The 72089-nt window shown below is 36.8% G+C and overlaps 1 protein-coding gene and 1 long non-coding RNA gene across 3 annotated transcripts; both read right to left on the minus strand.

The window, feature by feature from the left end:
- Positions 1-2919: 2919 nt before the first annotated feature.
- Positions 2920-4625, minus strand: LOC120079532 (uncharacterized). The gene is made up of 4 exons (XR_005482255.2): positions 4213-4625; positions 4051-4123; positions 3897-3971; positions 2920-3152 (listed from the first exon to the last, which is right to left on the minus strand). It is a non-coding gene; the product is annotated as an uncharacterized LOC120079532 (long non-coding RNA).
- Positions 4626-12664: 8039 nt separating this feature from the next.
- On the minus strand, positions 12665-25955 carry LOC120079660 (ERAD-associated E3 ubiquitin-protein ligase HRD1B-like). Of its 2 annotated transcripts, none has more exons than XM_039033948.2 (8): positions 25716-25955; positions 23843-24386; positions 23163-23339; positions 22184-22333; positions 21890-22095; positions 20374-20530; positions 19941-20217; positions 12665-13043 (listed from the first exon to the last, which is right to left on the minus strand). In XM_039033948.2, exons 2-8 carry the CDS (start codon positions 24373-24375, stop codon positions 12873-12875), a joined length of 1671 nt encoding a protein of 556 aa, XP_038889876.1. In that variant the 5' UTR covers positions 24376-24386; positions 25716-25955; the 3' UTR covers positions 12665-12872. The 2 variants fall into 2 exon arrangements, with proteins under 2 accessions (XP_038889876.1, XP_038889877.1); XM_039033949.2 differs by having other exon boundaries at positions 25601-25803.
- Positions 25956-72089: the final 46134 nt, after the last annotated feature.

Here is a 72089-nt window from a genome sequence, read left to right on the forward strand (position 1 = left end):
AACCGCTTCTTCAGCATAGGCAAATGTTAGTATGTTCGAGCTTACCAACACCAAGCAACGAAAAGGTGAACTCATTATTGATTACATAAATCGCTAGAGAGATGCAAGTCTAGATTGCAAAGACCGTCTCACCAAATTATCTGTTGTTGAGATGTGCATTCAAGCATGCATTGGGGACTTCTTTACATTCTTCAAGATATAAGGTCTCGCACCTTTGAAGAGTTAGCTACTCGCCTCCCATGATATGGAACTGAGTATTGCTAGTCGAGGAGACAAAACCATTTTAGTCCCTAACATAAAGAATGAAGGAAATGATGGTGAGACGACTTTAGAAGATGTCAATTTAGCCTCTCTTAAATCATCCTTCAAAGGAAAAGACAAGAAACCTGAAAGGTGTCAAGATGTGAAATACGTCACTTAACTTTACAAGAAAGACAAGAAAAAGTCTATCCTTTTCTGATTCTGACATTTCTGACATGTTAGAACAGCTACTAAAAACCCGGCTGATTCAACTTCCTGAGTCTAAAAACCAAAAGAGATGCAAAAAGTCGATGATCTAAACTACTGTAAATATCACCGAGTCATCAGTCAACCAGTGAAAAAATGTTTCATTCTAAAAGAATTAATTCTAAGATTAACTCAAGAAGGAAAAATTGAGCTTGAAGTTGATGAAACGACTCAATCAAAGTATGCTACAATAACAACAAATGTTGCAATCAAATGAACTTTACAAGTTCATATCATATCAATGTCGAAGAAGCCAATCATTCAAAAGAAATCAAGCAAAGAACTTCTGTCTTCTATCGTATTAAGCCTACAACTACTCGGTCTTCAATCTTCCAAAGATTGGGTATAGTAACGAGAAAAGAAGAAAATCAATGTTTAATGTTGCCTTTCACTCGAACTTCAGCTTTAAAAAGGCTAAGTGTCTTCACATCAAACAGAGATTGAATTTTGCCATCTGTTTTTTATTGTCTCAAACTAACAAGCGATCAACATGAAACAAAGATGAGAACCTTGAAGGCAAAATCATTTTGTGAAGGAAACAATGACGATAAAAGTCACAGTTTTGTCCCTTCACGAATGAAGAGGAGGTTGTCGTTAAGCCAAAACTCATCATATTGGCAAATCCTACAAATGAAGAAGAGGATCAAAGCCATGATGAAAGTAAAACTTCTAAAATACAAATGTAATAGCTCCTTATTATAAGAGCCTACACTGCATGTTGCTCTTGACCCATGACCCATATGAGTTTAAACGGTGAATGGCAAAAAAGAAAAAAAAAAATTGAACTACATTATGACTTGATCTCTTACTTCAAGGGTATGTAGGCAACTTAAAGAAATCTAAGTTCAGTTAGGAAAATACTGTCACGAAACAATAGGGATGCCACGACCACCCAACTGTGGCATTACAAAGTTGATATTGTTAATCCTCAATGCAAAAAATGAAACTCCAAATTAAAGATTTTCATCTTAAATGGGGGCATACCAACAATTTGGGAGCAGGGCAACAAATTCAAGATGTCCATCCCTAGTAAGACAGGATACAGTAAATTGAAGAAATACGCTACTTTGCACAAAACTACACAAATAGAATGCATACAAAAAAGGTCTTCACTAAAGAAGATCGATCTTGTCCTCGCTATCTTAAATAAATAAGCCTCAAGTGTTGGTTGTCACTCGTTTCAAGATTAAGGCATCATTTGCTTAAATTCTAGCACTTCATCTTCAACATTGGGGCTACGCTCACTTAAAGTGGCATTCCATCTTCAAAGTTCAAGATTGGAAACTGCTTCACTTCATTTCAAGTTCAGTGTGGATGGCTCTACTTCATCTTCAAGTATGATATGATTGGTTTCGCTTTGCTTACTCAAGTATGGAGGCTTCAACGACGCATCTTCAAAATCAAGTGGGGAGGATTTACCAATGTTTCATCAAACTTATGTTTGAAGAGTTCGGTGATGCTTCATCAAGCTCAAGTTCAGAGGATTTGTCGAGGCTTCTTCAAGTTTAAATGTGAAGGATTCGCCAATATTGCATCATGCTTAATATTGAATTTTTTCGATGTCAGGTCAGATGCTCAAGTCACAAAGCCAAATCTGATGCGGGAGGCACAAAGTCAAAGGTGGAATTCGATTCAATCCTCTCTAAGGTCAAAAGTCGATTCAAACATCTCCAAGGTCAAAATAAAATATTGGTGCAATCGCAAATCATTTAGACCTCTCTAAGGTCGAAATAAAATATCAGTGCGATCGGCGGATCATTCAAACCTCTCTAAGGTTGAAATAAAATATTGGTCCAGTCGCCAGCTACACATCAAGCACCAGAGCATCGGGCGACGACGAATGACCTCGATGAGCAACAGTGACTTGTGGGTCTCAATAATAGTTGTCGGTAAAAAAAATGGCTAGAAGTTGAGGAGACGGTTGGCATTCCACCACTGAAGACGACGCAGACAATAATGGCAGAATCGTTGGGTGTCGGTAACAATTACAAAAGAAAATGCAGCAAAATCGGAGGGATTTTCCGATGATGGCAATTAAGGTGAAAAGAGAAGCCGATTTCGACAATATGATTCAGCCAATTCTGCTTCAAGATCAAGTTTTCGTATGCTGAAGAAGTCGGAAAAAAAAAAAAGGAAGAAGATAATTCAAGTAAAAAGTGCAAGGAAGGAAGTGAGTTAAAAAAAAATAAACCCAAAGTGGACTCACGAGTTATAAAGCCTTGTTCAGATGTGTAAGCTGATATACATACAAATATGTGGACATGAAAGACTCAAGAATGCAAGTGGAGTTATTCTCTTTTTGGTTGGCAGAAGAGAAACTATGTAACGACCTGACCCCAGGTAAGGTCGTTACTAAAATAAATGCATGCACAGAGTTTAAAACGACGCTCAGTTATTTGAAATAAATGCTAATTAAACAAAAGAAGTTCATAAGGCGTTTATTAAATGCAATTGTTAAAACAGTTAATAGGGTAACCAAAATTCTTAAAGGCTAATCAAAGGCATATAAAAAAATAATCCTTAGTAATAAATTTTAAACAGTAAAACCAAAAAACAGATTTCAAGATGTGGAAGCGAAAAGATCTAGTCCCAGTGACACGATCACGAATTCCGTTGCGCCATCGCCAGTACATCTTTATCTTTTCCTGAAACATCAACATAAGAAAGAATGGGTATGAAATACTCAGTAAGTAACCCTACCACTAGGGTCAGGCTAGGCATCTATATCCTCTAGATACCCGCATATGGCACATAAACATATGAAACAAACAAGAGACTGAGTCCTATCCTATTGTAGTTAAGTATGCCCACAAAACTGGTGAATCCCGAAGGAAACACAAAACTGGTGAATCCCGAAGGAAACACAAAACTGGTGAATCCCGAAAGAAACACAAAACTGGTGAATCCCAAAGGAAACATAAAACTGGTGAATCCCGAAGGAAACACAAAACTGGTGAATCCCGAAGGAAACACAAACTGGTGAGCATCTAACTAATCAATAAGGATATTCACGCAATCTCAACATTCTAAGAATCAATATTGTACAATTCTAAAACATACATGAAAATCCTTGGCTTCATCACAAACACATGATTCGTAACAACATATTATACAACATTCATGTATACCTTACATTATAATTCCACAACATGCAAGTATGCCTCAACACCAGTAGATCAGACATCGACATATGGAAACACATACTATCACATACTAACGATCAAGTACTTAGGTTTGTATGTAAACAAATCAGAACTCGTGCCAGAACATACTTTGATTCAGGTCATACTGTCAATCAACATGCTAACATTTACCATAACATATACTCATCACGCTAGCATACAACTAAAGCCTGGCCCGTGGGCAGTTCTAGTGGTAAGATTACTTACCTCAATCGAAACTTTATGGATAACGAAGCTCCAACGGCCAAATTATAATGGCAACTAGAAGTAGCGGCCCTAACACTGAAAAGAACTCAAACAATTTCAGTTTAACCATAACAGCAACACTTCAGACCCAAGTCCAAAATATTCAAAAACTTACCCAAAGGATGAAGGTCATTTCCAATTTCCCTTAACGGTGCTCCCTCTAAATTTCAAGTTTCGCTAAAACTCACCTTCAAATAAAAACCCAACAACTATGAATCAAAATGACGAAACCCAACGTTAATGGCTAAGAGACCGAACCGAGCTACCACAACCTTACCTAGAACAGGTCCGACGGAGACAAGGAAGACGGCCGACGACGATTCTGGGTCTAGCGAAGTGTGAAGAAGCGGCAACTGGTCGAATCTGAGCCGGTGAGGTGCAAGGGAACGGCAACTGGACAGATCTGAGTTGGTGAGGTGCTGCAATTGACGAGGAATCTCTCTCGCGCGGCAGTGGGTCTGATGAGACAGTGAAGGAAGCGCGGCGTTCGGATCTGAATGGCAGTGAGGGAGGTGCAAGTCGTTCGGAATGGTAGCGAGGGAAACGCGGCGGCGAGAACTGGGCAGTTAGGGAAACAGCGTTCGTGGGTTTAGGAGAAAAGAAGAAGGAAAAATTGGGGGTTTTGCCGTTTGAGGAAGAAGAAGGAGAGTGTTGGTGGGGTTTTTTTTTTAAAAAAAAAAAGATAATAATAAATGTAGGATTGATGGGGTTTTAAAATATAATAATTAAAAAGGAAAGTGTAATTATAATAATTTCTTTCCGTTTCGAAAGGAAAATTAATTCCTGCCATAATCTTCACATTAAAATTCAAAATTTAATAATTTTAATTTTTCCGTCAAACTTAAATTCCCGTATTTATACTTGAGATCCAAAATTCCAAAAATTCCCTTCGACCAAGCAATTATTGAATTACCAAGGATAACGTTACTGAAATTACATTAGTATATAAAAAAAAAATGTGCGGGAGGTTACAAACTAAGACCATATGCAACCCCTCAAAATATCAAATCATAACTAACTCATATATTTTCACCCAAATCCTTCAAATTTTCGATGGTGGATCTTCTTTTCGTGATACAATCTGGGCAAAGTCAAAATTATATTGAAATTATCCCAATTAATCTCCAAATTCAGATTTAAATTGAGTAAAACTCAAGTGTTTAACTTTGGAATAACCTCAATAGTCACAAATGCTACTCCAAATTATTAAAATTGGAGCAAAATGTAAATATCCCATCTCTTTATTTTACATAAAATCTTGGGTATGTTCCATTCTGTATATAAATTGATGCGTTTAATTCAAATTCAAACACCAATTTTGGATAGAATTCAGATTATATTCTAAATTAAATTCCTCTCAAGTGAAAATTTGGCCTACTCCAAATTTCATGCCAAATCAAAATTGAAATAAAATTAAAATCATATTCCAAATTCAAGCTAAGATTTGGAAACCCACAAAATTTTATCCAATGTCAAAATTTCGCTGTAACTTAATTGTTGCCTCAAACCCAAATATGGGCATAGTCCAAGCTTCTCCAAATCAAAGTTGAAGAAAAGAGGAAGACGAAGCCAAAATTCTACTTCAAATTCACACGAAGAATTGAGTATACTCCAAATCTTAAAAAAAAAAAAAAAAAAAAAAAGATTGTTAGAATTTGAGATGCTACTTAAATATTCAATTTACAATTAAAGTGGAGCATAAATTTTATATTTTAGTTCAAGTTTACTCCCAAATAGAAAGTGAATACTTGGACTAAAGTTCACCTTTTGTTTACTTGACCTAAAATGTATCGAGCAAACAAATTTCAAAATTTTGAGCTAATTTCTTATATTTTGATCAAGATGATACATCAAATCAAAGGAGTCAAAATCATACTTTGATTTCAAATTATCTTGTTCAAGATTCATTCACTACATAGACATGCATAAATCTTGAAAATGGACATTTGTTGAATGAGAAATTTTGGCAAATCACAAGTTGTCATGCCATCAATGAAAACCCAAGCCCAGGGGAAATTATACGTTAGATTTGGCCGAGTAATTAAATTTGCTCGGGCCCAACTCAATTCAAGCCCATGTTAAAATTTTGGGCCAAATTAAAGATTGGACTCAAGCCTAATAGTTCGGCCCAACGACAAGTGGGTCCAAGCCTAACTTTAGCTCAAGCTCAATTTGGGCTCAATAAAGCAATTGGGTTCATCCCATGAAAGGCCCATGAGAAACCTCTATAAATAGAGGCATTACCTCTTCATTTGAGAGGGGAAGTCAGAAGAATTGAAAGTCAAAGCTCACTAAAGATCAGAAGAACACAACTTCTCTAAAGCTCTAAAGATCAGATACTGAAGCTCAAGATCCAAATACTGAAGCTCCCAAGTCTTGAAAACCAATGTGCTCAAGCTCTCAAGTGCTGAAAACTGAAGCTTCTCAAGTTTTGAAGATTGAAGCATTTAAATTCTTAAGAACCGAAGATCTAAACTATTTGAAGCTTCAAAGATTTGAAGACTTCAACAAATTAATTGTATCTTCACAACCTACAAGTTGAAGATTCAATCTCTTCAAACTTAAGAAAAAGTTCACAAGTCGATCAACAAGCCACGGGGTGATCCAAACTGATTAACAAGCCCAAAGACTACTCCAAGAAGATCAACGAGCCCAAAAGTCAATCTTCCAAAAAGAACATCAAATTCAAAGGTCGATCATCCAAGAAGATCAACAAGCTTAACATTAGAGTTTACTTTTTTAGAGAAAACATCAAACGATTATGTATTAGAGATTGTATTCATTGTACTAAAATTAATACAAATATAAAGTTAAAATTCCACGAATTAAATTTCTCTGAAAATCTCTAAACAACACATATAAAAATAATATAATATTTATTATTTTATATACTTTAATAACTGTCTCATTAAAAACCTTGCTAGGAAAACCCAATGGAAAAAACCATATTCAAGAGAAAAATAGTATAATATTTCTACTCTCCTCATGAATATATCACTTGGGTTCTCTGAGTTATCGCATTCCAACGCTATGCACCAACTTTTCGAACGTTGGTGTAGGTAATGCCTTTGTAAACAAGTCTATCAAGTTGTCTTTTGAAGAAATTTGTTGAACACTAATGTTACTATTTTCTTCAAGGTCATGCATGTAGAAGAGTTTGATGAGATATGTTTTGTTCTATCTTCTTTTATATGTCATTCTTTGTAATCTTTAATCTTTAATTTTTCAATTTATGATGCCAATACATTCATAATTCACTCATTAAGGGTGCATTTGGTTTAATTTTTCAAGTATTCAATTTTGAAAGTAAGTCATTTTAAAAAAAAAATTGAAGTATTTGGGAACTATTCTAAATAGCCTTTGAAACACCTTCAAAGTGTATTTTAAACAGTTTTGATCAAAAGAGTTTAAATAAAAATAACTTTTTTGGAAAAGAAAAACTTTAGTAAATCCGAATAGACTCTAAAACATATAGCAAAAAGGAAAAAACCAAAACAACCACAAAGATAAAATATATAAAAATAAAAAAATAAAAAACCAAAACATCCACAAAGATAAAAATGGCTAATGCAACTATGAGAACTAATTCTACCCAGGAGAGGAAGGACGGAGGAAAAAAAAACATTTAGGTCTCTTGGTAACCATTTAATTTTTTATTTTTAATTTTTGAAAATTAAACATACAAACACCCCTTCCACCTCTAGGTTTATTATTTTGTTATCTATTTTCTACTCATATTTTTAAAAACCAATCCAAAAATTTTTTAAAAAAATAGTTCTTAAAAACTTGTTTTAGTTTTTAGAGTTTAGCTAAGAATTCAACTCTTGCATTTAAAAAAGATGTAAGCCATGGTATGAAAATGAAAGAATAGACATAATTTTCAAAAATTAGAAATAGAAAACGAAATGGTTACCAAGAATGTCTAATAAATATAAATTCCGTCTTATGAAATTTGGTTTTCTAAGTCACCCTCCAATTACTAGTTTCTTTTGAATTGTGCTAAGGATAAGATTTTTGTTTTAAAAACAATTTGAAAATTAATTATGTTTTAATTAAATTTATGTAAAAGCTACACTACATTTTTTTTAACTTTTAAGTTTGTATCTATTTAGTTCTTAAATTTTCGGAAATGCCTAATAAATTGTGAACTTTCAATAAGAAGTATCTTATTTAATTATTTTTAGGGTTATTTTCAAATATAGAATAATGAACCAAAATATTTACAAATATGATAAAATTTCACCGACTATCTGCGACAGACCACAATAGACTACTTGAAGTCATCGCTACTGCCACGTGATTTGTATTTCATCAAGCTCCAGCTCAATCTTCTTTTCACGAGCCAACTTTAGAATTAGCTCCTTCAGCACAAAGCACTTTTCAATCAGGTGACTAACGACTCGATGATACTTACAGTAGTTAGGATCATTTAATTTTCGGCAACATTAGAGTCCGGGAATGGACAAACCTTCACATGTCTTTCTTTGAGAGTTGGGCGACGCTTCTGGCCGCCATCATGCTTTCTTTCAGACTTTGTTTCTTTTTCTTTGGAGGAAAGTTTCAGCGGGGTCATCTGAACGACCATAGATCCTCTTGTGGCACAATCCACGATCTTTTCAGTGCCCTTGGCTTCATTCTTGTATTTTTTCCCTTCAAGAACTAGGAAATCTTTAGTTCCCCTGTTGGCGATGCTCAACTCTATATCATAAGCGCGTGTTTCCAACTCCTCAAATATACGAGGCTTTATCCCTTGCAGAATGTAGAGAAGTTCCCAGTGCACGCCTTAGGTGCATATCTCCACTGCAGATAATTCAGTGAATCTATCGTTGCAATTTAGACTTAGAGCTCTCCATCGGTTGATGTAGTCGATGATCGATTTTTCTTTTCGCTGCTTTGTGTTCGTCAGCTTCATCATGCAAACGGTGCGCCTTGTGCTATAGAAGAAGTTGAGAAACTCCCTTTCTAGCTATTCCCAACTGTCAATCACTTCTAGCTCCAAATCAGTGTATTAGTGTAAAGCATTCCCTTTTAAGGTTCTGACAAACTGCTTGACTAGCAGGTCTCTTTTAGTTTCTATGTTTTCACAAGTTTCAAAGAAATTAGTAACATGTTGTTTCGGATTTCCATTTCCGTCGAACTGCTGGAACTTTAGAGGTTGATACCCAGTTGGCATTCTCAAGTTGTTGATTCTCTTGGTGTACGGCTTGGAGTACATAAAAGAAGATTGTGATGGTCCTCCATACTGAGCCCTTATGGAGTTTGTAATCATATCTTACAGCTATTAAACTGATAGGATAGTGACAACAGTAGATTGTTGTGGCTAGTCTTCCTATAAGACAGTTTTTCCTTTGTCATTGACTTTTGTAGCTGGAGATTGATTCGACTCAGCAGTATCTCGAGCCTGTATTTGATCTCTTAAAGCAGTAATTTCATTATCTCGCTCTTCTACAACTTTCATTAGGAAATCTTCCTTTCCATCTCTGTCATGGCTAACTTAACCGTTACTTCAGTCACAATGACAGATACTGCATCGAAGTGCGATTCTTTATCTAATGGATCAGTAGCAGAAACATAGCTATCGAACAAGGGATTTTCTCTAATAACGGTCCTGCCTTTAGGAGATTCCATTGGTTGTTCCGTGACAGAGCTTATGTAAGTGTCGCTTGCGACGGTAGCTTTGGATGCAGCTTTCTTTAGTGCCATTTGTAGATTTATTGACTTAGATGACGAGAGAGAGATAAGAGGTATAGATATCCCACTGGGCGTGCTAATTTTTTTTGCACGAGATTTCAAGAGAAATTTATTTCATGGAACTCTTTGTATTTGTATTAATTTTGTGGAAAGTGAGTATAATCTTTAATACATAGTATTTTGATGCTTTCAAAATAAACTATAATCTTTAATCTGGTTGATCTTCTTGAACGATGGGCCTTTGGGCTTGTTGATCTTCTTGAGTGATCGACCTTTGGGCTTGATGATCTTCTTGGATGGTCGTCCTTGGGCTTGTTGATCTTCTTGAATGATCGGCTTTTGGGCTTGTTGATCTTCTTGGATGATCGACTTTTGATCTTGATGATCTTCTAGGATGATCGGCCTTTAGGCTTATTGATCTTCTTGGTTGATCGGCCTTCGGGCTTGTTGATCTTCTTGGTTGATCGGCCTTTGGGCTTGATGATCTTTTTGGACGATCGGCCTTTGGGCTTATTGATCTTCTTGGATGATCGGTCTTTGGGCTTGATAATCTTTTTGGAGGATTAGTGTTTGCATGAGGCTTCCGGAGAAACTTGTTTCGTGGAGTTGAACTTAAGTTAGTGTTAGTGTTGATGTTGATTTGATGCGATGCGGTTCGATCTCTAGTACTTAATCCTCTAATTCTCTCTCAGTCAATGCATACACTTGATTTAAGGAAGCGAAGCGCGTGATGATTTTGGAGTTGAAGTCTTGGAAGAATGCTTGTATCTTCAAAGGATTTCGGTCTTCAGAATACTTGTATCTCCAAAGGACTTCAGTCTTCAAGTGTGGTCAAGATGCTTGTATCTTCAAAGTACTTCGGTCTTCAGAACTTTGATATGTCTTCAGTGTCTTCTGATCTTCAGAGCTTTGATATGTCTTCTAATCTTCAGAGTTTTAGTGTCTTCTGATCTTCAAAGCTTTGGAGGAGTTATGTTTTTTAGATCCTTAGAGCTTCAAACTTCAGATCTTCTGAGAGATTTTGCCTTCATTTCCTCCCTCTCTCCTCCAAATGAAGAGATAAAAATCTCTATTTACAGAGGTTTCTCATGGGCCTTACATGGATTTGGGTCTAATTACTTTATTGGGTCCAAATTGGGTTTGGGCTAAAGTTGGGTTTGGGTCCATTTGTTGTTGGGCCGAAATACTGGGCTTGAGCTTAATCTTTAATTTTAACCCAAAATTTCACCATGGGTTTGAATTGGGTTGAGCCCGAGCGACTTCAATTATTTGGCCCAATCCAACTTATAATTTTTCTGATAGGATCGGGCTTTCATTGATGATGTGGCAACTCGTGATTCGTCGAAATTTCTCATTCAACACTATTGTCTGTGTCAAATATAGAATAATGAACCAAAATATTTACAAATACGGTAAAATTTCACCATTTATCTGAGACAAACTACGATAGACTACTATCTGTGTCAAACACATATAGTAGTCTATCACAGTTTATCGTGATCTATCGCAGATAACCTCTGATATTTTACTATTATTTGTAAATATTTTCAACCGTTTTATTATTTAAAATAATTTTAATAATTTTTAATATTTGTGAAATAGAACGTTGAACTAATAGTGCAATAGACATGTCCAACTAAAATACAAAATTAGAAGCTAGAAGTTCCATTAAATAAGTAATTCAATTTTATAACCGTTATAGATTAATTAATTTTTAAAAGTTTCAACTTTATTAAAACCTAATAGATACATAATTAAATATTACAAAAATCTATTAAACATAAAATTAAAAGTTGGAAGACCTTTTAGACACCTTAGAAATCTCAAATACCAAATATCCAAAAAAAAAAACCTCAAGGACTAAGAAAACTTTTAATTTAACACATTTAAAAACACTTTGTAGTTTTCAAATTTTACAGAACATGTGTCTAGTTCATCAATTTTCAAAATGTACCTTTTAATATTCTAAGCCATGTACTTTTTTAGTCCTTGGAGTTTTAAAATAGATTTAAAATAATTTATTTTTATTTTAAATTAAAAGTAACTTTTAAGAAATTCTCCTCTCTAAATTCTTTTTAAAACTTACTTGTCTAATTCAAAATGACATAAAATAATAACAAAAAATATTTTTTTACAAACCTTTTAAATTTATTCTAAGAAATTCAAAGACCAAAAATATAAATATTGAAAATTCAAACCAAATGCACCTATTAAAAAAAAAAAAACAAGATTAAGATTTAATCATTTGACTGTTTGTTTTCTGTTTTTAAAAATTAAACTTATAGACATTACTTTAACTTCCAGATTTCTTCATTTATTATCTGCTTTTTATCAATAGTTTAAAAAACCAAATCAATTTTTAAAACTAGATTCCATTTGATAACCATATTATTTTTTATTTTATTTTTATTCAAAAATTAAATTTATCAACACTACTTTCACCTCCAAATTTCTTTTACTTTTCACCAATAATTTAAAAAACCAAACCACATTTCAAAAACTATAAAATTAACTTTCAAAAAGTTTTGTTTTTTGTTTTTTAAATTTGACTAAAAAACCAATCATTGTACTTAAAAAAAATACAAATCACGATAAGAAATGTAAATGAGATATGCTTAATTTTTAAAAAAAAAAAAAAAAAAAAAAAAAAAAAAAAAAATCAAATGATTATCAAACAAGACCTAAAAATATACATTTTAAAAACTTATTCTTATTTTTAAAATTTGACTAAGAATTGAATCATTATACTTAAAAATGAAAAACTTAATTTTCAAAAACCAAATAAATTCGACCGACAGTATTGCCATAAAAAGACCATGACAGTCTGCGTGTTAATGAAACAATAGAAACCGAGATTAGCACGACATTGGTTACCTTTTCTAAAATGTCCACTTTCAAACAATGCTTTTTCATTCATGCGCATGTGAATTTAATTGCTTTTTAAAAATGAATCTTTTAGACTAAGAAAATGGAAACCAAACATCTTTAAATAGAAACTCTCTTCTTTTGCTACACGAAAAAACAAAAAAACAAAAAACTTTCAATATTCTTTTTTGACCGCCTCATATTCTGCTTCAAAAGAGATCAAATTCAGCATTTACAGCGAACCAACCAATATGGCAAAGGGAAAGAAGACTGCTTCTAAAAATTTACCAAGTACATCTTCCGTATACAATAGACACATCTATGTCATTGTGTGAATCTGCAGTCTTGTATTATTACACAATATAATTATGCACATTTGTTCTATATTGCCGCTCTTTCGGTTTCTCCGGATGGATGAGAATCTAATGAAGATGATGACGGCAACGGTGATGATGAGGTTGCTAAACTTTTCCCTTTCTTATCTGCCTCGCCTGCTCTTGAACTTTCCTCAACTTTTGGTCTACGGAGAAGTTGCAGTTGATTCTGAAGGATCTGTTGGCAAATATGTTTGAATTTAAAAAAAGGAAAAAGGCATTGAGACAAAAGTTGGACTCTCCTAAAATAAAAACCCTCAACCACACCTAGCTCTGTCCTACTGAAGTTTGAAACTGAATTAGTACAAATTCATTTATTATGAAGATATCTCCTATTCCTTGTTAATAATTTGATTAAATGGCTCGTTTCAATCTTTTTCTTAACTTCTAGTTCTTTAAAATAGAGAGTTGTTTGGAAGAACTTGATGCTTTTTTTAACAAAAATCTAAAATCAAGTTTATGTATTTATTTCTTCCTTCATAACTACAAGCATCTCCTCTACTCAATCTCTAATTGAGTAGGAATTGGAAGAGATCTACAAAGCATATACAACTCCAAGGGCTTTGAAAGATACATGAAAGTCTTTTTCGAACTGAAGCCATATGAATTTCCACGAAATTTAAAAGGGCCGGAGAAGTTGTGTGCGATCTATGGAGGATAAATCTCCAAGGCCTTCAAAAATTAGGCTTTCCTCCAAGACGCAAGTCTTTTCTGAACTTGATCCACATGGCTTTCATCAAAGAGCAGACTCACTTTGCTTTAGGAAGTTTTCAAGGAGATCCTGCATAACTTATTATAATTCGCAAGTCCACTGGCTGTTAAGGAGATGTTGGAAGAGATCTCGAGAATTTTTCTATTCAGAAAGGATCATGTTTACTTAACTAGAAATTTGGGTGAAAATCATGCGAGGAAGGCATATAGGAGATCGGGAACTTGGTTTGTGAAATTTTTATCTTCAATGAAATTTAGTTTGTAGAAATATCACCCCTTTTCTGTTAGAATCCTTCCTGGCAAGAAGTAACTCAAGAATACAAAGAACAAACGAGAAAACTAGAAGATAAAATTATATTGCAATATCACGAAGAAATTACAATATACCTCAGCATAGACTCCCAAATTTCCAATTAGAAAATCCTCACATAAAATTCTTCACACCCTCCTAACACTTCCACTCCTATTTATAGCAATATTCAGTAACCAACTTCCTATCTAATTACCCTTATACCCCTTACTAATATCATACAAATATTCTACTAATACTCCTATTATATCAGTAGCTAAGGGCCTTACGATACTCCGTCCTTCGAAGACACCTTGTCCTCAAGGTGTGAAAAACAAAGACTGATTTTTTTTCAACTAAAAAAAAGACTACAGACTTCAACTCACATGTCTTCACTTCAGCATTGAAAGAAAAAATTGGGCCGCAATTCATTAGGATAAAGCCCTTTAAGGGCCCATAAATCAAACCCAAAGGCTTCTGCAGCTTATTCCAACGTGATGACCCCACCCCCTGAAAAATCACGTGGGACTTGTGTTCCCACCGATACCCCCCCTACTCCAAGCCTTTGTCTCCCTCCATCGTCAAACCCATCTTCCTCTGCATTTTTCCCCTTTACGAATCCTCCTTTGATGGTCGATTTCAGCCTTATTTGTTTCTTTGCCGCCTTCCTTCATCTGACACTGTTGTTTGGTCAACTAGTCGTTTCACATCACCACTCAACCCTACTGCCATTCCCATAGCTTGCTGGAATTTGAATACCAAAATAAAATAACCAACTGTGCTGCCTACCTCGAGGACTGCTCGATTTTGCGAGGACTACTCGATTTAAGTACATGAAAAACTTTCCTCGCCGACCATAGTCGCCGATAAGTAGTTTATTTGCCAAATCTTCTCTGTTCGGCATCCTTGCCTTTCTGCGAGTTTTTTTTTCCTTTTTTCCCTTTTCACTCTACCTTTTCTCCAAATTCCTTGTGGAATACCCCTCGTCGCCCATCGATTTCACTTCTCCCGCTTTTTTTTTTCATCGACTTTTCTTCCCTTTTGGTTCCCTTTGTGCGGTTGTCGTGCAATTCGATTTTGCTCTTCCACACGGGTTTGCCATGCCGGGTCGGGTTCTAGGTTTAGATCAAGATAACATTGGACTAAAAATCCATCTTCAACTATTCCCTCATTGTCTGACTTAGCAATGGTCTGTTCGGCATCCTTGCCTTTCTGCGAGTTTTTTTTTCCTTTTTTCCCTTTTCACTCTACCTTTTCTCCAAATTCCTTGTGGAATACCCCTCGTCGCCCATCGATTTCACTTCTCCCGCTTTTTTTTTTCATCGACTTTTCTTCCCTTTTGGTTCCCTTTGTGCGGTTGTCGTGCAATTCGATTTTGCTCTTCCACACGGGTTTGCCATGCCGGGTCGGGTTCTAGGTTTAGATCAAGATAACATTGGACTAAAAATCCATCTTCAACTATTCCCTCATTATTTGACTTAGCAATGGTCTGTTCGGCATCCTTGCCTTTTTGCGAGTTCTTTTTCCTTTTTTCCCTTTTCACTCTACCTTTTCTCCAAATTCCTTGTGGAATACCCCTCGTCGTCCATCGATTTCACTTCTCCCGCTTTCTTTTTCATCGACTTTTCTTCCCTTTTGTTTCCCTTTGTGCGGTTGTCGTGCAATTCGATTTTGCTCTTCCACACAAGTTTTCCATGCCGGGTCGAGTTCTAGGTTTAGATCAAGATGACATTGGACTAAAAATCCATCTTCAACTATTCCCTCATTTTCTGACTTAGCAATGATCTGACCCTCATTTTCTAACTTATCAAGCTTCTCCCCAATAAGCCCCCAAGGCTCTCTTCCTTTACATAATTCTTTGATCTCTCAAGAATCCAATTGGTTTTTTTCGGCCTATTAAAATTCAAAAACCCACATTTAAGAAGTCCATCGAGTAATTCACATTTTTCCACTTCTGATAGCAAGTGGACCTCAACCCTCCTATTTAAATTTGGACCATTATGGCATAGCTTGTTCGGCCCATGAATGAGAACGATTGACACATGGATGGCATTAGGGTTAGACTTCTCATTTTCCTCCCAATTTTGCCCCTGTCCATTTCCTTTCCCTTTTTCCCTCAAGAATATAATCATGGGCCTCCACAAAGTATCAAACTCACTCCGCCCATACAAACACGCAAAGTCCATAACTTTGTGGTTGACGTTCCCTTCCCATTTAATTGTCTTTCCCATCAGATTTTGACACGTCAGTGGTCCTCATCTGTCACACAAGTGCTCGTCTTCCTCCTCCTTCACGACTTCCTTTGCCGTGAACAACCCAGTTCCCTCATCACCAGCCACCTTCCACTTCATCAACGGCCCCGATGATCAACTTCTTTGCTTTAGGATCCAATCACTTGGATAGTCATCGTCGTTCGGACCCGTCCACGTCGTCTTCTCCAATCCTTCGTTCGCAACTTTGGTTCTTCTTGTTGTTTACTCATTATCTCAGGCCACCCATGCCATCGCCTCCAATCGTCATCTTCATCGTATTTTTCTCCTCTCCTCCCTTGAATTCAACTTTTGGACCATTTTTTTCCGTTTTCTTTGCCATCTCTACCCTTGAACCGCCATTGATTTCTTATTCTTCATCTGGCTGCCAATTCGTTTTCCCAACCATTTGATAACTAAAAATTTCTCCCTTAAACGATGCTTCATCCGTCGATCAACTATTTTTCTCATCGGTGTTGTACGCTTCCACTTCCACAAGTGCTTCTTCCTATCCATTTCACTCTTCGCCATCAAACAATGGCCACGGTTAATCAGGCTTCTCTTCTCCGATTTCTCAATCTTCAATTTAGCATTCTCTCTCTCTTTTTTTTTTTTTTCTAACGACTACATCTCTCCTATTTTCGGTGTCCATTTTCCCTCAACAGAACTTGAGTGAACAAACATCATACCTTCTTCTTTGATGCCTTTCAACATTTGTGAATATCCATCCCCATATGAGCTTTCAATTGTAAGCACACTGGAAGTTTTAGATTCAACTCCTAGCGCGATTGTTCTTGTTTTTCCTGATATTTCCTTTGAGAATTCTTCTTTCTTTGCTTTGGTATCTGCTAGTCCTCTCTCCTCTCTCTCTCTATCTCTTTACAGAGATTCAAGGAGCCTTTCTTGCACTGCTTTCACCTCTCTGTATCTCCAACAATATCTCATTCAACCAATCACAATCCATTTCTAAAATTGAAGATCCAAGATGAACAAGCTCTAATACCAATTTGTTAGGATGCCTCCTAACAAGTACAAACTCAAGAATACAAAGAAAAAATAAGAAAACTAAAAGATAAAAGAATTATATTCCCAATATCATGAAGAAATTACAATATACCTCAGCACATTCTAGAGGGTTAAGAAATCCTCTCCCAATTCCAATTACGAAATCCTCACATAAAATTCTTCACACCCTCCTAACACTCCCACGCCTTCTATTTATAGCAATATTCAGTAACTAATTTCTTATCTAATTACCCTTATACCCCTTACTAATACCATACTAATATTCTACTAATACCCTTATTATTTCTATAGCTAGAGACCTTTCAAGATTGTTAGGTACTTAAGCACCTTGGAGAACCACACACCAAATGCTAGCTTATCAGGGTGGGAGAGTCGAGCCATTTTAGTATCACATTGGTATGGTCATCCCATTCTAACCAATGTGGGACAAAGGCATCGCATACTATCTTAGTTTCTAACAATACCCATCCCTAGAAAGCCAACGTCCCAACGGCTACTCCGACGGTACTTCACTCGACCACACCCGGTCAGAACCCTCCGTCGATTCCACTTTGAAATGTCGACAATCGACTCTGATACTATTGTTAGGTACTTAAGCACCTTGACCACACCCCAAAGTTAACTATTTAGGTGGGAGAGTCAAGCCACTTGAGTACCATATTGGTCATCCCATTCTAACCAATGTGGGACAAAGGCACCCCATACTACCTTAGTTCCAAACATTTTCATCCAAATTTTATTGGTTGTTTCACCTAGAACTAGGCCTAAGGTAAAAATTAAGCATGAGATTTACTCCCATAGTTAGGGAATACACCAATTTCCAAACAAACTTTAGGAGATAATGCAATGGCTCTTTCGATCTCCGCTTTCTATTTTCTATTAAATATTTGTGAGGGACTGTTGCATAATTTGGTTTAAGGAAGATCCTTGGCTTCCAAATAATACCCTCCGATTGCAATTTTCTCGTTTGTATTTCTTATCCCTAGTAAAAAATTTCCAAATAGTTCATTAACTAGATGTGAGTCTCTTTCCTCTGATTTTCATTTTCATAAAGCCCTTTGCAATAGAGAAATCTATAACTAACCCCCTTCCCCTCTACTATCCAAAGAGTCAAACTTATGTTTGGGCTCCCAATCATTGATTATGATCCCTTCATCCTTATGATGTTTCCATCAAAAAGTCTTCTGCGTAATTGATTGCTTTTTTTCATCCCCGTATCCTACTCCTCTTTTCTAAAGAAACTAGGATTTTGAAAATCCTCAAAAGACAAATACTTCCCTTTGGAAGATTAAAACCTTGTTCTTTATCCAAAGAATCTGTGTGTAAGTCGGATTAATTACTCAAAAGATCCATGTTGGTTGAAAATAGACCCAGATTTTGGAAAAAAATGTCAAATGCCTCATTGTTGATGTCATGACCACCTAAAGTTACACTATTGCCTTTTTTTTCTTTTTCCTCTTCTTCTACGGTACGAGAAATCTTCCTCTACATGTCGCCTTCTTCTCCGACTTCTCCTCTGTACGTCTTCTTCTTCTCTGGCACGACGAGTCCATGCGAGCAGCTCTGATGCGATCAACTCTGGTGAGCAAGAGACGAGAGAGGAGTGATTTTGTGGGTGATGAGCGAGACGATCGAGAGCGAGACAGATTTATGAGAGAAAAAAAAAGAATTGAGGGCGAGACGAGCTAGAGCGAGAGATATAGTGATTTGTGAGTGAAAAGAAGAGAGAGCGAGACGAGTTAGATAAGCGAGAGCGAGACTATTTTTCCACATGCGCATGAGTGTATTTTGGTAATTTCACTCAAATTTGACGTCAACAAAGGATCATTCAGCATTTTTTTCAAAAACTGGGTCATTTCACATTTTTTGCCTAATTTTTGGGTCATCCATCCGGCAGACCCCGTCTACCTCAAAAGATTTTATTTATTACAAGAACTGCAATATGGGAGATTGAACCTCTGACCTCTAGATACGGAGGTTATGCCAATACCATTGAGCCAAGCTTACTTTAGCTCTGCCTTAGAAGATTTAAACCATTTATGATTTTGCCCTTTGCTTCTATGATCTGGTGTTGGTTTTGGTTCAATTTTGGCATTTTGATGGTTCCTTCAACTATTCACATAATGATGGAAAAGCTTTCTTGAACCCACTTTTCAACATAAAGGCTGAGTATTAAAGAAAGTAGGATTTGTTGCCATTCTAAGGAATACTTGATTGCAAATGAACAGGAAAATTTTCTTGGATATAAATAGGTCTCAAAGGAAGGTCTGATATTTGACACATTTATCTGAAGGGCTTACTTCGAATCTATCTTGTAATGGTCCTAATCTCTTGATCACAAACGCCAAGAGCTCTTTATAGTGTTTTTTCCTTTTAATTGTTTGGGGTAGCTCATCTTGGTTGGCCCGGTTATTTTCACACCCCAATGGTGAACCACAAACATCAAAGCATAAAAGTTAGCTTCTTGTTGAACATAAGAGGTCCAGGAAACAGCAGAAATGGGAAAACCAAACAGCGCTTCAGTCAATCCAAGACGAGAGAGAATCAAGACATGTTATTTTGATCATTTGAGTTCAACATGAACATCAGCTAAGCATGAGAAATGATAATGATTCATGAGTATTATTTGCCCATGGCCATGGCCATGTGTGTATACTAGTAAACTACTGTTCACGGTTCTTTTTTTCTTTTTTCCTTCAAAAACTGAGCTGAAGATCATACAAGGGCCCAGCAACGAGAGCCCAAATAAAACATGCACTGACCAAACAAGACAGTTCACTAGGTAATGTTAATAACATACCTCAATCTGTTGAAGAAATTTTTCTTGAGCTTCAAGCTGTGAGCCTGATACATTTAGACTACTGCCCAATTCATCTGTATTGTTTCCAGTGCCCTCTCGTGGCTGAAAAGGAACAAAGAGATTTTGGGGAAATTGAGTGAAGGACAGGTTTGAAGGGCCGCTAGGAAATGAGAAGTATTGTGGATGTCCATTGGGAGTTTGTTCTCCATTTGTTTCTGTATTGTCGGAGTCAGGCAAAGGTCTTTCAACCTGAGGAACTACTGCATATCCAAGAGACCTGTAAATAAATAAACAAATAAAAATAATAATAATAAAATATCATACCCTTCTCTATATTTGCAATGGAGAAATGGCATTAATGTTCGTAAACTTTCTAGATCAAGAAAAAGGAGAATAAAACAGAGATCACGTAGTTTGTAATGAAAAGACATACCATACTAATGTGCTCGGACAAGGATAAACATATGATTTCTCATATATTGAAGCAGCAGCGGCAGCAGCACGGACTCTAGCCTGATGATGACTCAAATTATCATTAGTAACGCCCGTACCACTTGTACCTTGTGCAGATGAACTTGTGGTTCCTGTTCCTGTTATCAACAGAACGAACAGCTCAGTCATTGTATCCAAGTTTCAGCAGGGTATACCTCCATCGTGAAAAAACAATTAAACAAAACCAACAGTTCCATATTTGCTTCAAAAACGTCTACTAAAGAAAGCAGAGATACACTGAAGGGAGTCCTACAAGCATGCACAAAACAACCAAACATTTAATGCTGTTAATCCAAAGCAATGGGATCATATAAAAGATTTCAAACAGTTTTTTAGGTAAAGAAAAGCCTCTTCAGTATCTCAATAGAAACTTCCGAAATTACTCCTACACCTTTCTAACACAATAAGAAAATATAAAACAAAACAAGAAAAAAAAATGAAGCAACCAATTTTTACAGAGGACTAAAGGCGCGTGCAGTCCAAGAACTCCTACAAGCATGCACAAAACAACCAAACATTTAATGCTGTTAATCCAAAGGAATGGGATCATATAAAAGACTTCAAACAGTTTTTTAGGTAAAGAAAAGCCTCTTCAGTATCTCAATAGAAAACTTCGGAAATTACTCCTACACCTTTTTAACACAACAAGAAAATATAAAACAAAACAAGAAAAAAAAATGAAGCACCCAATTTTTACAGAGGACTAAAGGCACGCGCAGTCCAAGAACGATCACCCATTCTCAAAGAGATATGCTTAAGTTCATAGACGGTTCTAGAATCAAACTACTTCCTTTAGAAGAGATTGAATTGCTAGGACACAAAAATATATAAAACAAACAACTTCTTTAATGACAGTCTCTTAAGAAGAACAATCATGAAAACAAAAGAAATAAGAAGAGAGAAGGGAGAGGAGAGAGTCAACATCCATGCAATGAATTGTGAGAGAGGCCCAAATTTCAACTTTTCACACTGATGGTGGGGTATATAATATATAGAGAGAATACTTGCAAATATTGATAGCTTATTTTTGCATGGTTACTTCATGACCTAGATTATTTAATAGTTTTGAAAAGTTAAACAGAATTCGGATATCAGTACTACCTGTAAAAAAAATAAGAGACGCAGGGGAAGCATTGCACAAATAAAATACTAGAAAAGTTGTGCAAAACGAACTAATTTGTAGGAAACATAGCAGGTAGAACAGATATTATCCTGTCCCTAGAACGTAAGCAACCTCAAAGAGTACTCCCCTTTAGCTTATTTTCAAACGAACATGTCCTCCGGATATTCATGTATTTCTTCCTTAATCGAAGTTTCAGTTTGAAGAAACTAAGGTCCACAACCAGATTGAATACACATGGAGGAGATTTATAAAACTTACCAGATCAAAATTGTACAAGACATGGGACCCTTTAACCGGGCAGGAAATTGAATTGAATTTTTATGAATGCAATTACCTTGTTGGTTAGCATCAGACTGCACTCCATGATGACCGCCTGCTGTGCTTGAACCTTCAGGTGGTACAACAAGAGCTCTGCAAGTGGGACAAGTATGTTGTCGCTCCAACCAGGATCGGAGGCAGTGGACATGAAAAAGATGTCCGCATACTAGTTTCTTTGCAACTGTCATCTCTTCACGACAAATAATGCATGTTGCATCACTTCTGCAATTACATAAAAAGAATTTTAGTAGCTAACATAAAAGTACTGGGACCATCAAAGACACAACAAGTTGACCAAGCTTGGACGCACGAATTGAGTTCCTCGGGCGTTGCATCTGGAAAACGATCATTCATATTTGAAGTAATCTTTCTGTAACGGATGTAATCTGCAATGCGAATCCTAAAATTCCTAAAGATCTCATAAAGCTCCCGGATCAAGTGCAAAGGCACACCATAAGTCCTACAAGAGCAAAGTCAAAGTCAGCAGAATAAAGATGTGCTATGGGAATGAAGTTAATGTGGATGTAACTCCAAACATTATTTTAAGTTCAGGGATCAAACCATTGACCCTTGGGATGGCAATTGATGTCCTATCCCATTGTGCAAAACATCATGCATATAAAGACAAGTAAGTTGTACATTACACTTTTCCTTGAGCTTTAGTTAACTTCCTTATCTCCTTATTATTAAGAAGTGTAAGAATATACTTGGGGAAAGGAGAGAGCAGATGATTCAAAGTTCGAAAGATAACCATATATATGTATGTGCGTGTGTTGTTAAAGACAACCATATAGATGAAATGAATTTTAAACTTTCTAAGCTGTTTACATTCTAGCAATATCCAAAAAAACTCCAAGAAATAATTGGTCAGACTACAACCAAAATCATTCTTTTTTACTGCAATGTGTGCATGTAAACAGAAATCTCTGCCTCTTTCAGTCTTAAAGGGACAAAAATTCAAGACGACTGATTGAAAATAATAAGGATGTAATGGATATCCAAACAAACAACAAATACCCTATCATTCATAAGACACTCCTGCTATGACTTATAAGCCATCTCCCACAATTAACATGAAAGCAAAATATCATAGCCATTGATACATGTAAGGACACAAATCCCAGTAACCAGATCTGATTTTTTTTTTGGTTTGCATAGTATTTATTGAGAAGAATCAGAATCCCATTTAGATATAGGAAGTATGAGCACATTTATGCAGAAAGAGATTAATTCTGAACTTCCAGTTCACAAGAATGAGATAGCTTAACAGGTGTAGCTTGATTACTTACATGAAAATCACAAGAAAGAAACACAAGTACATCGACAAATGAAGTAAGTCTCGTATAAGTTCCAAGTAAAATGTATAGACGGGTTTCCTTTCCCATTGTCCCTCCATGAGCACATCACTGACATAGAAAATATATTTCACAAATGTTGACACAGCTGTTGTTGCAAGAATCATATACCTGAGAAACAAGTTATTGAATTTATTTTATGATGAAATAAGAGCCTCTAAGGGGCACAAGAAACATAATAGGATATTTAAGAACTTAACTCTACCAAGCAAAGTCTACAAGACAGTATTCCTAAAGCCATAGATTCTCTATATAAGAACTTAAATATCAAATTTAAACAATAGTTTGTGAGTTCATCTAGCATGTCCTTGGTATCTCTGACATTCTAACCACACCGCATTGAAACTATTGTTGTACCAAATGTTCAAAAATTTTCATTATGAAAAATCATAATTAAAGCCTGTATAAATACAGAATCAAGATATGAACCAAATACCATGATCGATCAGAGCTTACAAATGTCATGACCAATTGGAAAAGCATTTCGAAATCCATTGTATAGGACTTTCCTCTTTTGTAATTTCGACATAATAATGAAATGTCTATTTCCTATAAACCCGACCAAAAAAGAAAGAAAAAAGATACAAACCATACAATGGAAATTGAAAACTTACTCAAATGAAAAGAAGAGGGAAACCGAGGCCTTCCTTGTCTGTATCAGAGATTCTATCGAATTATAAAAAAACAGACTATCTAGAACAAAGAGGAAGCCTAAGAAAGAAACAATCCGGATATGGGACAACAAAGGCACCGATGGAGTGGTTTCCATGTATTCAACTCTCTTCTGAGCCAGCCAATGCAGAGCTTTGATCAACAACAAAGCCGTAACCATACCCAGGAATGCAACAGAAAAGTCTTGCCGGAAAATAGTGATGGCAAAGAGGATTTCCATCAACTCCTTCCATGATTGCTCGTTGAGCCTCTCAACTTCTGCTTCTCTAAGAGAACCCAGAAATATTTTTTTTGTTAGCTGCCACAAGATGCACATGATCACTAAACCCATATTGAGAAGAAGCACTAAATTTATCTTGGAAGTCGATAAATAGACCAATGCTGGGTAGAACTGCCCTCTACTGTTGAAGGCATGATAGATAACCACTATGGTTGCAATAAAACTAATCCCCGCATATGTTTGCAACTTCATCATTCTCTACTGCACTGCCATATGAGAAGTTGAAACGTCAGCCAAATGAAACAATTAAATGATGCTAAAATATCATCTTTACCTATCTTGAAAATATTGTAAATTAGTTATCTATAAATAAGATATTTAAATTTGGAAGTAATGCATAAAGTCAAAATTGTTTCATCATCATCGTTACCAATCATTTAAATTTATTATCTACTTACATGTACATAATGAGAAAGTCAAAACTGCAGCAAAGTGCATTCCTTTCTAAAACTCTCTTGTCACAGGACGTAAAAGAGTGATGCAAAAATCAAATGAAGAGTCTTCAATACATTGGGGGTTATTATTATGTACAAGTACATGTACATCTACATGTAAATTTATGTGTTATTTAAATACAGTGCCAGTGCCGCACAAAAAAAAAATTCTTTTCTTTTCTTTAAAAAGAAAACGAAACAAAACTACACAGCCCTAGAGGACTATCGCACAATAGTGAGCCTCAAACCTTTTTTTTTTTTTTTTAATGCAGTGCACTTCAAGCTTTTTCAAAAACCACACACTTATTATAAGTTAAAAGGGGATTTGCGAGGAAAGAAGAAGGAATTTTTTTAAGGATAACATGGGCAATCACCATTCACAAACATTGATTGCAAAAGGACGTGTGTATTTAGAAAATTAAGGAATCAAAAGTCCATTTAGCAAAATAAATAAATAAATAAATACAAAGAGGTTACTTCAAGTGCTTTAAGAGTTTATTTTGGAGAAGGGAATGTTAATAGAAGAACTAACGAGACTAGCATTTGTCTGGATTCGAAAAGAAAGAAGCTGTGTCATGTTGAGCCTTTTTTTCCCCTTCATAAAAATTCAGTGAATATCATCTTGATGGAAAGATTTAAGAAAAATAATTTCTTTTACCATCGATGTTTCCCACTCGAGTTCTAAACCACAAACTTATCGAGCGAGCAACGATATAAATATAAAAATTACAAAAAGAGCAAAGGACTCCATTTGCTAAAATGAAGAATAAAGGAAAATCAGAAGAGGAAAAACCCTAATGCGCCAAGCTCAAAACCTATAAACCACAGGCTTATCGAGCAACAAGAGTTTGTTCTAATCCAAATACGAAGCCCTAACATAAATTAATGGTAAAAAAAATACAAACCCTGAATTCTGAACCAGAAATTACGAGCAAAGAAACAAGCCAAAAGAAAATATGCAAACCAAACATAAATTTCCCATTTACCGCAACAAAAACACCAAGACATTAGGCAATTTCAGCTCCATCTCACTCTCTCTCGGAAACCTAACGAAGTTCGACAATTAACTCGTAGACAGAGATACAAGAAGATGGAGAGTACCTAGGAAGCCGACGAAACTTGAGAGCGATCTGAGAAGAGAACCAAAAATCTGGAAACGATGAACAATCTAGAAAGATAGGGCTTTCGCATTTCCTCGATTGCCTTTTTTTTTTTAATTTAAGTAATTATGTCAGAGGAAATTAAGAGAGTCTAAAAGGTTAAATTACAACGTTAACCTTTTTTTTTTTTTTTTTAAGAGAAATGGTCGTTTTTAACTCAAAAAGTTTTTTTCAATTCAAAAGTAATTTCATTTTTTAAATTTACATTTTTAAACCTCTTTTCCATCTCATTAGATTTTAATGGGTGATCACCACGTGAAAATGTCATTTTGCCCCTCAATTTAAATCAATCTATTCATCTTCCCGTGGAAGTTAGGGTTTTTCTACTTTTTTCTTCTTCTTGTTGAATTTATTCTATTCATTTCCCGTGAAAATTTCAACTATTGTTGGACTCTCTACTCGTAAAGTAGACCCATCTTTCGTGGTCGTCAGACGTATTTCGTTTCCCCTTCATCCGATTCAGATTTTTACAAAAGATACACAAGTACCTTTTCCATTTTCTTTATTTCTAAACGATTAATCGATTGTATTGTTTATATAGGGGGAGTCTGTGTGATTTCTGGTAGGAATCTGTAGTGAAAAACCTAAAATCTTTTTTCATCCTTTAAACTTTAATGAATTTAAAAGAACTTCACGAGACAAATATCCTATGTGGGGTAAGGGGTAAATGTTCATCCGAGTTTGATTTCGCATATTTTTGGGTGTATTGAACTTCATGAGACAAATATCTCGTGAATTTGTTGTGAATATTTATCTCATGAAAGTATTCGCAACGGGTGGAAGTTTGTAAAATAGCTTGAAAGCTTCTGTCGTTTGTCTCGTCGTGTTGTAAGTTTGTCTCCTAAAGTTACTTCATGAGACAAAAGATAAAAATGAACTCAATTTTACGACAGACAAAAGTCAACCTTTTGTCTCGTAAAGTTGAGTTCATTTCTATCTTTTGTCTCGTGAAGTAACTTCACAAGACAAACTTATAACTTTACAAAACAAACGACAGACTATCTCGTTTGTCTTGTAATGTTGTAAATTTGTCTTGTGAAGTTACTTCACGAGACAAAAGACTTACTTACGAACTCAAGATTACAAGACAAAAGACCATCTATAGTCTCATAAAGTTGAGTTCATTGTCTTTTGTCTTGTGAAGTTGAGTTCACAAGATGTTTATGACTCTCTGGCTTATTTCTCATGAAGTTTGTCCTTTTTAAGAGTCTTTTCTTTCACTAGGGATTTTAACATTGTACCATATTTTCTAGCATGTATAGGTAATTATTATGGAGCCAAGGATCAAGATAGCAGGATTCTTTAATGCTTCGTTATCTTTGTGTTCTCATTTGGTTATAACCTATGTGATGATCCGTGTGAAGTTAACGGGGGTCCAATTAGACATGTTTAAGCAGACCATATCCGGACCCATCTTAGATAGTATTCTCTCCCTCAATAGACAACTGACACATCAACTAATTCTCAAGGAGGTTGTAGATGATAGACCTAACATAATTTCCTTTAATCTGTTTAGGTCTAGAGTGTCATTTGGTAAGGATGAGTTTGACCCCATCATTGAGTTTAGGGTACGAACGCAAGTGGTGCGGAAACATTGAAATAATAAAAATAATTAAAACCTTTTGTTGAAACATTGAGGAGCACAACGAGAACACGGATATGGAAAAAATATAATATAATAATAATAATATATAAAATAAATAAATGACTAAAATGGAAATTGGAATAATTCTAAAAAATTCTCCATTAATTTTCCAATCTTTTAGATTCCTCGCCAATGTATATATTGTTGGGAGTTGATATCATAAATCAAGTATATCTTGTGGTTTGTAGTTTTGTTAACATAAATTATTTATCTAATAAAATCAGAGGTATTTTATTTGTCATTTAGGCAGTATTAATTCAATCTAATAAACTAAGTTCTAAGGTTATATGATATCACTTGAACAATATAGGTTGACATACATGTGGTTCATGTTCAAGTAATAACCTAAAAGGTCTACAGTAAATAGATGAAGGTTGGGTGCCTTATCCTGGTAACACTGCGGATACGACTCACTTTGTAATTATTACATGAGATGTAAGTGTTACAAACAATATGAACCATATTGTTCATGTAAAGACATGTGAGTGGCTGTATTAAGGAGTTTATACATAGACCATACCATGAAATAATTAGTTTCTTTTTATAACACCGTTACTTTAAGAAACTAATATTTCACTAGGATGACCATAGGAGGCTTGACCTTAATCCTAAGTGAATTATAAACTTCTGTTTATGACAGTAGTCATTTGATCTGTATGGGTGAGAGTGGCCATGATAGCCGACTCAATAAGCCTACCATTTTAGGGATTTTTCTTATTAGAAAGCTAGGAATACAGCTACACAAGATGAAATTCACTCATTCTCATTCCTTGGGAAAGTAGATAAATTGCTCGCTTAATAATTGGCCAAGTCTTGAACAATGAGACCTCAATCTCTCATTGACCCAAGAGGTATTAGTTTATAGTTGAACTATAAACTGTTTGTTCATTAGATGAATCTGTGGTACTTAAAAAGTTAGATGTAACTACAAGGATAAAATGATATTTTGACCCAGTTGTAGTTATGAGCATTTGTGAAGAGTCATCGCTCTGTCAATTGGTTATATCCATGGACATAGAAATATATCTACAGTGCGAAGAGTGTAATTATCAGTCTTTAGTGGAGTGATCTGTAGTTAATGAATATTGATTAATTGGATTAAAGGAGTTTAATCAAATAATCTCATATCGTTGGAGCTTCTAATATGTAGGTCCATAAGGCCCCTTGTTAGTTCACTAAAGGATAGTAATGAAGAATGATTTAAATTGTCCAAATCAAGTGAGGAAATTTTATATTAATGAGATTAATATATAATGGTTAATTATAGATATGATCTATAATCCACATCATGTAAGATAGATACATTTGAATATGATTCAAATATTAGATTTGTATGAATTGGATCCATAAAGAGACGTATACATATAAATATGTGATATTTATATATTAATTAACTCCATATTAAATATGATTTAATATAGTTATTTAATTGATTAATTAATAGTTGATTAGTTGATTAGAAATAATGGAGATTGGAGGCTAGTATAAACATATGATATTTATAATAATTAATTAAATGTATATTAACTAGGATTTAATATATTGTTAATTCAATTAATTAAATAATGATTATTTAATTAATTAGTACTAAGGATATAAAGGGAAGTTCTTGTAAAAGGGGTTAACCCTTTTCCATATAAATATATCCTTATAGCTCATTTAGGAAAAAAGAAAGGGTTTTTTATTATATAAAACCTAGCCTCCAAACCTCTACCTCCTATCTAACTTCTTTCTAGAAACTCTCTACCCCTTTCCTCCTCAAGAGTTCTTGGAGACCCCTATTCCAAGTTCTTTGGAATCTTAGAGAATAACAAGGTAACTTTGTTGATGGTGTCTTTCTTCTTGGAAAAGTTCGAGATCGTTGATAACGGTGGAAGAGGAAAGCTAGAGGAATTAACAAAGGTGAGTTTCGATTTCTTCTCTTCTTCCTTTTTTTCTAGCATGCTTATATTTTTATTTGAATTTTTTTCCTACAATTACATGTTTTATTTTGTTGTTTTTATTTCCATAAGAAACAAATGTCTAAATGCAAGATGTTCACACGCTTCCGCGAGAATTCGATTCCCTCAATTGGTATCAGAGCCAATGTTTTTCTTGCATTTTGATTTTCTGTTTTTTGAAACAAAATTCTTGAGGTAGGTCATTTTTCTGCATTTTGCTTGAAAATGTATTAGGTTTGCTTGATAGATAATTTCATTTATTGCCACCATAAACTATAAAATTTTACATTGATTTGATCAATGTAAGAGCCTATTATTTGGGCATTTTATTTTAGCAATAGAGTATGTATTTTTTTGGTAGTTCGAGGTTAGAAACAAAGTTTTCTGGAGCCCAGATTTTCAAAGAAAAATAGGGGATTTTCTTCTGTCTCGTGGCGCCTGGTATCTTGGCATGTGGTGATGGCTTGCGGCGAGATGGCATGCGATGATGGCTTGTGGCGGGATGCATTCCATGCGATGGGGTGATGACCTTGTAAGGCAGAGGAGCTTGAAGATAAGCGTGTCAACTTATACCATGCGTCGACAATTAAAGGTTAAACGCAAACTCATGCGGCAGGTAGTAGACCCATGCGACAAGTAGATGCCCATGCGATGAAGGGACTTAGGTGCGATGGATGCAATGCTCACGGTCGTATGCGAAAGGATGATGCCCATGCGATAAAATTCATTGTCCAATGCATGTGGTACTTGGAACCCATGCATCGAGCACTTCATCTGCCATGCGTGGAGTTCAGCGGAAATCCCTTGTTCGTCTCGGTTTGTGCATCATGGAAGGTACCTGGCAGATAGTTGATCGCAAGAGTCTCTTTGACACAAGGATGGCAACTTTCCTTTGTAATTTTAATTTGTTAAAATTAGGGTGCCGATACTTGGTCTGTCATAACTTTTATATGGTTTTATATGCATATGATTTATTATTTAACTGTATGTTTTATATGTTGCATATTGTATGCATATAGTTTTAAAATCCTACCTTAGGATAAACATGTTCATACATCATATCTAAATATAAATGTTATATATTTGGATGTGTGATTAAATTAGCATGCTCATGCATATTAATATAAATGTTATATTATTTAGATGTATGGTATATTAAGCATGTTCGTGCCTCATGTAATATTATAATTATTATAATGTATGATGGCATGATGGTTGATGATGCTTAATTATTGTTTAATATAAAAGTTATATTTTACAATGGAAAAGGAATTTGCATTGAGCATGACGTCATTAGATTAATATAAGTGTTATATTTAATCAATGTCACAAATACAAATTTATAGATTTTTTTCATTACTTTATAATGGTTATAAGGATAATGAAATTAGAATTAAAATCTATAATCAAGAGTTGCATGCAAACATAGGTCCAAATTATTTTTAAATGGTCTAAAATTAATTCACCTAGACTTATGTTAAATGTGTTTCTAATGAGATTAGAAATAGGTTACTTTTTTAATTCATTTTAATAAGATTAAGATGAACTCCGTTTAAAAGATTAAATTTATAAAATGATTGTCTATAAGGGACCTTTGTCTAAGAAACATTCTGTTTAGGCTGATGTTTTTAAGCTGACAAAAATGGAACATCTCTACTTGGGAACCAACCTCAAGGGTAAATTGGGTAAATATTTTATAAGCATGCAATAGGTGATTAATTTCATTAAAAAGTTTAATGAATAAAATCACATATTGTTAAATTATTCGATATAAGTGTTATATTGAGCAAATTTAACGAGGACTTAGATAAATTGAATTAGCTAAATTTACCCAAGTATGCAACCCTAAAATTTTAAAATACTCGAGTGAGAGGAAAAAAATGTATACGATATATTAAATTTTTCACTCACGTTCTCCTTAAAAATTCACGTCGTAAGACTCATGCTTGGCCTCGTAACACCCTTGGAGCGTCCCCCTTCGGATGATGTTTGCATGAGTCAATATCAAGGTGAATGGAGAGAGTGTTTACAGTAAGTGAGAGAAGGATGTGTGTCAACATGTCCTACGGGCTCGTTCATTGGTTTACATCATAAGAACTTCTTGCATGGCCTCATGGCACCCTAGAAACGTCCCCCTTCGGATAATTTATGCATTAGGTCAATATCAAGATGAACTCCATAAATGGTTTCTAGATAAGATCGCTTTAGTTTTTTCCCCAGTTAGCTTTCCCTTCGGTTGGCTTATTGAGATGGAACTCTAGGGTCTAAAATGAAAGGTCACACTTACAAGAAATTGTTGAGTAGGTTAATGATTTCTTAATCAAACCAATCGTTATAGGAATAAGAGCTATTCTGGTGTGATGATTGGTTGATAAGAGTCTCAATTCAGTGGAGGGGTGACTGACCACCCTTCAGTAGCTTTTGTCCTAAACTACTGAAGTATCATTACAAAATGGAATAATGATTGGGGTTCGTTATTAAGTTTTTGCTAAATTTGATTGGACTAAAATGAATTTTTACATAAGTGTCTAAAAATGGGTAATTTGTTTTGTATCAGCAAACATGTCTAGCGCTTCATTGAATCTTCTTAAAGCTAAAAAGTTGACTAAATTCAATTATGCAACTTGGAAAGAATCAATTAAAACTATGTTTGTGGTAAACAACTTTAATTTCATCTTGACTGAGGAATGTCCTTTAGTTCCAACCCCTGATGCAACACGAAGTGTTCGTGATGCATACAAAAAGTGGATGAAGGCCAATCTTGAGGCATGATTACACATTTTGGCAAGCATACCTGATGTCTTGGCCAAAAGATTTGATAGCATGGTCACTGCACTTTAGATCATGCAATCAATGTGAGAATTGCTTGAGCGAAAATCCTCACAATTCAAGCAGAATGAGGTTGATATAGATGAAACCAGTAATGTCAGCTCCTTATTTGAACTCCGATCCGTATTGAATATCAAGGGACTAATAGAAGAGGAAAAAGTTGCTAACTCTAGCGAAGTTTATCAAAGAGGTCTAACCTCGGAAGAAAAACTTGGAATTCATAATAAGGGAATTCAAGCTAATCCCACTACTCTTCAGCATAGGAAGAAATCCAATGACAGTAAATCTGATTTACTTGTCTTGGAGTCGTGCTTAGTAGAGAATAAGGATTCTGACTGGAAAGTTGATTCAGGGGCTACTAATCACGTGTGTTCTTCCTACCAGGGATTTGATTCTTGAAAGTAATTAGAAGCTGGAGAGATGACTCTTTGAATCAGTACTGGTGAGGCCTTCCAATTGTTGCCATAGGCAGGCTTAAGTTACTCACGGACAAGAAATGATATATGTTATTAGATGATGTATATGTAGTTCCTAATATGAAAAAGAATTTAATCTTTGTTTCTTGTCTGAATGAGCAAAATTATTCTCTTTCCTTCTCTGGAAGTAAAGTGTTTATTTTCAAGATGGAATGAAGATAGGATTTGCTTCAAAAGAAAGTAACTTATATGTACTAAGACCGTTAGTTACAAAGGCTGTCCTAAATACTGAAATGTTCAGAACGACAATAACTGCGAAGAGACCAAAGATTTCTCCTAAAGACAATGCCCACTTTTGGCATCTAAGGTTTGGGTACATTAATCTCAATAGAATTAAGAGATTGGTGAAAAGTGGACTTCTAAATGGCTTAGAAGAAAACTCTTTACCTATATGTGAGTCATGCCTTAAAGGCAAGATGATAAAACGACCTTTTACTAGAAAAGGTTATAGAGCCAAAGAGACCTTGGAGCTTATACATTCAGATCTTTGTGGTCCGATGAATGTAAAAGCAAGAGGAAGGTATGGATATTTCATCTCTTTCATAGATGATAATTCAAGTTACAGATATCTTTACCTAATGCAACAAAAGTCTGAAGCAGTTGAAAAGTTCAAGGAATATAAGACTGAAGTTGAAAACTTATTAGGTAAAAAGGTAAAAACCTGCAAACTGATTATGGTGGAAAGTATATGAACTTAAGATTTCAGAACTATATGATAGAACATGAAATAACATCCCAACTCTTAGCCTCTGGTACATTTCAACAGAATGGTGTATCGGAAAGAAGAAATAGAACCCTGTTGGACATGTCGGTCTATGATGTGCTATGCTTAACTTCCTAACTTGTTTTGGGGATTCATAGTGGAGACCGTTGTTTACATTTTGAATAACGTTCCATCCAAGAGTGTTTCTGAAACACCTTTGGAGTTGTGGAGAGGCTGTAAAAGTAATTTATGCCACTTCAAGATTTAGGATGTCCAACCCATGTACTTGTGACAAAACCCCAAAAGTTGGAACGTCGTTCGAAAGTATGACTATTTATAGGCTACCCCCAAGGAACGAGATATGGATACTTCTTTGATCTAAAGGAAAATAAAATCTTTGTATCGATAAATGCTACTTTCTTGGAGGAAGACCACATAAGGGACCACAAACCACGAAGCAAAATAGTTTTAAGAACAATTTCCGATGATAATACTGAGACTTCAACAAGATTTTTTGAAGAGGCTAGTACATCAACAAGAGTTATTGATGTCGGTTCATTCAGTCAAGCTAACCCATCTCATGAGTTGAGATTACCTCGATGTAGTGGGAGGATTGTGAATCCACCTGTTAGCTACGTGGGTTTAACAAAAGCCCAAAACATCATTTCTGATGATGGTATTGAGGATCCGTTATTTTAAAAGAAGGCAATGAAGATGTTGGCAAGGATGAATGGATTAAAGTCATGAATAAAGAAATGGAGTTTATGTACTTCAATTCTATCTGGGAACTTGTAGATCAACTTGATGGGGGTAAAACCTATAGGTTGTAAGTGGATCTACAAGTGGAAAATGGGTATAGATGGAAAGGTATAGACCTTTAAAACTAGACTAGGGGCAAAGGGTCATACCTAAGTGGAGAGAGTGGACTATGAAGAAACTTTCTCACCTGTTGTCATGTTAAAGTTTATTCAAATTCTCTTGTCCAGAGCCACATATTATGACTATGAGATATAGAAAATGGACGTTAATATTGCCTTTTTGAATGGTAATCTTGAAGTGACCATCTACATGACTCAACCAGAGGGATTCTTTGAACAAGGTCGAGAACAAAAGGTTTGCAAGCTTAATCAGTCTATTTATGGACTGAAACAAGCATCTCGATCTTGGAATATAAGATTTGATACTGCGATCAAATCTTATGGCTTTAATCAGAATGTTGACGAGCCTTGTGTTTATAAGAGAATCATCAACAACTCAGTAGCTTTCCTTGTGTTGTATGTGGATGATATCCTACTCATTGGAAATGATATAGGCTTACTGATAGATGTAAAGAAATAGTTAGCTGCCCAGTTCCAAATGAAATATTTGGGTGAGGCGCAGTTTGTTCTAGGGATCTAGATCGTCATGGATTGTAAGAACAAAACCCTAACCTTGTCTCAGATATCATATTTTGGTAAGATATTTGTTAAATATCCGATGCACAATTCTAAGAAGGGTTTATTACCTTTCAAGCATGAAATTATTTTGTCTAAGGAACAACGTCCTAAGACTTATTGAGAGGTTGAGGAAATGAGACAGGTTCCCTATGTATTGGTCGTTGGCAGCCTTATGTATGTAATTTTATGTACCAAACCTGACATTTGCTAACGCAATAATGATTGCCACTAGATATCAATCCAATTGAGGATTAAACTGGATAGTGATCAAAACGATCCTCAACGGAGAACGAGGGGCTATATGCTCGTGTATGGGTATAAGGATTTGATCCTTACAGGATACACTAACTTTGATTTTCAGACTGATAAAGACTATAGAAAATCCACATCATGATCAGTGCTCACTCTAAATGGAGAGGCTATAGTATGGCGTAACATTAAACAAGATTGTATTGTGGATTCCACTATAAAGGCTGAGTATGTAGCTACCTGTGAAGTAGTTAAGCTCACAGATTTGGAAGTTGTTTCAAATATGTCCTTGCCCATCACACTTTATTGTGATAACAATGGTATTGTGACAAACTCCAAGGAGCCTCGTAACTACAAACGTGGAAAGCATATAAAGTGCAAGTATAATATTATTGGAGAGATTGTGCAACGAAGAGATGTGATCATCACAAAGATTTTCTTGGAGCATAATATTGCCGATCCATTTACAAAGACTCTTACAGCTAAAGTTTTTTAAAGTCGCCTGGAGGGTCTAGGTCTACGAGACCTGAGTTAGCTAAGCTAAGACAAGTTGGAGATTTTATTGGGTTTATTGTATGCCCTAGTTTATTGTATCGTAATTGATACTTTGCTTTCCCACTCATATTTTATTGTATTTTGATACACTTCACTAGCTTTGGACAAGTGGAAGATTGTTGGAATTGATGTCTTAAATTTAGTATATCTCGTGATTCGTAGTTTTGTTAACACAAATTATTTATCTAATAAAATCAAAGATATTTTATTTAACATTTAAACAACATTAGTTCAATCCAATAAACTAAGATCCAATGTTATATGATGTCATTTGAACAATATGTGGTTAACATATAATGGTTCATATTCAAGTAATAACCTGAAAGGTCTACAGTAAATGGATGAAGGTTGGGTGCCTTATCCTGGTAACACTGCGGATACAACCCAATTTGTAATTGTTACATGAAATGTAAGTGTTACCAACAATATGAACCATATTGTTCATGTAAAGACATGTGAGTGGGGGTGTCCTGTATAAAGGAGTTTATACATAGACCGGGCCATAGAATAATTAGTTTCTCTTTATAACACTGTTACTTGAAGAAACTAATATTTTACTAGGATGATCATAGGAAACTTGACCTTAATCCTGAGTGAATTATGAACTCTTGTTTATGACAGCAATCCTTTGATCTTTATGGGTGAAAGTGGCCATGATAGTTGACTTAATAAGCATACCATTTTAGGGATTTGTCTGATTAGGAAGCTGGGAACACAGCTACACAAGATAGAATTCACTTCTTCCCATTCCTTGGGAAAGTAGATAAATTACTCCCTTAAAGCTGGCTTCGGGTTTTAAACAATGAGGTTCCAACCTCTCATTGGTCTGAGAGGTGTTAGTTTATAGTTGGACTATAAACGGTTTGTTCATTAAAGGAATCGGTGGTATTTAAGAAGTTAGATATATCTGTAGGGGTAAAATGGTATTTTGACCCAGCTATAGTTATGAGCATTTATGAAGGGTCATCGCTCTATTGATTAGTTATATCCATGGACACAGAAATATATCTACAATGCGAAGAGTGCAACTATTGGTCATTAGTGAAGTGACTGGTAGTTAATGAATATTGATTAATTGGATTAAGGAGTTTAATTAATTAATCTCATAACATTGGAGCTTCTAATCTGTAGGTCCATAAGGTCTCCTTTTTACCTCACTAAAGGATAGTAATGAGAATTATTTAAATTGTTCAAATCAAATAGAAAATTTTATATTAATGAGATTAATATATGATGGTTAATTATAGATATGATCTATAATCCAAATCATGTAAGAGAGATATATTTGAATAAGATTCAAATAATAGATTTGTATGAATTGGATTCATAAAGAGATGTATACATATAAATATTTGATATTTATATGTTAATTAACTCCATATTAAATATGATTTAATATAGTTATTTAATTGATTAATTAATGATTACTTAATTGATTAAGAAATAATGGAGATTGGAGGTTAGTATAAATATATGATATTTATGATAATTAATTAAATCTATATTAATTAAGATTTAATATATGGTTATTTAATTAATGCGCCAATTAATTAGATGATCCAACTTCAACAACTCTTGTTGAGGTGTTGGGTTCTTCAACAACTTTTGTTGAAGTTTTAGTAGTTTCTTTGAAAATTTCATTCAACACAACTTTACTGTGGGACTTGTGCTCCCTTATGTGGTATTCTTCTAGAAAAGTAGCGTTTGTTGAAACAAACACTTTATTTTCCTTAGGGTCGAAGAAGTAACCATCTCTCGTTTCTTTAGGATAGCTTACAAATAGGCACAATTTTGAATGAGGTTCCAGTTTCTTAGAATTTCCTCAAGCACATGTGCTGGGCGACCTAAGATTTTAAATGATGTAAACTAGCTTTACAACCATTCCAAATTCCAAAGGTGTTCTCGTAACAATCTTGAATGAAACACAGTTCAAAATATACGCTGCAGTCTGTGCTGCAAAACCCCAAGATGAATCAGGTAAGAAAGCGTAACTTATCATAGACCGAACTATGTTCAACAAGGTTCGATTTCTCCTTTCTAATACACCATTTTGCTGAGGTGTACCAGGTGCTAAGAGTTGGGATATAATTCCATGCTCTATCAAATAGTTCTAGAATGTAAGATCCAAAAACTCTCCACCTCAATCAGATCGAAATGTCTTAATTGTTCTATTTAATGCACTTACAACTTCAATCTTAAACTCTTTGAACTTTTCAAAGGATTTAGACTTATGTTGTATCAAATAAACATACTCATACCTTGAATAATCATCAATAAATGTGATGAAATATTCAAACCCTTCTCTTGCTTTTATATTCATCGAACCACAGAGATCTGAATGTACAACTCTAAGGGTTCTTTGGCCCTATGACCTTTTCCAGTAAAAGATCTTTTACTCATTTTGCCTTCAAGGCATGACTCACACACAGGTAAAGAGTTTTTCTTCTAACTCACCTAGAAGTGCATTCTTTACCAATCTCTCAATCTTATTGAGATTAATGTGCTCTAATCTTAGGTGCCAAAGTTGGGCATTTTCTTTACGATAAATTTTAAGTTTTTTATTTTAAGTTATTGTAGTTTTAAACATTTCAGTGTTAAGGAAGGCTTTAGTCGCTAACGGCCTTAGCACATAAAGATTGTTTTCCAGCTTATCAGAACAAATATTAATACCATTCTTTGAACTAAACACTTTATTTACAAAGAATTGAATATAATAATTTTGTTCTAATACACTTTACAGAAATTAAGTTTCTTTTCAGACTAGGAATGACATATACATTTTCAAGTAAAACATATTTTTTTCAGACTAGGAATGACATATACATTTTCAAGTAAAACATATTTATTTTTTAAAGTCAACTGAAGTCCTCCTACTGCCATAGGACGTGCCCAGTTCCAACACGCATCGTCATCTCCCCAGCTTCCAGTTGTCGCCAGGAACTAATTTCCTGAAATGAAGAACAAACATGGTTAGTGGTACTTGAATCAATTATCCAGGCAAAATCATCATTCTCCACTAAATAGGTCTCCAATACAAATAAATCATATTTACCTTGCTTGCCCTTCTTTTTTTCTGCCAAGTATTTGGGACAATTCCTCTTCCAATGTTCCTCATGGTTGCAGTAGAAACAGATTCTCTTTGTAGCCTTGGCCTTCTTGGCCTTCTTGCCCTTCTGGGCAGTAATTGGTAAATTAGCTTTCCCCTTTCCACCTTTCTTCGTCTTCCACTTTTTGGTGCCGGAAGAAGAAGGCATAGACTTAGTTCTAGAGGATGATCCTCTATAGAACTTCTTTGAGGATGAGGCAACATTTGCCTCTCCCTTTTGTTCCTTGCTTTTCATCAAAGACTGAAAAGTCTGAAGCTCATTGAGCAAAGTGGTCAGGTCCTAATCAATCCCATTCATAACAACATTGCTACAGAACTGAAGGAAACTTTCAAGTAAAGATTCCAAAATGAAGCTAACTTAACTAGCTTCATCAGTGACAGACCCATTCATCTCCGCTACATTGAAATGGACCATCATGTTGAAAACATGTTTCTAACGGATGCCCCTTCTTGCATACGGGCATTGAAGATGTGTTTAAGAGCGTCGTGCTTGAGTTATGCGGACGATTGTGCGAACATCCCCTGCAGGGACTCCATGATCTCACAGCCAGTGATTATGGGCTCATGCTTCTTGGCCAAGATTTTTGAAAGGCTTGCCAATATATACGCTCGGGCCTTCTTGTTTGCCTGTGTCTAATGCTCGTATGCCTCTTGAACATTTCGAGTGCCATTTGGAGCAAGAATAGGAGGACAATCCTCCATAAGGACAAAATAGAGGTCGTCGATGATCGGTATAATGTTGATTGTGTTTTTCCAAATTGTATAATTTTCGCTCATTAGTTTGTTGACGGCGAGCAAATTTAAAGTTGTGGATGTCAGAATTAAATTATTGGTACCATACAAATTATTTATATTAGTATATCTTGCATTAACCCATTTAGGAAAACCAATCAATTTTAGAAAAATAATTTGCATCCTAAGTGACATCTATTTTACAATGATGCTTTAGTGAGACAGGACAAAAGCCACTGTAGGGTGATCGGGTGCCTCTTCACTGAAATGAGACTATCTCAACCAATAGACAGAATAACTCCTTGTTACTTGATGCTTAATTTTATGAAGTAGAAATATGGATGATATGCGTTGATGAAATTGCATTGTGCACTCAAGTCTCCTCAGCAGAATCCAAGTGTAAATTCCTCTGAGTTTTCTGGTGAGTCCAGGGTCGAACGGGACTTGTGAAAACAGGTTACGTTGGTAATTTTTATGAAGACTTTACAGTAACCAAATAAATAAATAAAGTGTTGGGGTTGTTGTTTGCGTTGAAGAAAAATAAACAAATGCAGCAGAGTTCGAAAAGAGTTGATAAACGTGAAATACGATGAGTATGCGGTGAACGGGTTGAGAAGGGTTTCGGCTAACACTTCTTATAATGCGTTCGTGCTTTGCGACCATGCAACATCCATACAATAGTAAACCATCTCTCGATGCGAATGCTACGACTTTTAATGCTAGAATGCATGCGATATATGCGATAAGTCTATAGGACCTACACATAAGCCTCTATTCTTATTTATGATGACAGAATAACACACACACAAATAAGGGGACCACATAATATCATTCCTATCTCTAGGATGCATGCGATGCAGGTTGACAAACAGAGCTTATCTCTAAGTCCCTATCGCTTGTTTATGCAGTTCTAATCTTGCTCTTTTGAGTCTAGATTCTAACCTAGCTTTCTCGAGTCTTAGGTTCTTTCTTCAGACTCTCTCTCGAGTAGCTCTAAAGGGGTGTTTTGCATAGCATAAAACAAGACAATCACAAGCAATAAACTTCCTAGGTCATGTTAGCTTAGTTTTTCTCAACCCATTCGACTAGTTTAGCTACTCATGCGTATTAAAAGAGTGAGCAGATGTAGAAATAAGACTTCCATTGTATAAATATGAAGATGAAGTACAAAATAACAATACAAGTATAGAATAAAGAGCCTGGTAGCAATCTCTTGCTGCCCAGGCGTTTACACTGTTTTTCTACTCGTGTTCAAAAGATAATCTCGCTCTTGCAAGAGTCGGCCCACTCTTTGCTTCTACGCCCCAAGGTTCTCTCTCGAGTTGCCCTGAGCGATCTCTGGCATCACCACTCTTCTCTTGCTCCGCCTTAAAATGAAAGAAAACTATGAACAAGGGCGTGCGAACTTGTGGAACAAAGAATAGCTGAACTCGTGAACTGATCAACCCCTTTTCTGAAGGTCACCCTTGGTATTTATAGAGCATCCATGGTGAAAGGCGGCTTCTCTCTCATGATTGTACAGATAGGACGGCTTTAATTCCGACTGATGCGCCAAATAATTGTCATAAAAAAGCTGAATGTACTTGTGATCGTTATCGGCTGTCAACTTAATTCAGATTCGACTATCATCAACTTTCTGTCCTATTGCGATTAATTAGCCTTTCACCCAGATGCGCCTACCATGTTGCGCTGACCAAGTTGCGACGATCCTTCTGATAACTTGTTGAAATACAAGTTATTTATGCTATTTTATTTAGATATTGCAGCAAAAAGAGAGGAAAGTGTGTCAATAGTATACAAATTGTCTAAGAAATATGAAATTTATGAAATGTCGTAAACACACCCACTAACACCGTTGCGATGGCAGAATAGAATGTTTCAATCTTTGTTTTGCATAAAATAGGTCACCACATACGTTCATGGCTCGAAGACAAAATAAACAATGCATTTACGTCACATGTGCTCATCAATCAAGAACGAAGAGATGATTAACGCAATGACGGCGCATGCGACAATCGATCCTGAGCTTTAGCGATCAATGCATTTCAACTGCATGCGGTAATAAAAAATAACATCGCATGCGGCGATAGATCGAAGATGTGAAGAACAACGCATTCGCAGACGATTCTGACAAGTGTACACTTTTAGTTGTGTATTTCTGACAAATTGATTGCATAATAGAAAGGATTTTTCCATTCTGCCATTCAGAAACTACCATAATTAGACAGTGGGGACCACAAATTCAAAAAGCCAAGGTCTCGCCTATAAATAGCTTCCTCAAATTCGCTGAAAGACATACAGATGCAGATATACAGATATACTGGTACATAGAGAGATATATTGATACGGAGAGAAAGGCTGGTCTGAAGCAGCTTATAGAGTAAATCCGGGAGAACGACGAGACAAGGGCGAGAGGTGAGTCTCCGAGTAGAGAATTCTTTCGATTCCCAAAGCTGAAGCTCTGTGCGAGGGTCAATTCTACTGGGAAAGCAAGCCTGAGAGGGAAGCTTTCCTCTCCACCACTTCCATATGCCGGCAAGCGCAAATCTTCGATCGGGATCTGTGTCAAGACGTTAACACTCTTTCTGTATTTGTTTCTATCTGCTAATTCATCTTCTGTATTCATCGTCTTTAGTCCCTCATTCACAAACATGTATCAAACGTTTAATTTTAGCATTAAATGTTATCATCATCACCATTATCATCTTTCTGTCTCTTTCCATACTTTTATCATCCATTTTCTCCATGATGTGTTCTTAATCCCCGGGTTAAAAAGTGAGAATTAAGTAAGTGAGTTAATCTGTGATCGCAAATCCATCGTAAAGCCTTGCGGTGATGCTGCGTTCGACCAATGATTTCCTATGATCGCAATTCTTGCATTGCATCAACGCATATTCTGCATAAAAACACTAAAATCAACTATTCCTATGCTATAAACGCATGCGACTGCAATATTATGAAATTGATGCTTGATGGACGCAATTTAACATGTTTTATCAATGCAATCCACCATTGTTTAAGAACTTAGCACTATGATAACGTGCATTTCTACCCGTTATCATTACTGTAACTATTAGTCACCATTGTTCGGTCCAAAAACAGTTAAACTCGCTTAACATTTCTTATAAGTGTAACCCCTCATTTTAGATTCTAGAGTTTCACCCCAATGAGCCAACTGTAGGAAAAAACTGATTGGGGGCAAAAACTAAAGTAACCCTTATCCATTTATGGTGTTTGAATAATGTTGGGTTTTATGTCCTAAAACTCGTGGTTTGTAAACAATAAGTTGTTATTGAATATATGAATCGCTTATTTCGTTTTAGAAATAAATCTAATAAACTAAAAGATCAATGACTATTACATGAGTACTTGAACTTTATGTGGAGACATAAAAGTGGACCAGGTTCGAGTAAATAGTCAAAATGATCTATAGTATACGAATAAGGTTGGGTGCCTTATTCTGGTTACACTATCGGATGTGGCCCACTCTGTAATTGTTATAAGGAGTTGTAAAGTGCTACAAACGAAGTGATCCTGATTAATTCATGTGGTGACATGAGAAGTGCGGGTGTCCTATGCAATGAGTTTGCATAAGATCGGACTCAGAAATAAGTCACTCTTACTTTTTAATACTGTTTACTATTTAAGTTTGACTATTTCACAACGATGACCTTGGTAACTTAACCTTAATACTGAGTTAACTATAAACTCTTGTTTATTCGGGATTATCCTTAGATATGTATAGATAAGGGTTGGCTCAATAGTGTCGGCTCAATAAACCTCCCATTTCAGGGGTAAGACCGGGTAGATAGCTGGGGACGTAGGGTGCAAGATGGAATTCGCTCTTACCCGCTTTCAGAGAAGTAGAGAGGTTGTTCCCTTAAGTGCTGACTCTTGGTCTTGAATAAAAAGCTCAACCATCTCATTGGCCTGAGAAGGACTCAATTAGATGATCAGATCACAAACCAATTGTTCATTAAAGGATCAGTGGGATTTAAGGAACAAGAGGTAATCTTGGGGGTAAAACACCCTTTTGACCCAACGTTATTACAAACAACCTATGAAGGGTTAACTTACTAATCATGGTTATATCAAGTGGACACAATATACCTACAGTGAGAGGAGTGCAACTCTGGGCTAGAGTTGGCAAAAATCCCCGCGGGGCCGGGTCCCTGGTTTGACTGGGGATGAGGGTCAAACCAAGGATAAAAAATGGGTCTCTGACCGGGGACGGTGACAAGATACCATCCCCGTCCCCCTCGAATATTTTTTTAATAATTCCCGTCCCGTCCCCGTCCCTGACCCCGCCTCGAATATTTTTTGAATAATTTTTAATAATAATAAATAAATAAATAAATATAAATATATATATAACAATAGCTTAGAGCTACTGTTTTATACTTTTAACTTTTTTTTAAAAAAATTATTTCATAATATAATAATATTAAGCTTTATATTAAATCTAAAATGTTTTTAATTATTAATTTAAATAAATATAATAATAATAATAATAATAATACTATTTTATTATATTAAATATTTAAAATTTGAATTAAATACCAAAATTTAATTGATTTTAAATAAATAATTACTTAAAATAAAAATATAAATGGAGAATTTTTCCCCATGGGGACCCGATCCTCGAACGGGGATTCCCCAACCCCGACCCCATGTGAAACCCAGATTTCCATTTTTCCTACTTAAGTATGTGGAAGTTAAATTCTATGTTGAAGTGAAGGAAATTTCTAGGTGTTGAATAGATTTTCCTTGAGTAGTTTTGAGTTAAGCTTTAATTGATGAAAAATTGGCTAAGTGTTGGACTAGGCATTGCTATGCGTTGGCCATAAGATCTTGGAGAGATTACTTGGGCAAAGAGAGAAGAAAAAGTGTGAATTTGGAAGCTTCACTTTTGGGGAAAAACTTGGAAAATTGGCCTAGTATAAACCTATATGATGGATACGTTGGACGTGTTGGATGCGTTGGATGTGTTGGAAGGGTGGTATGCGTCCATACGGTTGAAGGAAGAAAGTTGAAAGTGTGTGCGAGGATATGGGGCCAGGCATGCGTTAGAGGGTGCCATGCGGCTGTCCTATGCGTCGGTGCCAAGCACCCATGCGTCGATGCCAAGTGCCCATGCGTCAATGCCAAGCGCTTATGCGTCGATGCCAAGCGACCCACGTGAGCGATGCGTTGATGCCGAGTGAGCTATGTGTCGAGGACGAGTGACCATCCTATGCGTTGATGGTGGTTGGCTCTTGCAATGGTTAAGGCTTGCAGTGACTAAGTGAGTTGGGTTGCGTTATAGAAGATGCAATGGTGCTGTGTTGAAAACCAAGGGGAACCAAGGGTTGCTATGTGTTGAATTCATACTATGCATTGAAAGGGGGTGTTGGTCATCATCCTAGTGAATGCATATTGAGTGGAATGGATGCATAAGAAGGATGAGCTCATATGGAGGATGTCATCAGACATGTGGCTTGCTATGAAAAAGTCTTAAGCCTTAAGGATTTGAGGTGGGTGCATGAGGAGACATGCAAAAGTAAGTCCCATGCGTTGGCTATGTAGGAGAAGGACACCCAACATTGTGTTGATCAAACATTGCGTTGATGGGGTGAGGTGAAGACACCTCAAGCAGGAGGTGGAAAGGGTTGAAGGTTGGCAATCGCTAAGGGAAACACTTGGATGGGGAGATATCGAACAAAGAGGGCTTTTGGATGCCTATAAAAGGGGAGGACACCCCACTTCGACCTACACATCAAGTTATTACTCAGAGATCACAAAGAGAGGAAAAATAAGAAGAGGGAAAATAAAGTGTGGGTTGGAGATACAAGCAAGGACAAGAGGAGGCAGAACTGTCCGGACAGACGCGAAAGCCAACTTCAAACAAGCAATTCTTCCAAACTACTCGTGCAAATTAGGTGATTCTTGGACCAAAAGCTAAATTAAGTGTAGTTTCTGTGTGAGGGCTGCCTCAACGAAATGCTAAATCTAAGGCTGTCAAAATTAAGGAAAACCGAGAGGTGCTCACCAGAAAGGAGACAGTCGGGCCAGAAGGAATAAATTTGATAATCGGAACTTTCGCCAAAGAATTTGAAGGCGAACCTTTAAGGTATTGTAAAGACATTTTCACAAATTTTGGAAGAAAGAAATGTCTTGAGATAAGGCCCGGAAGCGTTAGTAATCTAAGCTTAAAACTGGAATAGGATCCAACGGTAGAACTAGGGAAACCAGGTGAATTGCGAGGAAAGTTCTCCACAAACTCACTGTGAGTGGTTTCTTCCCTTGTTATTTTGAGCATATTATAAATTAATATGTTGTGGGATATGTATGATGTTGGGATAGTCAGAGGGTATAAGGACCTAGAACCTGAGCCCAAACTAAATCTTTACAGGATGGTCAGGGGACCGAGGAGTCTAGTGCCTAAGCCTGTGGAATAGAGAATCTTCGAAATGGGATGGTCAGAAGGCCGACGAGCCTAGTTTCTAAGCCCATGATAGGAAGATCTATGTGCACATAGGCTGATATTGTGATTATGATATTGTGTGTTAAACATCTACCATATGTGTAGGTGGATTTTGTGAAAGCTTCATGTTTCGTTGGAGGTCCGCTTGGGAACCTCATGATTGTAATTATGGAAGATTTGTATTTGTGTTACCACTCACTGAGCTTTGTAAAAGCTCATGGTTTGTCTTTATGTTTTTCTTACAGATAGCTGACAAGTTCAAGTTTCAGTGTTAGTCAAGGTCTACCACAAGTTTGGAAATCGTTGTGAATGAAATTGGTTACTGGGATAGGGTTTCCATGTTTTTTTTAAAAAATTGAATTTGTGAACTAGTTTCTAATAAAAGCATGTAATATTTTCCACTGCGAACAAAATAAAAGAAACTAGTAAATTAGCCAAAGTATTAACATTAATATCACGCCTCACCTCGGGCTCAGGACCGCGGGTTCGGGGCGGGGTGTGACAACTTGTTATCAGAGCATAAGTTTCTGGGACAATTGAGGAATTAGTTTATACCAGCTTAGTATCAAAGCATAAATTTTTGGGAAAGTTGAAGGGTTAGTTGATACTAGCTTGGTACCAAAGTAGATGTTCTTGAAAACCTGAGGGTTGAGTTTAGTAAAACCAAAGGGAAGTGTGGTAGAATAAAGGTTTAAAGAGAAGCCTAAAGAATTAGTCAAAGTGCAACTAAGAGGAATAGCAGAAGTGGCATGACCTAGCAGGCAACCGGAGCTGGAACTCACAATGCTACCTGAAGATCTACCGAGGAAGATAAGTATGAATTTAAGTTATTCTCATTTAGTATTTGAGATAAAAATGTTTATGTTGTAGATAGTTTGGTTTAACATCTAGCTTAGATATGGCTGAGTGAGGTATCGTTGCACAAACTAAGAAAGTTGATATCAGAGTAGCGTAGTGGAAGCATGGTAATAGACAAGGTTATAAGAGGTTACAATAGTGGTTGTTGTGGAAACCTAAACCAGAGTTTGTTCGAGTAAATTTCGAGGACGAAATTTTCTTAAGGGGGAAGTAAATGTGAAACCCAGATTTCCATTTTTCCTACTTAAGCAGGTGGAAGTTAAATTCTATGTTGAAGTGAAGGAAATTTCTAGGTGTTGAATAGATTTTCCCGGAGTAGTTTTGAGTTAAGCTTTAATTGATGAAAAATTGGCTAAGTGTTGGACTATGCATTTCTATGCATTGGCCATAAGATCTTGGAGAGATTACTTGGGCAAAGGGAGAAGAAAAAGTGTGAATTTGGAAGCTTGACTTTTGGGGAAAAACTTGGAAAATTGGCTAAGTATAAACCTATATGATAGACGCGTTGGATGTGTTGGATGCGTTGGACGTGTTAGATGCGTTGGATGATGGATGTGTTGGATGCGATGGATGCGTTGGACGCATTAGATGCGTTGGATGATGGATGCGTTGGATGCAATGGATGCGTTGGAAGGGTGGTATGCATCCATACGGCTGAAGGAAGAAAGTTAAAAGTGATGCGTTAGAAGGTTGGGATGGCATGAGGGTTGGCGGTGCAAAGGGCATGCGAACTCAAGGGTGTGCGAGGATGTGAGGCTAGGCATGCGCTAGAGGGTGCCATGCGGCCATCCGATGCGTCAATACCAAGCACCCATGCCAATCGCCCATGCGTCGATGCCAAGTGCGTATGCGTCGATGCGGCCGAGCGAGCCCTGCGTCGATGCCATGCAAGTGATGCCAAGCGGCCTACGTGAGCGATGCGTTAATGCCGAGCGAGCTATGCTTCGAGGACGAGCGACCATCCTATGCATTGATGGTGGTTGGCTCTTGCGATGGTTAAGGTTTGCGGTGACTAAGTGAGTTGGGTTGCATTGTAGAAGATGCAATGGTGCTGTGTTGAAAACCAAGGGGAACCAAGGGTTGCTATGCGTTGAATTCATATTATGCATTGAAAGGGGGTGTTGGTCATCACCCTAGTGAACGCATATTGAGTGGAATGGATGCATAAGAAGGATGAGCTCATATGGAGGACGTCATCAGACGTGTGGCTTGCTAGGAAGAAGTCTTAAGCCTTAAGGATTTTAGGTAGGTGCATGAGGAGACATGAAAAAGTAAGTCCCATGCATTGGCTATGTAGGAGAAGGACACCCAACATTGCGTTGATGGGGTGAGGTGAAGACACCTCAAGCAGGAGGTTGAAAGGGCTGGAGTTGGCAATCGCTAAGGGAAACACTTGGATGGGGAGGTGTCGGACAAAGAGGGCTTTTGGATGCCTATAAAAGGGGAGGACACCCCACTTTGACCTACACATCAAGTTATTACTCAGAGATCACAAAGAGAGGAAAAATAAGAAGAGGGAAAATAAAGTGTGGGTCGGAGATACAAGCAAGGACGCGGAGGAGGTAGAACTGTCCGGACAGACGCGAAAGCCAACTTCAAACAAGCAGTTCTTCCAAACTACTCGTGCAAATCAGGTGATTATTAGACCAAAAGCTTCTAAATTAAGTGCAGTTTCTATGTGAGGGCTGCCTTAACAAAATGCTAAATATAAGGCTGTCAAAATTAAGGAAAACCAAGAGGTGGCACTAGAAAGGAGACAGTTGGGCTAGGAGGAATAAATTTGATACTCGAAACTTTTTCCAAAGAATTTGAAGGCAAAACTTTAAGATATTGTAGTAAAGACATTTTCACACATTTTTGAAGAAGGAAATGTCTTGTGATAAGTCCCGGAAGCATTAGTAATCTAAGCTTAAAACTGGAATAGGATCCAACGGTAGAACTAGGGAAACCAAGTGAACTGCGAGGAAAATTCTCCACAAACTCACTGTGAGTGGTTTCTTCCCTTGTTATTTTGAGCATATTGTAAATTAATATGCTGTGGGATATTTATGATGTTGGAATAGTTAGGGGGTCTAAGGACCTAGAACCTGAGCCCATACTGATTCCTTACAGGATGGTCAGGGAACCGAGGAGTCTAGTGCCTGAGCCTGTGGAATAGAGAATCCTTGAAATGGGATGGTTAGAGGGCCGACAGGCCTAGTTTCTGAGCCCATGATAGGAAGAGCTATGTGCACATAGGCTGATATTGTGATTATGATATTGTGTGTTAAACATCTACCGTATGTGTAGGTGGATTTTGTGAAAGCTTCATGTTTCGTTGGAGGTCCGCTTGGGAACCTTATGATTGTAATTGTGGAAGATTTATATTTGTGTTACCACTCACTGAGCTTTGTAAAAGCTCATGGTTTGTCTCTATGTTTTTTTTGCAGATAGTTGACGAGTCCAGGTTGCGGTGTTGGTCAAGGTCTGCCACAAGTTTGTAAATAGTTGTGAATGAAATTGGTTACCGGGATAGAGTTTCCATGTTTGTTTTTTAAAGTTGAATTTGTGAACTATTTTCTAATAAAAGCATGTAATATTTTTCACTGCAAACATAATAAAAGAAACTAGTAGATTAGCCAAAGTATTAACAGTTAATATCATGCCTCACCTCGGGCTCAGGACTATGGGCTCGGGGCGGGGTGTGACACCCCGACTCCCCAAAACGGTGAATGGGGCGGGAACGGAGATTATAAATCCTCATGGGAACGGGGACGGGGAGTGCATCCCCGGCCTCACCCCACCCTGTTGCCAACCCTACTCTAGACTTTAGTGGAGTGACTCGGTAGTTAACGAATGAGAATTAATTCGGTGTAAAGAGTTCAACCACTTAATCTTGTATCGTTGAAGCCCACGATCTGTAGGTTCATTAGGTCCCCTACTAGCTCACAAATGGATAAGCCATAGAATAGCGTGATAAGTTGATTTAAAACGTTCAAATTTGAATTTCGAGAATTAGTAATTATATGTGATATAATTACATGTTTAATTTGGGAATTAAATGAAATTGGATAATTGATTAATATTTAGATATGGTTTAAATATTAATTTCATGGAATTGGTGATAAAGTAATTTAATATTTGATATTAAATTAATTAGAATTAATTAAATTGTTTATTATTATTTCTATTAGAAAAATTATTTATTGAATTAATTTTTGTAAAATTAATAAAATCTCAATTTTAATTAAAGAATTAAAATTGAAAATAAAAACAAATGATTTTGGAAATAAAAATCAAAATCAAAATGAAATTTGAAAAGTTAAAAATCCCAAAAGTGAGATTTTTCTACTTTAAAAAAGCTAGTAGCTTATTCACTTTCCACTTGAAATTCTTAGTCAAAATCAAAGCTTGAGCTGTAATTCATGTATACTTGTTTGCATGATAGTCATGCAATATATAGATTAGTTTTCGAATGGAAATGGGCATGCAATTGACTGAATTTGCTAATAAATTCTAGAGGTTGAAGAAGTCTTCAAACTCGGTAAACCAGTGACCTCCTCTCCATTTTTTTCTAATTCAAGCTTGTTTTGAGTCCCACAACTTAATCTAAGGCTCCAAGAGTATAGTAGGGAAGACTGTGTAGTGGTTTGCAACCAAAGGAAAAGGAGATTGCAGCTAAAGATCAAAATTCAAGAGGTTCTTCAAAGGTATGTTTTGAAACCCTCTTAATTCTCTGTGAACATGCTTATTTTGATGTCAAAATTAAGGAATAAGATTGCCTGATGATCCTGTTTTCTTCCGCTGCATGTTTCTATATTCTAACAATTAGTATCAAAGCATTATTTAAGCATTCAATTTGAGTTAATTTTTGTTTAGTGGGTGTTTTTCATAAGTTGTATGAAAATGATGAACTAATATGATTTTTTTTAGTTTTGGCATTGAATTCTCTTCATTATGTTGTAATTCTTGTAATTGACTCTTTATTTATGGGCCTTAATGTGTGATTAAGTGTCTCTAATTCAATTAGAGTCATTAAAGGTGCAATTTGGTTGTAATTGAAGAAAGAAGTGAAGAAGGTCGAGCAGCAGAAACTTGATTTTCAGCCATTGCTCAATACTCGATGCTCGATGCCGTACTCCATGGTACTCGATGGCATTACTTGATGGTATTTTGGTGCATACTCGATGCACGATTCCTTATTGGATGCCATATTCGATGCACGTTGCCTTACTCGATGGTACTCGATAGTATTTTGGTAAATACTCGATGCATGATGGTAATCAATGGCATACTCAATGCACGATGCCATACTTGATGCTCAATGGCATACTTGATGCTCATGCTCGATGGCATACTCTATGAACGATGACATACTTGATGCTCTATGCTCAATGGCATACTCGATGCTCAATGGCATACTCGATGTCAGTGGCATACTCAATGCTCAATAGCATACTTGATGCTCATGCTCGATGGCATACTTAATGTTTGATGGTACTCGATGGTTTTTTGCCCGATTCAGCCTAATTTTGGTTGTTAGAGGTCTGGTTCGAGATGTTTGGGTCCGGTTCAGGGCAGTTCGAGCGATTCAGAAGTGTTTTAAAGCTCGTATTGGTTATTATTGTAATAATAAGAACTTTGTTTGCTTTGGAATGCCAAAAACTAAACCATATCAGTTTGTTTTTAATTATTTATGCATGTGATATATGTTATAATAAAATAAATCTTGTATGTGCATAAAGTATGCCATGTAGATTTAAAATCCCACCATAGGAAGCATGTTACATGCATTGAAAGTATGTTATAAGTTATTATAATATATAGTATGCATGTTTAGGGTTTCATTTTAATATATGTGTTATATTAAATCATGAGATATGTGATGTATGTTATGGATGCAAAAACCACGTCTAAAGTTTTATAAGTTGTTATGAAAGTGGGTTAGACATTAAAATCCATAACAAGAAAAGTTGCATACTCACGTAGGTTAACCACTTGTTTTAATAGTTAAAATAGGTCGTTATCTTATAAAACTTGGGTTACAAACTCAACCAGTATATAATCCTGTCTAAGGCTGGAGGTATTTAAGTTGACAGTCTACAGAATGCCTCCTACCTGGGGATTATGGCCGAATAATTGAGCGTTGTTAACCAGTTTTATGAGCAATACATGAGGGGTGTGAGGTTTTAAAACTGGTTTATCACCTAGACATCATAGGTTAAATCCAAATATAAATGTTATACTTGGATAAATACCTAGACTTAGGTTGTTTAATTAGTCAGAACAAACCTGAGTAAAGATACACCCAAACAAATGTTAGGATACTTCAGTGGGAGTTTAATAACATATATGATATGTTATTAGAACACTTTAGTGGGAGATTAATAACATATATGATATGTTATTTTTAGCTCTCGCGTCCCTAAGAGTTCACATCGAGATTCATGCTTTGCTTCATGTCGATTATACCTCGACTGATTTGGAAAGAGTTTGCATGAATCAAGATCTAGGAGAATAAGGGAAGTTGTTCACAGTGAAATAAAAAATGATGTTTTAATTTTAAATCTCACGTCCTAAGATGTTCACACTGTGAGATCTGTGCAACACTTAGTGTCGATTATACCTTGACTGCTCCATCCAGAAAGTGTTTGCATGGGATCAAGATCAAGGTGAATGAAGGGAAGTTGTTCAATGTAAAATCAAATATACGATATATTGATTTCAAATCTCACGTCCCTAGAAAGTTCACACCGTGAGGTCCATACAACACTTCGTGTCAATTATACCTCGACTTCTCCATTCAAAAAGTGTTTGTATGGGTCAAGATCAAGGTAAATGGAGGAAGTAGTTCATAGCAAGTGGGTGAAGGATATGTGTCAACGTGTCCTGCGGTCTCTTCCATTAGTTTGGATCGTGAGATTCCTATGTTGCGCCTGTTAATTAGCTTTAGGCAGCCCTTGCTAGTCATTTAATGACGACTATCCCCTCGGAGGGTTGTAACATGGGATTCAAAACAACTCAAACTCCACAAATGGATAGGATATCTTAGGTCATTTTCCAACCTTGGCTTTCCAATTTGGTAGCATCATTGGGGCCGATCACTGAGTTCTGGAAATGGAGGGTTAAACTTACGGAATTACTAAAGTGTTAGTGAGTTCTGAAAAAAAAAAACGATAGCTAAATGACTATCAGAATATGAGTTATTCTTGAGATAGTATTTAGTCAAGAATGTCTTGCTTTAGTGAAGGAGTATTGACTACCCCTTGGTAGCTTTTGTTCTGACTCACTATAGTATTGTTGCAAAAATAATGAATTTTGGGTACATTATTACTTTGCTAAAACATGATTGGGTTTAAAAGCAATTGACTAATAAAGAAATTTGTTTATATTTCCAAAATGACAAGTTCATTATTTCAATTCTTGGCTTTTGATAAATTAACTAGGGATAATTATGCTACTTAGAAATCAAACTTGGATACAATACTGGTGATAGACGATTTGAGGTTCGTTTTGACAGAGGAGTGTCCTCCCATCCCAAGCTCAAATGCAAACTGAACACTTCGGGAAGCATATGACAGATGGACAAAGGCAAATGAGAAAGCCCATGTCTATATTATTGCCAGCATATTTGATGTCTTGTCTAAGTAACATGAAAGCATGAGTACTGCCAAGGAGATTATGGAATCTCTGTGTGGGATGTTTGGACAACCGTCCTTCTCGTTGAGGCATGACGATATCAAATACATTTACAACTGCTGTATGAAAGAAGGGGCCTATGTTAGAGAACACATCTTGGACATGATGGTCCATTTCAACGTTGCAGAAGTAAATGGAGTTGTCGTGGATGAGAAGAGCCAAGTTGATTTTATTCTTGAGTCTCTTCCGAAAAGGTTCTTGTAGTTCTTTATGAACGCATTAATGAATAAGATAGAATACAACCTGACCACACTTCTCAATGAGCTACATGCTTATTAGTCCATGATGAGAGCTAAAGGACTAGAACCAGAGATAAATCTTACTATTGCAGAGAAAGAGGATCGTCCTTTAAAAGGTCTGATGTTGCTTCTTCTTCTAAGAATAAGAGTATTCCCTTAAAGAAGAACAAGGGCAAAGGGAAAAAGAAAAATTCTACTAACCGAAGGCAAGGTCAAAGCTGCAGACAAAGGAAAATGTTTCTACTGCAACGAGGATGAGCACTAGAAGAGAAACTACCCATAATAGCTTACAGAGAAAAAAGCGGTGAAAGCAAAACAAGGAAACTAGTTCCTGAGGGTTGCTTGCAATGAGATAGTACTTCAGATTGTGAATATGGGAAAATATCTCAAAATGACTAGTGAGAGATGTTAGAGTTGTTGATAGATGATGAACCTTTTACCTTTTTTTATTGTAAGAAAACTTGTTTTATCTTTTGTAAAGAACATATTGTATAAATCTTTTGTTATAAATGAAATGTTCATTAGCAAAAGTTATACTTGTTCTACTGTAAAGAAACTTCTATTAAAACCAACCAAGTTAAAGGCCATTTTCAAATATTTAGATATTAAAAACAAATAGAAATCAATAAGGCAAATGGTTATGTTTACCTAAGAGATAAGTTTGGAACACTTGGAAGGTTCAAGGTGTATAAAAATTGTTAGGTAAAATAAGCAAAACACTTCGATTAGATCGAAGTAGAGAGTACAGAGAATCATAGATTTCCAGGGCTATTTTGATAGAACATAAAATCTGGTGACAATTCTCTACATTGGTTCCCTTAATCGTTTTGAACGTCATTCCATTTTAAGGTGTTTCGAAAACTCCATATGCGATATGAAGAGCTCTGTTGTGACTTAAACTATACAATGATGCAAGCAAGGTTCAAGTCCATGTCCCTGTTACTAGTTCCCTGGTAATGACGCCATAAACTTGTAACGCAGATTTTGTGTGATGATGCAAGTCCATGCCATAAACTTGATGACATAGATTTTATGCGATGATATATGATTCTACTTCTAGATATGTGTTATTAATGAATGTTCTTATAGTATGCTGTGCGTTGTCACAAGTTTCTTTGCGTTGAAACCAAGTATAATTTTGCCACAAGTTTCTCGATGTGATCTGAGGTCGAACACAGGGACTATTTGAGGTTATTGCGTTATGTTTGTGATACATGCGACTAGAGGTTTTTCAAATTAATAAAAGAGTTTTGTGTACAATTAATTAAACTTGCGATAAAGTAAAGTAAAACGGTAAAAATGCGATAATAAGATAAATTGCGATAAAGTAAACCTAAGCTAAGATGATACAAGATACCGAGGTCAAGGCTGACTGTGAAGATTATACAAAGATCGTGTAATGCGGTGACAAGTCTTATGTGCGAAGCAGAAAGAGAAAAAATAATTAATACAAACAGCACAAGTTCCTTAATTACGTTAAAGATATAAGTACTGTTCCGCTTTTCCCTTGACGTACACCTTTCGGTGATTGGCTGCGTTCCCATATCTCTGTGATGAAACAGGGATGAACGTAATGAACGCAAGGTTGCTTCCATCTCTGGAAGTACTACTCGCTTTAGTCAATGCATTCTTCCAACCTTCTCTCGACATATCAGAATGACATCTTCACTTCTACTCTCACAGGTGAAGATACCGTCTAGCATGCCTTAGCTAAACGCATTTATCTCTTTATCACAGATTAAGTTACTCATTTAATTTATATTAATTACCAAGGGATTAAGAAAACTTCATAGAGAAAACGATTAACGGAGGAACGAAAGTAGACAGAAAAGTGGAAATGAAAGTGATCAAGACATTCAATAAAACTATTTAGCATCTGATACATGATTTGTGAATGAAGAGACTAAGAAGATGAAATACAGTTGATGAAATAGAGTTAGAAACAAATACAAATAAGCGCCAACGTCTTGGCGCCGATCTGGATGGAGATTTGCTTTCTGACGTGGATGGATTGTGCGAAAGGATGAGCTTCCCATTCAGGCTTGCTCAACCGGTAGTAGGGATCTAAGCACAGAGCTTCACGGCAGGGATTTGGCAGAATTGCACTAAGGCTCACCTCTCGGCCTTGTCTCTTCTCTTCTCGGATTTCTTCTGATTGGTACTCAGCTCAGTTTCTCTCTCAATAACCTAGCATCAATTAGCCCTCGTATCAAGTATATCTTCTCTGAATTCTATGAGGGTATTTATAGTTGAAAAGCTTTGACTCTTGCTTGTAAGCCCCACTTATTGTTATGAAAATTTCAAAGATGGAGGAATAAATATTCCTTCTGTTATGCAATTAGACCATCAAATCTGCACAACGGTTAGTTGTACACATGTCACAATCCTCCGCATTAATATCGCTCAGCTGCATCTTTTGATCGGGTGCTTACATGCGGTGTTGTTTTTATTACCGCATGCGGTTAACATTCAGCTCGAAATCGACTGTCGCATTGTGCGGTCATTGCGTTGATCGTCTCTTCATTGTGGTTTGACGGGCACAATATGACAGAGATGTGTTGTTCATTTCTCGTTGAGCCTTGATCGCAAGCGATGACTTGGTTTCCTGCAAAACAGAATAGAAATATCTTCTTCTACTATCTTGATGATGTTAGTGGGTGTAATTGCAATAATTTAAATTTATTGTATTTCTGAGCTAATTTTCATACAATCGACGCATATTTCTTCACTTTTGGCCGTAATATCTGAATAAGGTAGCATAAGTAACTTGTATTTTTACAAGTTATCAAGCTCATAAAAGCTGTTTATGATATGTAACAGATGTTTAGCCTCGGTATAACCATTTGCCACGAGTCTAGCCTTAAGGGTTTGCACCTTTCCATCTACGCCTCGCTTTTGCTTCTAGATCCACTTACACCCTATAGGTTTTACCCCATCAGGTTGATCCACAAGCTCCCATACTTGATTGAAGTACATAGACTCTATCTCTTGGTTCATGGCCTTAATCCACTCATCCTTGTCAACATGCTCCATTGCCTGCTTAAAGACATTGGATCCTCGACCCCATCATTAGAAATGATGTTCTGGGCCTTAGTCAAACCCATGTAGTGATCTGGTGGGTTCATAACCCTCTCACTATGTCAAGGTAGTCTTAGCTCTTGAGCTGGTTGACTAGATGCACCGACCTCAACAACTCTTGTTGATCTGTCAGTTTGTTCAACAACTCTTGTTGATCTGTCAGTTTGTTCAACAATTCTTGTTGAACTCTCAGTAGTCTCAGTCTCACTAGAAATCTCATGTAAAACAAGTTTACTTCGTGGTTTATGATCCCAGATGTGGTCTTCTTCCAAGAAGACAACATTTGTTGAAACAAACACTTTGTTCTCACTCGGATCATAGAAGTATCCACCCCTCGTTTTCCTGGGGTAGCCTAAAAAGAGGCAAACTTTCTAATGCAGTTCCAACTTCTTTGGGTTAGTCAAAAGCACGTGGGCCGGACACCCCCAAATCTGGAAGTGGCATAACTACCTTTACGGCCTCTCTACAACTCAAAAGGTGTTTCAGATGAAGGAACTCTTATTCAAGAGTACCTACGACCAGAAGTAGATCTTTCCAATTCATTGTGACTAAATTACCACATGTACATTTAAACATACTAAAATGCATTCATAATGCTAAAGAGATCGAGAGATCATACCAGTTAAAGACCTCTTCTTCACAGAAAATCTAAAACCCAATCGTCTACCTCGAACAGTCTCCACACGAACATAAGGAAATAGAGATGACACCACCACTCAGAGCCCTCAGTATTCTTGGAGTGAGAATCCAAAGTGTGGGCTTTGTTCGGATTTGATAGAGGGGAGGAGGAAGAGAAATCCTACATAACGATCAAGCAAGTTGGAGATAAGCTTGTCTATTATACAAACAATATGCTTGATCGTTTAGGTGAAGTATACAATCATATAAGAAAATGTAAGCGATCGTCTAAACGATTGTGTAGGAAAAAGGGTAAGCGATCGTGCAGGAAAAACTAAGCGATCGTCTAGTAAATATTGGGAGCTAAATGATCGCTTAGGAAAAGGTAAATGATCATTTAGTAAATGGCGCACGAGGCTGTAATCGGTAAGCGATCGCTTAGTAATATCGTATAGGTAAGCGATCGTGTAGGCGCTATCGTATAGACACTGATTTTCTAAGCGATGATATACTTTTTAACATAATGTCTGCGCATCTCATGCTTAACACACCATGAGCTATTTATGCATCTCAAGTGATCTTTCAACTCACTCATTCGTTATTAAAACAGAAGAGACGTCGTCCCGTTTCCCTTTTAACCGTTCAATGAATGTGATCTCATCATATTCATAACATATAAATTAATATCATATATTAATTATAATATTTTCCTCTACTAGATATAAATCATATTTATATCCAATTTCCTCCAAATTAATGTATCTCATACATATATAATCAAACTCCCTCTTGTCAATTTGAACATTTCAAACTGACCCAAAAACTGACTCTCAACTTGTATTCAAGCTACTAAGGAGACTTTATGGACTTAAGGCTCGAAGCTCCAACGATACGTGAATAGCTGACTAAACTCTTTAGTCACGATATCCACCATCCGTTAACTACCAAACATTCCACTAAAGACTGACAGTTGAACTCTTCTTGCCATAGATATATTTATGGTCCATTGAATATAACCAATCATCAGTACGATGACCCTTCAGAGATGCTCGTAATTATAGTAGGCCAATTTACCGTTTTTCCCCTATAATTACATCTTCTTCCTTAAGTACCACTGATCCCTCTAATGAACAATACAACAGAGTCCTACTATGTGTGAATACCTCTGGGGACATAAGAAGGTATGTGGCGCGACATCGTTCAAGCCCTGGGATCAACCCTTAAGAGAGCAATCTTTCTACTAACCCTTATTTTGGGGAAGAAGTGAACTTTATCTTGTGAAGTTGAGTTCCCAGCTCCTAAATCAGACGAATCCCCAAAGTGGTAGGTTTGAGTCTGCGCTCTGGCCACTCGCACCCATGCAAATCAAAGGACCACCCTCAATGGCAAGAGTTCCCAACTCACTCAGAATTGAGATCATGTTACCTATGGTCATCCTAGTGAAGTGAAGTCTCAGTCATGAACGGAGTTATATAACGAGACACTAACACTTCGAGGTCAGGTCTTATACAAACTCATTGTATAGGATGCCCCCGCTCACATGTCCACTACACGAATGATCAGGACCAGACCATCTGTGACAAGTCATAACATTTGTAACAATTCCATAAAGCGAGCCGAGTCTGTAATGTTACCAGGATAAGGTTTCCCTGCTATATCCATATACTATAGACTCTTTGGTTGTCACTTAAGACATGATCCAGTTGTATGTCACTACATACATGCTTAAGTTACATAAAGACGACCAGGGATATTCAGTTTATTGGTTTGTGGTAAAATAAAAACATCTAAACGTGCAAAGTCAAGAAGTGAAGTAAATATCATATATATTATACATCACAAGTGTTCTTAAAAATTTGTTTACAAACTACAGGACATGAGGCTTTAGGGCACAAACCCCAACAATCTCCCACTTGTCCTAAATCGAAGTGGGGAGTACAAACAAACAGGTACAAAAGAATAAACTAGGGCATAAAAACCCAGTGCAACAAAATCTCGCACTTGCCCTAGTCCAGCCGTGGGTAGTCCATAGACCCATGCCCTGAAGGTGACCCTCAAACACTATAGCCGTGAGAGCCTTCGTAAATGAATCAGTAATGTTTTGCTCTGAGGTGATCTTCGTGATGATCACGTCTCCTTGATGCACTATTTAGCGGATCAGATGATACTTCCCCTCTATGTATTTGTTGCGCCTGTGACTTCTGGGCTCATTGGAGTTCACCACAGTACCACTATTGTCACAATAGAGGGTGATGGGCCTAGACATATCTGGAATAACTTCCAGATTTGTCAAGAACTTTCTGAGCCAGACGACCTCTTTAGCAGCTTTATAAGCCGCTATGTACTCGGCCTCCATCGTGGAGTCGGTGATGCACACATGCTTAGTGCTCTGCCACACTACAGCTCCTTTGTTAAGAGTGATCCTGAAGTGGACTTTCAAAAGTCCTTATCAGTCTGAGTGTCAGAATCTGTGTATCCAGTAAGGATCAAATCCCTAGACCCATATACGAGCATCTCTCGTTCTCCGAAGATACTTGACGATTTTCTTAACTACGATTAAGTGATCGTGGCTTGGATTAGATTGATACGTACTAACTATTCCTAATGCGTAGTAGATGTCTGGTCTAGTGCAGAGTATCGCATAAATTAAATTGCCAATGACTGATGCATATGGGATTCATCTCATGTCCTCAACCTCTTGAGATGTCTTAGGGTACATGTCCTTAGACAAAGTGACTCCATGTCTGAATGGTAGTATGCGCCTTTTGAAGTTTTGCATCGAGTACTTGAGCAAGATTTTGTCAATATACGATGCCTGAGACAGTGTTAAAACTTTGCTTTTACGATACCAAAAGATCTATATACCCAGAACAAACTGAGCCTCTCCCAAATGTTTCATTTGGAATTGGTTGCTAGCCAGTTCTTAACTGCAGATAGTAGACCTACATCGTTCCCAACGAGTAGTTTATCATCTACATACAATACTAAGAAAGCTACTGAACTATTGACTATCTTCTTGTAAACCCAAGGTTCATCAACGTTGTGGTCAAAGCCATATGATTTGATCGCAACATTAAACCAAATATTCCAAGATTGAGACGCCTGTTTCAGCCCATAAATGGACCGATTCAGTTTGCAAACTTTTTGCTTTTGACCTTTGGCAATGAATCCTTTGGGTTGCACCATGTAAATGGTCTTCTCAAGATTGTCATTCAGAAAAGCCGTCTTGACGTCCATTTGCCAAATCTCATAATTATAATAAGCTGCAATGGATAGGAGGATACAGATCAATTTTAAGATGGTAACAGGTGAGAAAGTCTCCTCATAGTCGACTCCCTCTACCTTGGTATAACCCTTTGCCACAAGTCGAGCCTTGAAGGTTTGCACCTTCCCATCGGCATCCCGTTTGCGCTTGTAGATCCATTTACAACCTATAGGTCTTACCCCATCTGGCTGATCTACAAGATTCCTTATCGAGTTGAAGTACATCGACTTCATCTCGAGATTTATGACTTTGACCCATTCATCCCGATCAACATCCTCTATTGCCTTTTTATAGGACAACGGATCCTCAACGTCGCCATCTTCCACCATAGCTTAGATTTCCATGAAACCCAGATAGTGATCAGGCGGGTTCGTAACCCTCCCACTGCATCGAGGTTCCTTAAACTCTTGAGGTGGAACTGACCTACCAGATGAACTAACATCAACAACTCTAGTTGATGAAACAGGTCCTTAAACAACTCTTATTGAAGTTTCAGTAGTTTCTTTGGAAAGCTCACTTAACACGACTTTACTACGTGGACTGTGCTCCTTGATATAATTCTCCTCTAGGAAAGTAGCGTTCGTGGAAACAAACACCTTGTTTTGTGATGGATCATAAAAGTAACCTCCTCGTGTACCTTTGGGGTAGCCTACAAAGAGGCACAACCTCGATCGTGATTCCAATTTCTTGGGATTTACCTCAAGCACATGTGCCGGGCAACCGCATATGTGGAAGTGATGTAAACTAGCTTTACGCCCGTTCCACAACTCCAGAGGTGTTCTTGCAACACTCTAAGAAGGAACACAGTTGAGAATGTATACCACAGTCTCCACTACGAAACCCCAAACGAGTCCTGTAAGGAAGCGTAACTCATCATCGAACGAACCATGTCCAATAAAACCAAAATCCAAGAACTCTCCACCTCGATATGATCGAAGTGTTTTAATTCATCTATCCAAAGCATTCTCAACTTTAGCCTTAAATAATTTGAACTTTTCAAAAGATTCTACTTTCGTTAAAACTGATAAAGTACTTATAGCCTCCTCGAGCTCGCACATTCATAGGACCACAAAGTTCAGAATGTACTACTTCAAGAGGCTCTTTGGCTCGATAACCTTTTCCAGTAAAAGATCTTTTAGTCATCTTACCTTCAAGGCAAGATTCACACACTGGTAAAAAATTTTCCTCTAACTCGCTTAGAAGGCCATTCTTCACTAACCTCTCAATCCTATTGAGATTGATGTGCTTTAATTAAAGGTGCCAAAGTTGGGCATTTTATTTTGGAGAAACTCGTTGGCGTTTAGATTAAGTTACGACAGATTTAAACATCTCTATGTTATGGAGGGAACTTAAGGAAAACGGTCTTAGCACATACAAGTTAGTTTCTAGTTTAGCTATACAAATTTCAACACCATTCTTATGAATAAACGCTTTATTCAATTTAAAAGAAAGAGTGTAATTGTGTTGTAACAGACACTTTACAGAAATACAGTTCCTTTTTAGTTTAGGAACTACAAAGACATCTTTTAATATGAGAAACCTATTCTTTAAAGTTAACTGGATGCCTCCCACTGCCACAGTGGAGACGATGTGCCCGGTGCCTACTCGCAATGTCATCTCACCAGCCTCTAGCTATCGCCAGGATCTAATCCCCTGAAAAGAATAACATACATGATTAGTGGCGCCCGAATCTATTATCCAAGCAAAATCATCATTCTTCATTAAACAAGTTTCTGACATAAGTAAATCGCATTTACCTCTGTCTGCCTTGGCTGCCTTCTTTTCCTTCAGATAACAAGGACAATTCCTCTTCCAGTGTCCGTCCTGGTTACAGTGGAAACATTTTCCTTTTTCAACCGGCGGCGGACACTTCTTCGGGAGACAGGTGGCGGGTTAGCAGGTGCATTTCCTTTCCCTTTACCACCTTTCTTCTTCTTCCCCTTTTTAGAGTTAGAAGTTGAAGGTGCAGACTTTGTTCCTGAGGTCAAACCTCGATAGAACCTTTTAGAAGACGAGGCAATATTTACCTCACCTCCCTTTTTCTCCTTACTTTTTAGCAGGATTGGTAAGTCTGCAACTCGTTTGGGAGAGTGGTAAGGGAGTAACCAGTTTGTTAAGAATCGTATTGCTAACAAAGTGGAGGAAGCTCTTCGACAATGAATGCAGGATAATGCTAACTTGACTGCCCTCATTGATTTTAGGCCCATTCATTTCTGCCACGTTAAAGTGGACCATCATATTCAACACATGTTCTTGAACAGAGGTGCGTTCCTCCATTTTAGAGCAGAAGATGTGTTTTAGAGCCTCATGCTTGAGCTGCCCAGACGGCTATCCGAATATTCCCCATAGAGACTCCATGATTTCACGTGCTGAGATGGAGAAGGGCTTTCGATTCTGTATGGCAACAAAACGAGCATTCGCTGGACGGCCAAAGATTTTTTAGACTATGAACTTGTGTTTCTTGGCCAACACATCACTAAGACTGGCCAAGATATAGGCTCGAGCCTTCTTGTTGGCTCGTGTCCAACGCTCGTACACCGTCCAAACATTTCGATAGCATCTTGAGGTGGAATAGGTGGACATTCCTCCGTAAGGACAAACTTCAGATCCTCGATGATGAGTATCGTCGTAAGCATATGTTTCGAACTTGAATAGTTTTGGCCATTCAGTTTTTCTAAGTAAACTAATAGTGGTTGTAGCAATTAAAACCGTTGTTGAAAAAACAAATAACCCTTTATAAGACTTTGTAAAAACCACATTTTTAACCAATTAGTTTTAGCAAAACAAATTCAAGTACTCTAAGTGATAAGACTTCTATTTTGCTATGATGCCCTAGCGAGGCACGACAAACGTCACTCGTGGGGTGATCAGATGTCCCTTCACTAGGATGAGATATTGTCAACCATTAGGCAGAACCAACTCTTGGAACTGAACCTAATAGCCACCATTTGTTCGGTCCATAACTGTTAGCCCTTAACAATCCCGCGTAAGTGTAACCCCTCATTTTCGGCCTCAGAGTCCCGCCCTAATTCACCCACCGTAGGGAAAAAGCATATTAGGACAAGAGACCAAGTAACCTTTTCCTCATACAGGAGATCAAATAAAGAAATGCGCAAAACAACCATCTTGTATTTGGACACACCCAGGGTGCCACGAGGCAATACGCAAAAACTTTATTCAATCTAACGAGAGTGATTGTGGGATATGCTGTAGCACTTCTCGCTCCCACTTACTATGAACATTCTCTCCATCCACCTAGATATTGATCTACCCAAACACCATCCTTTAGGCCACACTCTCAGGGTGTTACGAGGCCGAGGATAGACCTCACGTGTGGACTATGAGGGAGAAACGCGAGAGATGTAAAGGAAGCATAAAATGCCCCAAGTCCCTCCCACTGAATATTCTACCTAGGGGTTTATTAACCTAGACTATCTGGCTACTGATACCAATTGAAGGAACTCTTATTCAAGAGTACCTACGAGCAGAAGCGGATCTTTCCAATTCATTGTGATAGAATTACCACATGTACATTTAAACATACTAAAATGCATTCATAATGCTAAAGAGATCGAGAGATCATACTAGTTAAAGACTTCTTCTTCACAGAAAATCTAAAACCCAATCGTCTACCTCGAACAGTCTCCTCACGAGTAGAAGGAAACGAAGATGACACCACCACTTAGAGCCCTCAGTATTCATGGAGTGAGAATCCAAAGTGTGGGCTTTATTCGGATTTGATAGAGGGGAGGAGGAAGAGAGATCGTACACAACGATCAAGCAAGTGGGAGATAAGCTCGTTTATCATATAGACAATATGCTTGATCGTTTAGGTGAAGTATACGATCGTGTAGAAAAAGGTAAACGATCGTGTAGAAAAAGATAAACGATCGTGTAGGAAAAAAGGTAAGCGATCGTCTAAACGATCGTGTAGGAAAAACTAAGTGATCGTCTATATGATCGTTTAGTAAAGAACGAGAGCTAAACGATCGCTTAGGAAAAGGTAAACGATCGTTTAGTAAATAGTGCACGAGGGTGTAATCGATAAGCGATCGCTCAGTAATATCATATAGGTAAACGATCGTGTAGGCATTGATTTTCTAAGTGATGACACACTCTTTAACACAATGTCCGCGCATCTCATGCTTAATACACCGTGAGCTATTTATGCGTCTCAAAGTGATCTTTCAACTCACTCATTCGTTATTAAAAAAAAAAAAAGAGATGCCATCCTGTTTCCCTTTTAACTGTCCAATGAATGTGATCTCATCATATTCATAACAATAAATTAATATCAATATTAATTATAGTATTTTTCTCTACTAGATATAAATCATATATATATCCAATTTCCTTCAAATTAATGTATCTCATACATAAAGTTAATTATATCATATACAATTAACTAGTTCAATTATATCATATATAATCGAACTCCTTCTTGTCAATTTGAACATTTCAAACTGATCTAAAAAACTGACTCTCAACTTGTATCCAAGCTACCAAAGGGACCTTACAGACCTAAGGCTCAAAGCTCCAATGGTAGTGAATAGCTGACTAAACTCTTTAGTCACGATATCCACAATCCATTAACTGCCAGGCATTCCATAAAGACCGAAAGTTGAAGTCTTCTTGCCATAGATATATTTCTATGTCCATTGGATATAACCAATCATCAGTACGATGACCCTTCATAGATGCTCGTAATTACTGCAGGCCAATTTACTGTTTGCCCCTATAATTACATCTTCCTCCTTAAGTACCACTGATCCTTCTAATGAACAATACAACATAGTCCTACTATGTGTGAACACCTCTCGGGACATGAAAAGATGCGTGGCGCCACATCGTTCAAGCCCTGAGATCAGACCTTAAGAGAGAAATCTTTCTACTAACCCTTGTTTTGGGGAAGAAGTGAGCTCCATCTTGTGAAGCTGAGTTTCCAGCTCTCAAATCATAAGAATCCCTAGTAGGTTTGAGTTGGCGCTCTGGCCACTACACCCATGCAAATCAAAGGACCACCCTCAATGGTAGGAGTTCCTAACTCACTCAGGATTGAGGTCATGTTACCTATGGTCATCCTAGTTAAGTGAAGTCTCAATCATGAATGGAGTTATATGACGTGACATTAACACTTCGAGGTCAGGTCTTATACAAACTTTTTGTATAGGACGCCCTCAGTCGCATGTCCACTATATGAATGATCAGGACCAGACCATCTATGACAAGTCACAACATTTGTAACAATTCCGCAAAGCGGGCTGCGCCTGTAGTGTTACTAGGATAAGGTTTCCCTGCTATATCCATATACTACAGACTTTTTTGGTTGTCACTTAAGACATGATCCACTTGTATGTCACTACATACATACTTAAGTTACATAAAGACAACCAGGGATATTAAGTTTATTGGTTTGTGGTAAAATAAAAACATCTCAATGTGCAAAGTCAAGAAGTGAAGTAAATATCATATATATTATACATCACAAGTGTTCTTACAAAGTTTTTTACAAACTACAGGACACAAGACTTTAGGGCACAAACCCTGATAACGGGCAGAAATGCACGTTATCATAGTGTTAAGTTCTTAAACAATGTTGGATTGCGTTGATGAAATATGTTAACTTGCGTCCATTAAGCATCCTTTTCATAATATTGCGGTCGCATGCATTCATTGCACTAGAGCTGTTGATTTTTGTATTTTTGTGCAGAATATGCATTAAGGCAATACAAGAATTGTGATCATAGGAAATCATTGGTCGAGCGCAACTTCAACGCAAGGCTTTGCATTGATCGTGCTCGCAAACATTCACCCGAGAAGGATCGCTGCAACTTGGTCAGCGCAACATGGTGAACGCATCTGAGTGAAAGGCTAATTAAGCGTAATGGGACATAAAGATGATGACAGTTGAATCCAAATTAAGTTGACAGCCGATAACGATCACAAAGTACATTCAGCTTTTCGATGACAATTATTCGACGCATTAGTCAGGAATTAAAGCTGTCTCATCTGTATAACCATGAGAGAGAAGCTGCCTTTCACCATGGATGCTCTATAAATACCAAGGGCATTCTTTAGAGAAGGGGTTAAGTAGTTAGAGATTTCATACTTCAGTTCACATGCTTTTGTTCATAGTTTTCTTTCATTTTAAGGCGGACGCGAGGGGAAAAAACCTTATAAAGATCGTCTTGATTCTTATCAAAGAAACACAGGATTAATTGAGGCTATTCAAACAGGCACAAGTAAATTAAACGGCATTCCTGTAGCAATTGGGGTTATGAATTTTCAGTTTATGGGGGGTAGTATGGGATCTGTAGTAGGCGAGAAAATCACCCGTTTGATCGAGTATTCTACCAATCAATTTTTACCTCTTATTTTAGTGTGTGCTTCTGGGGAGGAAGTTGTGCCGGGAGATCGTTCCGGTAAGCTTGAGAGAGCGTTGGAAGCTTCAAGGACAAAGAGAGGGCCGACGCCTATGGAAGCGGGAACATCTTTAGAACAGAATAGAGATTTCAGTGTAAAAGCCTCGGTCAGCATGGAATTGCTACCAGGCTCTCTACCTTTAACTTCCATTGTCATTTTGTACTCAACTCATTCATAAAAATTGCATTTTCTTCTCTATATCTGTTCACTCTCTGGTATTCACGCATGAGTAGCTAAATCAATTGAATGGGTTGAGAAGCATTTAGCTAGCACAACTAGGGAATCTTCATTCTTTGCGATTATCTTGTATTATGTATGCTTCATTCGTCCATTAGAGATACTCGGGAGGGTAGTCTAAGGATAGGATCTAGACTTGGGAAGGTCAGGTTAGAATCTAGGCTCGGGAGAGTCAGATTAGAACACATAATACAAGAGATAGGCGCTTAGGAATGAGCACTATTGGTTATTAACACATTGCATGCATCCTAGAGATTGGATATGATTGTATGCGGTCACCTTGCTTTCATGCATTTGTATCATCGCAGAGGACAAGAGTAGAGACTTATGAATAAGCTCTATGGACACTTTTGCATTCAACACATGCGTCATAGACTTAGGAGCATCGCATTTACATTAGGAAATGACTTGTTGTGTATGGTTGTAACATGATCGCATAGTCTGACGCATTCCCGAGTAACGCTAGATAAAGATTTTCTCAACCCGTTCATCGCATACTCATTGCATTTATCACACAACTGCCTTTTCTCAAATCTGCCGCATTTTTTTATTTTCTCATTAACACAATCAACAACAAACCAACAATTTATTTACTCGGTTACCACAAGGTTTTCATAAAAATTACCAATGCAATTTGTTTTCACAAGTCCCTGTGTTGGACCCTGGACTTACCAAGAAACTCAGAGGAATTTACACTTGGATTCCACTAGGGAAACTTGAGTGCACAATGAAATTTTATCAACGCATATCATCTACATTTCCACTTTAAAAAATCAAGCATCAAACCCCAACATCATAAACACTTTTCGATGGAACGTTGTTCAGAATGTAACATGTAGTCTCCACTGCAAAACCCCAAAATAAATCTAGAAGATGAACATAACTCATCATAGACCGAACCATGTCTAACAAGGTCCTGTTTCTCTTTTCTGACACCCCATTCTACTGAGATGTACTTGGGGCCGAGAGTTGGGATGTAATCCCATGTTCTATCATATAGTTATGGAATCGGAGGTCTGTATACTCTCCACGATGATCAGATTGTAGTGTTTTTATCTTCTTACCTAACAAGTTTTCAACTTCATTATTATATTCCTTGAACTTGTCAAGGGCTTCAGACTTACGTTGCATTAGGTAGAGATACCCGTACTTTGAATAATAATCTATGAAAGAGATGAAATATTCATACCCACCTCGAGCCCTAACACTCATGGACCACAGGGGTCTGAATGTACAAGCTCCAAGGCTTCCTTAGCTCTGTAACCCTTTCTAGTGAAAGGTCGTTTGGTCATCTTACCTTTGAGGATGATTCACACACCGACAAGGAGTTTTCTTCTAAACTCTTTAGAAGTCCACATTTTACCAACTGCTCAATCCTATTAAAGTTGATGTGACCTAACATGAGATACCAAAGATGGGCGTTTTCCTTAGGAGAAACCTTTGGTCTTTTAGTTGTTTTCACTGTACTAAATGTTTCAGTATTAAACAAGGCTTTTATGACTAATGACCTTAGTACATATAAGTTACTTTCCATTGAACCAAAACCAATCTCCATCCCATTCTTGAAAATAAACACTTTACTCTTAAAAAAGGAGACAGTATAACCTTGTTCAATGAGACAAGAAATCGAGATTAAGTTCCTCTTGATATGAGGAACTACAAAAACATTATCCAGTAACAAATAATGGTTCTTGTCTAAAAATAACTTCAACCTGCCTACAACAACAACTGAAACAACCTCACCAGTACCGACTCGAAGAGTCATCTCTTCATGTGGCAATGTTTGCCAGGAATTGAATCCTTGGTAAGAGGAACTGACATGGTTAGTAGCACTTGAATCAAAGATCCAAACAGAATCATCATTCTCTACCAAACACATCTCCAAGACCAATAAATCATATTTATTGTCTTTAGACATCCTTCTCTTTTGGAGAGTAGTGAGATCAGTATCAGAACCTAAATAAGCTCTAAGTTCCATTTCAGAGAACACTTCTCGTCGATGAACTTCAACAGAGTCAGCAACACTTTCTTTCTCTTCCTGGAGTTTAACTTGGGAACTGACACTACTAGTATTGTCATCCATCCCTCTGAGCTTGAAAAGTAAGAAATGATGTTTAAACAAATCTTCATGATGTTCAAACAAATCTTCCAATGAGTCCATGATCTCATGTGCAATGACCATGTGCTCAACCATTTTGGCCAAAACATTAGGTATGCTAGCCAATATGTGAAGTTGGGCCAATGAACTAGCCTTCATCCACACCTCATATGCATTACGAACACTTCGCAGTGCATCAAGGGTTGGGACTTGAGGACACTCCTCAACCATGACAAAATCGAGGTCATTTACCACGAAATACGTTTTATAAGACTCTTTCCACTGTATGTAACTGGTCAAACTAGAGGCATTAAACGGAAAATCAAACATGTTGCTGAAAACAAAAACACATTGACCTTTTAAGCAAATGCCCGTTGAAAATCCATACAACATCCAATACTGTTTATCAAAATTAACATGAATCCTGTGTGACATCTAGTTTTTCGAGACGCTTCAAAGGTTTAAGACAAAAGCCACCGAAGGGTGGTCAATTCATCCCTCCTCGTAATTGAGACATTCTCAACTAGTCATTAATGCCAGAACAACTATTGCTCCTATAACGATTGCCATAATTGATTTGGTCAAGAAATCATTAACTTACTAAACAATTTCCTGTAAGTGTGACACACCATTTTAGGCCTTAGAATTCTGCCCCAAGTGGCCAATCCGAAGGGAAAAAGATCCAATTGGGGTAAAAACTAAAGTGTCCCTATCCATTTATGGAGCACACCTTGATATTGACCAACTGCACAAAACCCATTGAAGGGGGACGCTCACAGGGCGCCATGAGGGAGTGCAGAATGATCTCACGATGCGAACCAATGACAGAGACCATGTTGACACACACCCTTCACCCACTTACTATAAACACTCTCTTTGTCCACCTTGATATTGACTCATGCAAACACCATCCAAAGGGGGATGCTCACAGGGCACCACGAGGCCAAGCATGAATTTCACGACATGAACATTCAGGGAGAATCGTGAGTGGAATCATTGACATATCGAATACATCTCTTCCTTCCACTGAGTATTTTATAACCTAGGGTTTAGTTTACTTAGAAAAAACATGGCTAAGAATTTTATAATCCATTCACTTGACAGCAACTCCGTGAGTTTTTTCGAGAATAGAAACTCTTTCTCAATAACTTCTAAAATTAGGAATTTTTTTTTCTTTTATCTCATGGTTACCATGAAACCACCAATAACCTCCCACTCAGTTGGTTATTAGAGAAAAAGATATAATTATCCAATAATTAATATTATTATAAATATATATGATAACCAATTTACCATAGTATATTTATAACCTATAGTTTTAATATTTCATCTCATCAAACATATAAACCATAGCTCTTTTTCTATTTTATGGTACTTAATGTAAATCTCATTTACATTAATCCTCCACTTGATGTATCTTATACATCACATCGATCATATCATATAATCGAATTTTCTCTTGTTAATTTGAACATTTCAAATCAACACCAATAACTGATTCTCAACTTGAATCTATTGAGCTACCAAGGGGACCTTGATAACTTACATTAATCCTATACTGTTTTATTTAGATATTGCGGAAAAAAGAAAGGAAAGTTGCATCGATAGTATACAAATTGGCTAAGAAATACGAAAATTACGAAATGTCGTAAATACACCCACTAACACCATTGCGATAGTAGAATAGAATGTTTCAGTTTTTGTTTGCAGGAAATAAGTCACCGCATGCATTTATGGCTCGAAGACAAAACAAACAACGCATCTACGTCGCATTGCGCCCATCAATCAAGAACAAAAAGATGATCAACGCAATGATGACGCATGCGACAATTGATCTTGAGCTTAGCGATCAACACAATTTCAACCGCATGCGGTAATAAAAAATAACACCGTATGCGGCGATTGATCGAAGATGTGAAGAGCAACGCATTTGCGGAGGATTCTGACAAGTGTACAACTTTTAGTTGTGCATTTCTAACGGATTGATTGCGTAACAAAAGGAATTTTCCATTCCGCCATTTCATGAACTACCATAACTATACAGTGGGGACCACAAATTCAAAGAGCCAAGGTCTCGCCTATAAATAGCTTCTTTAAATTCACTAAAAGATATACATGTATACATAGAGACGTGCATATACTAATATTGAGAGAGAGACTGGTCTGAAGCGACTACAGAGTAAATCCAGGAGAACTGTAACGATAAAAATTAATTCCTTGTTATGCATGCACTGTCATGTCCCTGGCAACGGCGCCATAAACTTGATGCCATAAAATTTAATCTCTTTATCTAACTCTAACGTTGCTTTAATTGCGCTCAAGTGCTTTGCGATAAAGAGAATTTCTATGCGATACTACGTTTAAATATATGCGTTGTTAATGATATGTTCGTAGTATGCGATGTAGTAGTGCGTATAACAAGTTTCCTTGCGCTGAAACCAAGTAAATTTCCAATGCAAGTTTCTCAGAATAATCCGAGGTCGAACACAGGGATTGTTTTCGTTAATACGCTACTATTGTGATACATGCGACTGATTTTTAACAATGAATAAATAATTTGGGTTTATACAGAAATATAAACTGCGGTGAAAGTAAAAATGTGTTAATAAAATAAATCCTAAACTAATATGATACACGATACAAGATACATGATACACGATACTGAGGTCGAGAACAGACTGTGAAGT

This window comes from Benincasa hispida, chromosome 6, assembly GCF_027475165.1.
Source record: "Benincasa hispida cultivar pf3 chromosome 6, pf3_genome.v1.1, whole genome shotgun sequence".
Classification (NCBI taxonomy): Eukaryota; Viridiplantae; Streptophyta; class Magnoliopsida; order Cucurbitales; family Cucurbitaceae; genus Benincasa; species Benincasa hispida.

What these genes read in the sequence shown, in the direction of transcription:
- LOC120079660 (XM_039033948.2), bottom strand. Translation starts at nt 24,375, where the DNA reads ATGATGAAGTTGCAAACATATGCGGGGATTAGTTTTATTGCAACCATA. An exon ending in ACGCCCGAGGAACTCAATTC is followed by an intron (nt 22,096 to 22,183) that starts GTGCGTCCAAGC and finishes ATGTAATTGCAG; the next exon opens with AAGTGATGCAACATGCATTA. An exon ending in AATTTCTTCAACAGATTGAG is followed by an intron (nt 13,044 to 19,940) that starts GTATGTTATTAA and finishes ATTTGCCAACAG; the next exon opens with ATCCTTCAGAATCAACTGCA.